We start from the raw sequence: 70,685 nt of genomic DNA, 5'->3' as shown, positions 1-70,685 counted from the left end.
TGCCCAAGTAAAAACTAAATCCACTGCTGTGTCCTCTTGCTTTCCAGCAGCAGCTTCCTCATTGTTCCTTTTCTCCTGGGAAGCGTGGTCAAGGTCTAGAGTAATCTGAGATTTGGTAATAGATAACCTAAGTATGACCACACTGTGTTGTGTGTGTGTGTGTGTGTGCTTTCCAGCTCCTCTGTGCCACAGCAATCTCCTCTCAGACTCATCTGCCTCCGCCTCACTGTCAGCTGTGGGTTCAGTTCCTGAGTCATTCTGTCCTTCTCTGACATTGAACGAGTGCCCACTGCATGTCAGACACCACCTGACGGTCAGCTGGCAAAGTCACTGTAGACTTCCTTTGAGTTACAGGATGAGGGAAGGACATGTTAGACTCAATCCCAAAAGATGCTGTCTATCTTGAGTCACCCATTTTCAAAGGATTAGGATTGCACCTGCTGACCTGAAGCCCAGCACACCCGTGGATAGACAATGCAGAAGGCCCTTTAGATTCTGCTGTGCCCAGGGAAGGGGCACCTGGCAAAAACCAGTTACTGCCCTGCTGCTGACGTGAAGTTTGGGAGCACCAGCCCATGAAGTCTCCCCAACAGAATGGAGCAGCAGCTGGCTTCTCTGCACTTCACCCAGTTAAGACGACTTGTGATGACTCTGTCCCTGCAGGTCAGAAATTGGAGGGCTGTGTATTCTAGACTTGTAATCCCTGGCTGAATGAGAGTGCAAGATAGATTGGCGCTTGGATCCGAATTGCAAGCGCAGCAAAACACGCTGGGTACGAATGAAGGGCATCCTATTCCGTCAGCAGGCTGTCATGGTGAGAACCCTCCCAGCACACAGAGAGATCAAGGTCTTACCCAGCGAAGGGAGGGGACTCTAACAAGGAAAAGAGCTAGCATTTACCCATTGGAAATCAATCATTTTATAAATATTAAACGCCTGCTTATGTAGGATACTTGCTGGGCTACAGGGCTTCCAAGGAAATAGGAGGTGGTCTCTGGCCTCCCAGCATAACAAGGAGGCCGGCTAAGTAGATGCTAACTACACCAGGTAGGAGAGTTTCAAATCAGAAGTGCAGACAAAATGGTTAAGAGCAAATCTAAGTTTTCCTCTAAATCTTGTTTGGTGCACAGGACACTGTTTGGTACACAGGACACTGAGGTAGGGCTTCTTGTTTCATTCTGCAGCTAGACGCTGGCTTCTGAAGGGTGAACTAAGTGGCATTAACTACACGCCTAGCACGTGTACCACAGCAACCCCGCGGTGAAAGGGCTACTTGTCCAATTTTACAGATCAGTAAAGGGGCTCAGAGAGGTCTAGCAATGCACCTGCCGTCACACAGCAGCAATGGCAGAACTAATGCTCACACCCAGCTCTCACTTCAGGACCAGCACGTTCCTTTCCCTAGAACAGAGGCGAGTGTCAGCTGTTTCTCTTTTGGTTTGCTTTTCTTTTTGTTTGATTGAAGTAGAATTGCTAGGATGTTTCTCCTCACCCTCCCCTTTCTGGGAGGGTGGGTACAATGATGTCTTCTGATGTCTTCCTACTGACAAGCACAACCTACTCTAAACTCTCCAGAAGAGTTGCTGCTTTCCTTTCCTGAGTGTACCCTGTGAGTGGGATCCCAGTCTCCCAACTTTCTAAGGCTCCCATGGAAGGAATCTTCACAGAGACTGTCCATTTGAAGAGTCATTCTAACACAGCCCTTTAAAACCACATCCCTTTTCCTTTTTTCTATGGCTGGAAATTTGCCCAGTGAACTGATGTATGAGAAAGTACAATTTTGACCTCAAGCCTTGAACACTTTAGGGTAAAATAAGGAAGTCTGAGGTCTAAATAAAACCCAGGCCTGCTGTTTCCTGAACCAGGGTTTCGACAGACCTGAGGCCTTTCGAGAAAGAGGCTCTGGGGGCCTGTGTACTGTGGGGCACGTCAGGCCTGGGCTTCCTTCTGCAGTGGCGGCCACCCCCACCCCAGCCCTGGACCCACCCCACCCCCCAACTCCCTGTCCACTCGCTGGTGGCTCTTGGACAACAACCATGGGAGAACTAGAATGTTGGAGACACAAACACCCCACCTGTCGACCCCACCTCCCTGTCCTGTCCCCAGGTTAGGAAAGCTAACATCTGGGTATTTTAAGTTCTACCAACTTAATGGTTGATTGAAAGAGTTGGCAGAGTTATTTTCAAACATGAGGAAATGTGTTTAGAAGTGTTAACTGCATTTACCTCTTCCTGTGACATTTCGTAGCACAGACCACCCCACAACTAGAAATGCATTTTAAATTGATCACTGTGTCGATTCTAAGTATATTTTTCGATGTGTTTTCTGAATGCAGAATTGAGAAGGCAGTGCTTCTGTGGGGCTGGTTTCGAGGCCTCAAAAGCCGCCGTGACACAGAGGGTGCTCTGGTCCCTAGAGATAGTGTTACAGGGTACCCCAGTGGGAACTGGGCTGCCTGCCTGTGGGTCCTCATCCATGCTTAAAATCTAGTTGTACTGCAGGCCCACACAAAAAGGTCAATAATGGGTTTATTTACAAAAGGGGAAAGGAAAAGGAACAACCCAGGGAAAGAGAGACACACAAGGTAACTAGAATATCTTACCGGCTCCACTGACTTGGAACTCCGGTAACAAACTAACTGATAGCTCCCAGTCACACAGTGCCTGACATTGCCCGAGCAAGATAGCCATTGGAAAAATGGCTATTTACCCCCCCCCCCCAAAGTCCCAGAATGCCTGCTTAGCTCTGCCCTTGGGTCTTCCCAGTTCTCTCCTTGGTACTGCTGGGAGTTGTAGTTTCCAATCGCTGGAGTGGGGGGTGGAGTCCAGAAAGCTGGAGTAGGGGGTGGAGTCCACAGGACTCTGCAGAGTTCCTTTAGGACATCCTTCCCCTTAACAACAGTGTCATCTGAGCTGCAGGGGTCACCCTAAGACCCACTCTGGATCCCTTGCCAGCACTGGGCGGTACCTCTGGTTTGCATTCTCTGAGCTCCACTGGCCTTGAGAATGTGGTCCAGACCTGGCTGTTGCCCAGCCAGGCGACAGCCCCTCCTTCCTCTCCTTCCCCTCTTCTTCATCAAGCACCTGCTCCATCTCTCTCACCTCCTCTTTCTTCTCCCAGTGAGCCTGCAAGCTTTTCTTACCACTGCTCCTTCGAGTTTCTCTTTCTTTGCCTCCTTAACTCACTCTGAACATCCCTGAATTTGTTACTGTGGCTTATCCTCACTTGTCCTTCTCATTCTCCCCCTTTTCTTGCGCGGTTTCTTCCCTTTTTTTTTTTTTTTTCCTATCTTCCACAGAGTGATGCTTTATGAATCAAGTCTCAAAGTCTCTCTGAAGCATCCTCATTACCAAATTTGGCAGCCATACCCCCATAGATGCTCAAAGGCCTCAACCCCCACCCGGCCTGACCCTTTAACCTCAGCTCCTGCTCCCTCTGGGTTCCAGTGCCAGCCAAGCGAAATGAGAAGGTAAAAGGGCAAGTTTAAGGTCTGGATGTGGCTCCCATAGAACCTTCCAGTGCTTGTTCTTGGCTGCTCTCCGAGTGGAGCTCTTATTTGATGTCGCTGGTGACCTTTTCTCTGAAATGCAAGGGCCCAGCCTTTTCACTAAGAAGAGTCTCGGGAGTGCTTGGTTCACCCTACACACTCATCTGCCAGTGCCAAGACTCCCAGGAGCAGGATTCTGCTGCTTACTGCTTGATCAAGTTCAGGGTCATGCCTTTCCAATATCCAGTTTTGTCTCTTACAAACTACTTCCTCAGTTCCCAAAGTCAAAACGTAAGCCATGGTTTCCTCCCACCTTTTCTGTGCTACTCTTTAATTCCCCTGTGACTGGTGCACAAAGCTGCATTTCCCATTTAAGGGTTTCTTTTGCTTCGTGGCAACCCCACGTCTCCAGGACAGCCCCTGGAAGGAGATGTGGTTATTCACTCTGCTGAGGTGTGGAGAGCAACCTGCGTGCCAGGAAGTGTGCTAGAGAGTCACAGATGACAGCCTCACAGGCCCTCTCTGGAGCTAGTCATGGCAGGCGTGGGAGTAAGCCATGACAATCAGGGCGAAAAGCACACACATGCTGGTCCTTGCACAGCATCCTGGTGGCAGGAGGAGGGAGTCAGTGCCCCACTTGGAGGAGGAGGAGGAGAACAAGACCTGACAGAGCAACTGGCTAGGGCCAATCACATCGCCCCTCTCCCTAAGTTCTTCTTGGTCACTGACCCTGAATACAGTTCCTTGACAAGGTGACAGGGACAGTTGCTATCATCAGGCCTCTGGTCACTAGAGCATTCAATTCAGCACTCAACTGAAAACCCCGTACCTGCTATATAGATAGTATGACTGCAAACCGAGGCTTGAAAGTGACACAGAGAATTCAGAGGGACAATAGACTCTCAAATCTCTCCCAATTAATGAAGCCAATAGCCAAGACATGGAAGACTTCACCAAAAGAAAAGAATTTCAGGGCCCTCCCTGGTGGTGCAACGGGTTAAAGCACAACACAATGAAGCTATCACAGCCACTTCAGCACGAGTTCAATCCCCAGCCAGGGAGGAGACCCACATGGCATGGCAGACCTCTCCTAACCGGCCCGCTGCTCCCCTCAGCAGTGTACTTCAGATGTGCCTGATCTGCTCCCCGCTCTGTCTCTGGTGAATCCTCTCACCCCCACACCTCCGGCCTGTACCCCAGTTCTGTATGCATAAATAAATAAATCTTTTTAAAAAATAAGAAAGAAAGAAAAGAATTTCAGCTGGTTCACAGCAGAAGCAAAGGGTCTATCTTTGAAATCAGAGGGTTCCTGTGTCAGAACCAGCTGGCAGTCCCAGGTACTTCACTGTCCCCCACAGTAAAACCCTTTTGTTGACCAAGCTGCGAAGGCATTGCATCAGCGGGAGAAAACTGTACTTCATTATCGGCAGGGTCAGTCCGGTAGCGAGCTGCCCCTCACAGCAGCCCGAGAGGTGGACCTCACTCTGGGACCGGGTTTGGCAACGTGGCCAGCCGTGGCTCACTGTGCTCATTGGAGCTGTCAGTTTGCTGTGTGCCCGGCTCTGGAATCCAGACGGAGTGATACTCATAAAGAGCCAGTGTGATAAATTGATGGGCATTTCAGAACGATTTAAACCTGTCATTCCTAATTGTGCTTTTTTTCAAAAGTGTCTCTGCAGTGGTGGTAGAAAAATGAGAGCTGGGAGAAAAGCAGTATCTTTAGTAATGCAAGAGGTGTGTGTCCTTCCCCAGTTCCTCGCTCGGTTCACGTTGGAAGCCAGTACGGTGTAAGTCTGAACCCACGCAGGCAGAGGGGGCCAGTGTTTGTCCCCCCTTGGTCTCCAGCTTGAGCCAACGTGCCGCCCATGCCTGACTTCTTACTCGTGTCTCCTCCTTTCCGAAACGACACCAAGTTGGGACCTTTCTATTACAGAAACCCTTGCGCCTTTGTCTGGGCCATTGTAGCTGCGGCGAGCACCTGCAGGCCCTCACGTGTAAATAGGACAGGTCGCCCGATGCCTGAGGAGATGCCCCGAGGATTGGCCGTGTGCTGGCTGAGGGGCAGGGAAGTTGGCTGACAAAGCTGGGTGTCATGTGCACAGGGAGAGGTGTGTGCATGTCGCCTGAATGGGGAGAGGATGGGTATGTGTCATGTGGATGGCACAAGGTTGGTGCGTGTGCAATAACGAGAGCTAAATTGGGTTCCAACGGGTCTGACAGATACTGGAGAAGTGACTAGGAATTGACTGAAAATCCAGGGGTCCAGCACAGGATTTGAAGAGGACCACAGAGGGCAAATAAGATAAATCATCCTGCCTATGTGTGGCAAGCCCAGCCAGGCTAAGCCAAGGACGATGGGGTAGTCTTAGTTACCACTTCCTGGACATTGTCTTATCTCCTGTGGCACTACTGACCCCCCAGAGACTACTGTTTGTTTCTGTCCCCTGAAGCACTTTGTAGGTGGTCAGTACTTAGTCTTTATTGATTGCTTGCTGACTCTGGTTTTGTAACTAGAAAAAAAGAAACAGGCATGAACAGAAAGTTGAGGCAGCTGCTGAGACTGTAGGACTCAGAAACATGTCGCTGGCGTCAGTACAACTTTCTTAGGCTTGGATTTTATTTGTCACATGTATCTGTTAGGATGCATTTCAGCTATAATTAATGGAAACAAAATGGTTTGATACATGCTAAGGATTTTATTGTTTTCATGAACCCAGAACCCAAATGTTAGCCATCCAGTGCTGCCACTCAGGACTTAAGACTCTATAACATCCCGTGCAGCCAGCTCAGAATATGGCCTTTATCTTCGTGCTCACGGATAGCTGCTCTGCTCCAAGCATTGCATCCACACTCCAGATAGGAAGACAAACAAAAGGCTCTTCTGATCTGAATCTGCCTACTCAAGAGCGCCTCCCTCGATGGCTTTCCTTTTCTACTTATATCTCATTGACCAAACTGTGTCACACAGCCAACTGTAGCTGCAAGGGAAGCTGAAAGTAAAGCTTTTGTGTGGACACAGTAATGCTCCAAGCAAATTTGGAGCTCTGTTTAGTAAGTGAGAGAGAATGGATATTGGGCTGGCAGCTGGCAGTGTCTGCCACTCCACTGTGAATTTAAAACGATAATTGCTGCTTTCAAAATATGTATCAGTGAAGCTCTACTGATTGCTGTACACATGTTAATTGATAGGAAATAATATCATCTCAATATTTCAGTTGAATGAACTAAGACAGAGGTTAAAAAGTTAACCAGGGAAGCCAGGGAAGAATCTTGCAGGGAGAATTTTCTAGATGTCTCCCTAGCTGCCTTTTGTGTGTGGGGTGGTCGGGGGGATCAACGGGGTGGGTGTGGAAGAGAGAGACATGAAGGGATGATTCTGGCTCTTTCCATAAAGTCTTCATTTTCAGTTCAGGGCTATAAGCACTGCAGATGGCCAGAGTGTGGGTGTGTACCAGTATCTCCATAGTCTTTTCTTACAGGCAGTAGATCATCTTTTAAATCATTTTTCCCCTTTTTTGCCAGAAATCCTTTCAATTAAGTGGAGGCTTCACTGGAATAGCCATCTCAAGTAGGCTCATCAATTAACTAGAGCTGCATTTATCTAACAGACTGTTGGCCCTTGTAGTTACAGAGCTTTTGCACTGAGAAAGCTCCTGGAGAGGAGATGTCTGTCCCGCAAAGACAGCTCATTCTAAAGGGTGCAGTGCTCTGGACTTGGAGTCTTCTTGATGTCATACAAGATTTAGTTTTTAGTTATTCGGTCAACAAATGCATGTGGAACATCTTCTAAGAGCCCCCATGCAGAGTTATCTGTCGGGGGAGCAGAGATGAGACAGACAGTCATGTGGCAAATAACTGAATGTGTCTGAGTCCACATCCTCTTCTGTGAAATGGGGCTGGTAGGAGCATCTGCCTCATGGGGGTGTTGTATTAAATGAGTCTCCCTCATGGAAGATTTAGCAGCGTGTCTGCACTTAGCAAATACCATGTACTTTTCCATAGGCAGCTATTGGAGGATATGTTCCAGCAAAGTGAGGGAATAATGCAATAAAGAGGAAGATATGGACTCAAGGAAACAAGGAATTGGATTGTTTAGATTAGATGCTTTGCTTACTAAATGCTAGTTGTGATCATTGCTAGTTTAATTAAGGTCACATGACATGCTGAATTGAATTCTACTCTGCTGGGCCCGCCCATTGTACACGCTGATTGTACCTCCTCCTCATAAAATAGAACCTATGTTGTCAAAAGTAACTGTGCCTATTAGGCAAAGTGACACCTGTGGAGTGAACTATCTGCAATAATTGTGAGGGATAGACTAGAGAAAGTGCAGAAAATGGGGATAATGGATTCTGTATACTTAAATCAATTTCCCTATTTATTTCCAACTACTACTGACTTTTTTTTTTCTTTTTGACATGTTTCTCTGTTTGTTTGAGCATACTTATGCCATGTGGCGCATACTTATGTCATGTGGAGTCTGGCAAGTACCGCAGGCTCGGATTGAAAAATGTCAGTTCCCAGCCTGGTCATCACCACCCCAGTCATGATCCCCAGAGGCGACCACTTCTAACTCTTCACTTACTTCCTTCTGCTACTTACCTCCTTCTTTCTAAGTGATATGTCTCATTGTTCCATCATTTTGCTGGAGCAGAGCTCCGCAAGCATCCTACGAGAGAGTACATCTGTTATGAGTTCTTTCCAAAAATAGTATTATTTTATTCTTTAATTTTGCATATAATAGTTCACCTAAAATCTAGGTTAAAAACTATTTCTGCCAAAAATGTGACAGGATTGCCTCATCAGCTCCCAGCTTCTAGCATTGTTAGTGAAAGATCTGTCTCCAAACTTATTGCCAGTTTTTACAGGTAACTTGATGTTTACTCTCAGGAACCTTTGAGGTTTTTCTCTCTTCCCTGATGGCTTGAGATTTCAGAGTCATAGTCTGAGAAGATTATTTCCCACTGATTGTACTGAGCACACAAAGGGCCCTTTAAATCTGAAGACTCGTGTTCTTAGCTTCATCTAATATTGTTTCTCTAAGAAGTTCATCCCTTAATTTTTATCATAATCCCAAAAGGTATATCAAAAAGGAAATATAACCTTTGTAAACTCTATGATTTCTAGTGATTGGATACTAGACTTTCTATACCCATCTTGCTCCTCTCCCCTTCATGGATTCCTTCTCTTTAACTTTTTTTTTAAGATTTATTTATTCATATAGAACTGGGGTACAGGCCAGAGATGCGGAGAGTGAGAGGATTCACCAGAGACAGAGCGGGGAGCAGAACAGGAAGAGCAATGAAGTACACTGCTGAGGGGAGCAGCAGGCGGGTCAGGAGAGGTCTGCCACGCCATGTGATCACCTCCTGGGCAGGCGGGGATCAAACTCATGTCGAAGGGGCTTAAGCTGCTTAGTGCAGTGCTTTAACCCACTGGGCCACCAGGGAGACCCCTCTCTTTAACTTTTTTTTTTTTTTTAAGATTTATTTATTTATTTGTGCATACAGAAATGGGGTACAGGCCAGAGGCTCAGGGGCGGTGAGAGGCTTCACCAGAGACAGAGTGGGGAGCAGAACAGGCAGATCTACGAAGTACACTGCTGAGGGGAGCAGCGGGCGGGTCAGGAGAGGTCTGGCTCGCCATGTGGTCTCCTCCGGGGCAGGCTGCAGGCGGGAATCGAACTCATGCGGAAGTGGCTTCAGATTCTCAGTACTGTGCTTTAACCCGCTGCGCCACCAGGGAGGGCCTCTCTTTAACTTTTTATGAACTTTTGGAGTCAATTCCTCAACATTCTTTTCCAAACTTCTATTGATTATAAAACTCTGCTACCTTATTTTAATTGCCCAGGACAATTCCTGTTCTTCAAGTGTTCTGTTTTATGCCTGTTCTTTGCTTATACTGTTTTATCACACTGTTCTGTGGCTATAGTGTCTTATCTCTTAATGGATTTTAATTATCAACTTGTTTTGGCAAAGTTTGTTATTCTCAGCATTGTCTGCTTCCTGCAGGGTCCTTGTATTTGTTTGCCTCTTCTGATCTCTTCCTTCAGTGGATTCTTTCCTCCAAGATCAGATGGACCTTGATCCTCTGTTTATCTTAAGAGAAGGCAACAAAAACGATATGTACAAGTCCATGGAGGGGCCTCGTGAAGGGAGGACAGGCACTGGCCGGGCTTGAATAACGCCAGTGGTGGGCACCTGCAGTACCGGGGCCAGACACTCCTTTTGGGGGAGAAAAGCAGCAGTTCTTCTTCACACTTAGCCAGTATCTGCTATCTTAGAGCTTCTTTTCAGTTCCGAATGAAGCTTGTTTGTTAAAGTGATATATATATATATTTTTTTTTTAAGATTTATTTATTTATTCATACAGAACTGGGGTACAGGCCAGAGATGCGGAGGGTGAGAGGATTCACCAGGGACAGAGTGGGGATGAAGTACACTGCTGAGGGGAGCAGTGGTGTGGGTCAGGAGAAGTCTGCGCGCCATGTGGTCACCTCCAGGGCAGGCGGGGATCTAACTCATGCGGAAGTGGCTTAAGCTTCTTAATGCAGTGCTTTAACCCGCTACGCCACCAGGGAGGGCCCTAAAATGATATTTTAAAGAGCTTTCACATGTTTGCTTTTTGGTTAGAGTCCCTTAGAAAGCAGATTTTTGAAGAGAGCCATCCCAGTAGTGGGGGTGGGGTGAGAATGTTGGGTCCAGGCCCTGCCTTCCATGCTGCTAGTGACGTGAGCTCTGGCCTCGCGCAGGCTAAACTTTCTTGACTATGAAGCAGTGCTGATGGGAGAGGTGATGTTTCGGTCAGGGAATGTTGTACTTGGAAGTTATCCTCCTGTTTTTGCCTCTCCTGTAATTATATCTTTCCTGTGATTAATTTTTGAAAAGTCTTTCCTTCTGATTATGAAAGAACACAGGTTTTCTCTTTTTTTTAAATGCAAGTACAGAAGAGTTTGTTTTTTTTTTCCTTTGCCCCTGCTGGCTGCAGCTGCTCCCCTACTCTAGCCCCCAGTGCTGGCGGTCCCCTCCAGCTGCAGAGTAGGAGATCCATGGGGAGGCCAAGGAGAGGGTGTCCTCCAGAGAAGCATTCCACAGCTACCTCTGGGGCCAGAGGCGCTGACAATTCACTCCAATCAGAGCTGACAGGGGCAGCTTCTGTCAGCCCTGGGAGATCTGGTGTCATCTGTGATTAATCCTCAAAGCCAAAACCAAGCAAGTTCCTGATTAAACAGTGGCATCCTGAGTGGAGCGATCGGTCATGGGACAGCGGCCTGAGCACCCACCACAGGGACCCCACTTTATGAGAACAGTGGTCAAGTCCCTGACCTTTCCCCCTCCCCACTGTTCCCCCTAAAACCCACAGCTACAGCTGGGCTCCTGGGTTGGCTGCACTGGGCACTATGATGGCCTTGTCAGTCACCGTAAGGAATGCCACCTTGGGGAAATTACAGATCATGTGCCCTGGCATGTCCTGGTCCACACTGGCAGCTGAGGACATAAATCACCGTGAAGGGTATTCTACTGGGCTCGGGAGTGTGGTTGGGTGCTTGTGACCTAGTGAATGAGTAGATGATTAGACTGTCTCCACTCACCAAGTGCTTCTATCAAAGACATCAAGATCTTCATGTTGGCCGGGGGTAGCCCCCAAGGCCAGCATCTGCCCTCTGTCCATTCCCAGAGCTCTCAGGACACACAGCCATCGCCTTCCAGGATGACCACAGCCTTAACCAAAAGCCCTTCTCCTCCAGCAGCTCCTGACCCCATGGGCACCGCATCGCTGCCCCCGGAGACTAGTGTGCCGTGGGATTTGCCACCCTTTTCTTCCAAGGCAGAGCATCGTTTTGCTGCTATAATGTTCTTTCTCCTTCTGACCTTCACCCTTCCACAAAGTCAGGTCCTCTTTCTCTCTACAGACCCCAGCCACTGCTGCTCCAGGTCCAGACAGAGACCTGCTCTGGGAAAGACCAGCCCCAGCCAGGAGGAGTAGAAGGCAGACCCCAGTATCCAGAGCGCAGCGGCGAGCCCTCGGGCACCAGCCACATGCCAGGTACCTCACAAACGGCGCTCCTCTATATCAAGCTGTTCGTAAAATGAGGCTTACCCCAGACTCGGCGGGGGGGGTGTGGCGTGGGGAGGGCAGTGCAGGCAACAGCCTGGAAGGGAGCGGGAGTGTGTGGAGAGTCTGAGCGAAGCCGACAGGGGCATGCCGGGCAGCCGGGCCTTGGGGTTACAGGAGGCGGCCCACCAGGGGTCAGGACAAAGATTTTGAACTTGATCACAACAGCAGCAGAGGCCACGTGATAGATGTTTTGAACGAGTGAAGGAGGGAGGTGGCCAGCAGGCCCTCGAGTTTGTCTGTGGGTGGATGAGCCTGGCTCTTTCGGAAGCTGGGACCTGCTTTGACCACCATCTGTAGGACAACTGATGTGGTCTAGGATGTGAGTCGACCTGGGAGCCACTCAGGGCTGGGCCAGCACTGACGCAGGCGGGCCAAGGGTGCGAGGAGGGAGCTATGTCATGAAAAGGCAGCACCTCCGCGTCTCCGAGGGCTTTCCTGGCACAATGTTTTCAAAGCAAAAGCTCCATTCCTCTGCCCAGCCCTGGACAGCAGCGCAGGGTCTCTCCCGGGCGTGGACCTGCATCAGAATGACTTACAATGCGGTGTTTGAGAAGTGTTTCACACACCCAAAATGGTGTGACACGGTCTTTTTCTTTCAAAGCTTATTACACTCTTCGTAGTTTTTTTTGCCCATGAACTTTTCAGATGTAAACGTAGACATGTGTGCTTTTACGTGTGCATATGTGTGTTTATGACAATAAACACGGCCCACGGCCCTCTCCTGGTGTCACCAACACCTCTTGGGTGTCCCTCCGAGTGCCAGCTGCCGGGCTTCCCTCCTGGGAGGGGACACCCTGGGGACAGTCATCATCCTTTGTCCCCCAGTGTAGTTCTGCTGTGAATCCACACCAGTGTGTTTTTGACACATGCAGACTGCCTCATGTTGCATATACTATCTGCACTTGACTTTTCTGCTCGCCATCACATCCCTGAAGTTGTGTATCTCCTCTCACGTCCCCGGCTGGAGGGCATGCCTTTGTTGAATACACAAATGAACTCTCCTCTCTACTGTGTCAGGACAAGGGTGTGATCTCCAGGTTTTGAATACACGATGCCATTGTTGAACATTCTTGTCCATGGCATATGGGGCATCATCTCCAGGGCTCCTAGGAGGGAAGAATGGGCCGGGTGGCAGCTAGCGGAATCCAATGGAGTGTACCTGCCACTAACACCTGCCTGGAGGCCACTCACTGCCCACTTCGCCTTCGACTGTCAAAGGAACTTAATGGGCCAGGTCGTGGCTACTCGCCACTCAGGTTTTATGGCTAATCTGTCACTCAGCTTCTTGCGTTGACCTCCCCATCTACACAGCAAATAATTTACTGAATGAAACTCCTAAAATCTTGACTCTAAAACTAGTAAAGGCAAGTATGTTCCCACCTGAGTGGGCATGCCGTCCTGGCTGCTGTCAGGGGTGTGTACCTCCCTGAGCCGCAGAGGGTCAGGAGTGTCTGTGAAGCAACTGTTGTCTGTGCAAAGTTTGCTGGGAGGAATGAGGCAGAATCCCCATTTTTAGTTACTTGAATCTGTGGTTGCTCTTAGTAGCAAACTGATATTTTTTTTTAATTCAGGTTTTTTGTACAATGTAGCAAAAGCCCTCTCAAAATAACTCCAATTAATGGGGAGCATTTTGAAGACCTAGAGCAAGGATCAGAGAGCACAGGATGGGCCCTAAAGTTATGTACCCCAAAAGCTGACTCCGGCCACTTCTCACCAGCCTCAGGTGTCCACTGTCCCCCTGCCTGCATCTTCTGGTCCCTCCACCTCCACCTCCATAACCGCCACTCCCTGCATCTCTGCTTTACTGTGGCAACTTAGCCTTCAGGCTGCTCTGCTGGCTGATTCCCCGTAACACATGGAGCCAACCTGCTGTCTCCTGACCCCCTATGAAACCCGGGGGAGGAATTGATGGCTGTAGCCCACCCTGTGGATTGCCCCCCAACCCTTGAGCAGGTCAGCTGGCTATGGCCAGAGGGTTTATTTGGTACAAACAAGACATCAAGGTTGTGCCAAATACTGGTTACGAGGGTATCTCCTGCCCGAGACCTCACTTTCATTTTTGTTAATTTTTTTCCCAACTATGCAGGTACTACTGTGACAAATGCTTGTTATAAATACTAAAATAGTATCGTTTTCAAGTTGTCCTTGATCACTAACCTCTGAACTCAGTCCTCTTTCTAGATATAATTGTAATCAAATGCTTTCAAATCTCTGCCCTTCTGCCTCTCCTATCCACCTTCCCTTCCCCTGCCAGCCTCATGTTTCCCAATGAAATGTTTTTCCTCCAAGATCAGAACAAGACACTAATGTCCACTCTTGCCACTTCTATCTAACATAGTGCTGGAGGTTCTAGCCAGGGCAATTAAACTAGAAAAAGAAATAAAAGACATCCATACTGAAAAGATAGAAGTAAAGCTAGCTGTAATTGTAAATGACATTCTTATATGTAGAAAATCATAAGAAATTCACTAACAAACTGTTAGGATGAATAAATTATTTCAGTAACATTTTGGAATGAAAAATCAATATATAAAAATCAATTGTATATCTATGTGCTAACAATGAACATTCCATAAATGAAATTAAGAAAAAGATTCACATTTACAATGTTACCAAAAAGAATAAAATGTTAGGAATAAATTTAGCAAAAGATGTTTGAGATTTTCACATTAAAAACTATAAAACATTGCAGAAAAAAATTAAAGATTAAATAAATGGAAAGACCCATACACATGGTTTATAACGTTTAATATGTCTTGATACTACCATGCTCCCAATTGTTCTGTATATTCAGTGTATTCACTATCAAAATCTCAGATACTTCTTTTCATGCAGATGTTGACATGTTGATCCTTAATACATATGGCATTTCAAGAAACCCTGAATAGCTGAAACAATCTTCCAGCTATTCAAGCAAAGTTGGAGTACTCAGACCAAAATTTTCTACAAATCTGCAATAATGAAAACAATACAGTGCTGGTATAAGAATGGACAGATGCCTGAATGAAATAGAATTGAGAACCCAGAAATAAGCATTTATTTTATGGCCAACTGATTTTGACAAAGGTGTCAAGAACATTCAATGACGGAGGAATTATCTTTTCAATAAACTGCTGAGACAACTGAATGTTTAAGAACATAGTTGGACCCTTATCTCACATCCACACAAAAAACAACTCAGGATGCATGATAGACCTAAATGTAAGAACTGAAAGTATAAAACTTTTAGAAACAAAATAGAAGTAAATCTAGATAACCTTGAGGTAGGCAATGGTTCTTTAGATACACATCAAAAAGCACAAAAGAAAACACAAATTGGATTAGTAAAATTTGAAATTTTTGTGCTGCAAATAATACCTTTAATGAAGTGAAAAGATAGCCAGCAGAGTGCAATAAAATATTTTTTTTTAAAGATTTATTTATTTGTGCATACAGAATTGGGGTGCAGGCCAGAGGCTCAGAGGCGGTGAGAGGGCTCACCAGAGACAGAGCGGGGAACAGAACAGGCAGATCGACGAAGTACACTGTTGAGGGGAGCATCGGGCGGGTCAGGAGAGGTCTGCCACGCCATGTGGTCTCCTCCGGGGTAGGCGGGAATCGAACTCATGCGGAAGTGGTTTCAGCTTCTTACTGCAGTGCTTTAACCCGCTGCGCCGCCAGGGAGGGCCGCAATAAAATATTTTTAACCCTACCCCTTACCAAGGACTTGTATCCAGAACACATAAAGAATTACTACAAGTCAATAATAAAGACAAACGGCCCAGTGTAAAAATGGTCAAAGGATTTGAAGAGACATTTCTCAGTATACAATAACCAATATGCACATGAAAAGGCATCCAAAATCATTAGTCACTTGGGAAATACCATGGCAAGGTACCACTTCCCCTCTACCCAGCACTCAAGTGACTACTATAAAAACAAATGGACAGTCACAAGTATTGACAAGGACACAGATTCATCAGAATCCTAATATATAGCTGTAATATAAAATAGTGTGACCACTTTAGGAAATTGTCTGGCACTACCTCAAAATGTATAACATGGAGTGTTATGTTAGGGCTCAGCAATTCCACTCCTCTATCTGTCCCAAACAGGTTATCTCCAATTTTACCCACCTCTACATACAGAAAAGTTAACGAACCTTCATAGCATGGTTCATATTAACCTCAAAATGGAAATAGCCCCAATATCCACCACTGGAAGGACAAACACAATTTTTTATACATAACAAGGAAAAAATTATTCACCAATGAAATGAAATGAGGTACTGACATACTACTGTACCATGGATGAACTTGAAGAAATGCTAAGTGAAAGAAACCAGTCACAAAAGACCACATGTTGTATGATTCTATATTTAAGAAATATCCAGAAAAGGCACATCTGTAGAGACAGAAAGCAGATTAGGATTTGCTTACACTGAGGGGCAGGTAATGGAGGGAAATGGGGAGTGACAAATTAAAGCCTATATAGTTTTCTGGGAGACGATGAAAACATGCTCAGATTAATTGTGGTGATAGTTGCACAATTCTGTGATTATACTAAAATCCACTGAATTGTATGCATTTAAAAAGTAAATGATACGGTATATGCATATTTAAAAAGCAAATCCAATCTATATGTATCGACCTAGATAAATTTCAAAAAATTAGAGCATAAAGAGCAAGTTGAAATAGGAGATGAGGGAGCATATAGTATATTTGTGTGAAATTATAAAATAAAAAACGATAGTACATAGTTTTTCAGAAAGACAAATTCTTAGTAAGATATAAAAAGCTGGAGAAAAAAGGATATACAATGACTGCAGAATTTTCCCTCCTATATTTTTTTAAGGTTTATGGCTTATCTGTCCATTGTTTACTATGTAAGCAAATATATATCTATATTCATATACATTAAATAAAAGGAAATGCCATCTATACTTTTTTTTTTAACTTAACAATATATTCTAGAGATCATTCCAAAGGAGTTTACAGAGCTTTTCCAGTGAGGCTCTTTTATTAACCTTGTTGGGATTTATGTCTAAAAGGAGGAGGGCCAGAGATGGATGACTACATGGAGACGCTGAAGGACGAGGAGGATGCCTTGTGGGAAAATGTGGAGTGCAACCGGCACATGCTGAGCCGCTACATCAACCCCGCCAAGCTCACCCCCTACCTGCGCCAGTGTAAGGTCATCGACGAGCAGGATGAAGATGAAGTGCTTAACGCTCCCATGCTGCCCTCCAAGATCAACCGGGCAGGTAACCTTGGGAGTCACTTTGCAGAAAGAGTAGGCTGCTTCTAGTGGCCACTTTAGGACATACGCTCCAGTTAACTGGACCCAAAGGAAGGTTCTCTGAGTCAGAAATTTTTAAACAGGGGTGGGCTCTCCTCTGCTCACTCCTTGGACCCCTTCACATTGTCCATATTTGGAGCTGAGAGGGTCCATGAATTTGGACAGGGCGGATACGACGTCTTTTGTTTTATTAACCTGAACTGAGATTTAACATTGCCTTCAGGTGGATGTAGGTAGGCAACAATTCAGTATAGATTAGTAATACCCATCACTTTGTCAACAGTGAAACTTACAGGTATCTTTAAATCATTATGGCTGCTCCAGAACCCTCAAAGTAGCATCTACAGTCATCTCTCCATTGAAATCACAGTAGCTACTAGACCTGATTTTCAAATGCATGGATAAAGAAGTACATGTATACTGAAGCACAAATTTAATATTTTATAACTTATATTTTGTTATAATTTAGTCCCTTTGTGATCTGATATATTCTCTATGTTTGCAACTATTATCCTGAGAAGGAGTCCATAGGGTTTTCCAGATGGCCTAGGGGGGTCTGTGACACTGTCACATACATGACAAGTAACAAGTACTATTTGTGAAACTTGTTTTGGTTTTGTATGTGTGTGTAAGTATGTAGGCAAACATATATATCTTTTTGAGTATTTGCCTTGGTGTGTGGATATGAGGTCACAACATAAAAATATATTTCCTTTGCGGCTCACAGCTTAAAAGGCTTGAAAATCACCAGCCCACCGTGTGGCTGGTGACAAGAGGCGTCTGTGCTAGGACTGTCCTTCGCACATGTCAGAGATCACTGAGCACAGCGGGTTTTCCTCCTGAGCTCGGACATAACTCTAGACTCCTTCTCGATGCAGTGGTCCCGGCAACATCGCCAAACAAGCTGTAGACACAAGATGAAGCTCATTATTGTGTATATCCTGGGGTAAAGGTAGTGCTTCAGAACAAGGGGGGAAATATCTGAAAACAAAATGCCCAAGGAAGGGCCAAGAAATGGAACCATAAGTAGAACCAGTAGGATAGAAACTGAGAACTGGGGAATGTAGGGTGTAACCAGCACGAGCTGAGAGGTTGCATCAGCCCAGCCAACCACACCCCTGATCACTTTAGATTGACCTTAATCATTTGAGGTTAATAATCTTTCCAGAACAGATAGATAATCCCAAGGGGAACATGGAGCTATGCCTCCTGTTATGACTGTTCCACCCAAATGTGCATCTTCTGGCCTGCAATCCCAGAAAGACATATATTTTCCGTAACTGCGATTGTACCGCCAACCTCCTTCAAACACAGGAGAGCTGATGCCTGTACAGTTAATCTTAGCACCGGTCAGTTGGGAAGCTCTTTGAACCTGTTGATTTCCTGTGGCTGCCATTCTACTTTGCTGGTTCTACCAATTTCTTAGAGAAAGAAAACTAACACCAACGAATCCCTGCTGAGGCCTGGCACTTTGATTTACATTATCTCAACTCCAAGAACCAACTCAGGTGTGACAGGATGCAGTGAGACTGTCTTTGAGGGGTTATTGAAGGATATGAGTACAGGAGAAGACTGAGCATAGACTCACATCCAACCCAGCATGTCTGCTTCTTCTCACTGAGTGGTTGGGGCCCTTTCCTTAGGTCGACTGTTGGACATTCTACACACGAAGGGGCAGAGAGGTTATGTGGTCTTCTTGGAGAGCCTGGAATTTTACTACCCAGAACTGTACAAACTGGTGACAGGGAAGGAACCCACCCGGAGGTTCTCCACCATTGTGGGTGAGTGGCTTTGCCAAAAGAGCATTCAGACTCTGGAGGGGTGCTGTGGGGGTGGGTATGTGGGCATATGTCCAGCAGTGAGACAGCACTAAAGCTGTGAATCTGAACTGAGTGCCCGCTTACTGCCCGATGATGAACGTTAGGTGACAGAGTGGAGAAGTTTGTGAAGATCGCTGTGAGCTCAGGCAGAGCGGCACAGACTCATCCCTGGGGGTCTTGTCCTTGCCTTGCCTTGTCCTCCCCGCTCTTGCCAGTGTCCCATGAGTCAGAGCCCTGGTCATCTTGTCTTAATTTTCCTTTGAAATATTCCTGCCTTTTCTTCATCTCCCCAGTCCAGACCCCTGCAGCTCGTCAACGCCACATCCATTCCTGCTCTGTTCCAGAGTTTTCTCCTCTTGCCCTGGCACCTTCCCCTGCTCTCAGTGGCTTTTCATTGCTTCCATCGGAACCCAAGACCTTAGCGTACCTGTGAAGACCTCGCCTGGCCCAGCCCCTGCCAGCCTCGCCAGCCTCGCCAGCCTCGCCTTTCTGCCTCTCCCGCTCTTTAGGCCCCAACACTTCAGTCTTCCTTCAGTTCCTGAAATGTGCCAGATTCCTCCCTCCTCCCTACAGAGCCTTGGCAGTGTTGCTCCACCTCCCAAGGATGTGTTTTCTGCTTCGTTTTAACATTTCAGCTCAAACCTCTGGGCCTTCTCCAACCGCACCCCTCCCACCCCACCGCTGCCGGACCTGGCCCCCTGCCTGGCCCCTACACTCTCTTATCCCCTCTACCTTCACCCTGTAAAATCCTCTCCACCTACTGTTTTATTCACATGAGATCATTGGCTTTTTTTAATGTCTATCTCCCTTACCAGACCTTAAACTCTGCCAGGGCCAAGGCTATTTTGCTCACCCTGAATCCCCAGTGCCTAACAGGTAGTAAGCGCTCAGTAAAATTTTAGTGAGTGAATGCATGAGTGCACTACTGACACCCCCCTCGTCTGGAGCCCCCTCCACCCCCTGCAGTTACCAGGCCTGACTGGGTGCCCCTCTCCACAGTGGAGGAGGGCCACGAGGGCCTCACTCACTTCCTGATGAACGAGGTCATCAAGCTGCAGCAGCAGATGAAGGCCAAGGACCTGCAGCGGTGCGAGCTGCTGGCCAAGTCCCGACAACTGGAAGATGAAAAGAAGCAGCTGACACTGACCAGGGTGGAGCTGCTGACCTTCCAAGAACGGTACTACAAGATGAAGGAGGAACGGGACAGCTACAATGACGAGCTGGTCAAGGTGAAGGATGATAACTACAATCTGGCCATGCGCTATGCCCAGCTCAGTGAGGAGAAGAACATGGCTGTCATGAGGAGCCGGGACCTACAGCTCGAGGTGAGGGGCTCACCGTTGGGCTACAGCCAGTGGGGGCAGGGGCAAGCCAAGGCCACTAGGGCTCCGATCACCTGCAGGATCAGGCAGATAAATGTATACAAGCCACCGGAGGTTCACCCCCAGAAAATTAGGGGAAATGGGGTGCCCAAGAGGTCTAGATTCCCCACACGTGTGTGCACAGACTCAGTGGGCCATCCCACCGCTGGCTCCAAGTCTACCGCATGTGCGTGCACCCGTGTACACAGGGACCCAGCGGGGCTTCCCTCTGCTCAGGAGCCAGGAGCTACCTAGCGTGGCCATGTGGACAGGCACACGCAGGCCCTGCACCCTGCGAGGGGGGAGGATGAGCACCAAAGAGACAGCACATGAGGTCCTTGAGGCCAGGACGCTGCCCTTCGTAGCCGTGCCCACAGAAGTCAGCGTGGCAAAGAGAGCCAGTCAGTGGGCTCACCAACGAACAACCCACCAGCTGGTGTTCGACATCGTTAACAAGTTTATCTCCAACATGAAGAAAAGGCAGGGAGTTTGCTGAACTATTGTAATCCTTTTATTTATTGAGTGCCACCATGCACCAGGCTGTCTTCCAGAGATACATAACTCACAGCCTAGGCCCTGCCTAGGCTGGTAGTAATAAGTGCTATTAAGGAGGAAAGAATGCGTAAGGAAAGTGAGGGACGCTATTTAAACAGGATAGTCAGGGACGGTCCCTGAGAAGTGGACCCTTGATCAGAGACCTGACAAAAGGAGGAGTCATGCAGGCCTGGGGGAGCACAAGGAGCAGATGGACGGGCCCCAAGTACGAGGCAGGCTTAGTGTTTTGGGAAACAGCAGGAGAGGCAGTGAGTGAGGGCTGGAGTGAAATGAGCCAGTGGCAGGAAAAGAAGGTGGCCAGGATCCAGATCATGGGGACGTGGTAAGAACCTCGGGATTTATTCTAGTTGTGATGGGAAGTCACTAGAGAAACGAGAGCTGGAGAGTGACAGCTGATTTATATCTCAAAGGATAACTCTGGCTTCCGGGTGGAAAACAAACTCTTGGAATATTTATTAAGCACCTGCCATGTACAAGGCACTGTGCTAAGCACTCTGGGGGACACAGGGATAAATAACCTGATTTCTGCTCAGGTCACTTGCTCTTAGTCTAAGCAGCCAGATCGGTAAACAGTTCACTAGTATTTGGGTGGATTGAGTGAGTGGCTTAGTGGACAGCAGAGCATTTCTGTAATGCCACGAGGCTTTTAAATCCTATAGGCCTGAGTTCAAACTGATTGTTGGCTTTGCCTCTTAGTTGGCTCTTGGTCTTGATTTTCTCATAAGTGGTAACAATGAAAATAAGGCCTACACCATAGCATTGCTGAGATACTTCCTCAGAGATCATTGGCCTGGTGGCCATCCCAGGGAGCACCCCACAGGCTAACAGCCCATGGCCACATGCCTGGGAACCAGGGAGCTGAACCCAGCACTGGACATAGGTTGGATTATCCAAGAAAGGGATTTTTTTTTTTTTATTGGCATGACCAAGAGAGGTTTCTGTGCTGTTTTGTCTAGGATTTGAGGGTGTTAATCTGTGGTGCAGAGATTTATTATTTTCTCTCCGAGAATTTTATACTGTATTATGTCTCCCTGGAGATATATCAACAAAAAGAAAATGTGTGTCTGGAACTTGAAAGAGCATCTGGCCAGCCGAGTCCTTGGGTCCTTTCTCATCCCCAGGCTTTTTGCCTCTTTATTCCTCCTTTCAAGACCATTGGGGTGCAGGCCTCTCCCTGTCTCTGCCCCCGACCTGCCAGATCTCCTGAAACCATCCTCCCCACGGGCCTAGAACTGAAAAAGGACACCCACATACTTGGTGCCTCCCTTTCTTGCTGCCCTGGAAAGCCTCCAGTTGGGGGTATTTTACCAAGACCAGCCAGGCTGGGGAAGCAGAGAGGCTTAGCAACAAATCAGATCCCTGACTTCCCGGCCATCTCTTCACTCCCGGCAATAACCACCTGCAGTAACAGGCGGGGTCTCCTGGGGATCCTTGAGTTCTGAGGATGAGTTTGAAGCCCATCATAAGGGGTATGAAATGGATCACCTGCTTCGGGGAAGTAGCGGTTTAGGAACCTTATCCTTGTGCACCCCACAAGTTTCCTAGGGCACATATAGCCTTTAGATTGATCCTCAACTGATGGGTCAGGACCTCGTCATCAACAAGGAAGTGGTGGTTTGTTTAACTGAAGATTTCTTGGAGTCCTTCTCTGTCCCCTACCGGAAGAAGGAGAGAGGGTTATGCTGGAAAGGTAGTGGGCTTGGACGACATTGTATCTTTCTGAGTGTGTCCTGCCAACCTCTCCCTCCCTTCGGCACTGTTGGGGTGTTATAGATTGATCAGCTAAAGCACCGGTTGAATAAGATGGAAGAGGAGTGCAAGCTGGAGAGGAACCAGTCGCTGAAACTGAAGAATGACATCGAGAATCGGCCCAAGAAGGAACAAGTTCTGGAACTGGAGCGGGAGAATGAGATGCTGAAGACCAAAATCCAGGAGCTGCAGTCTATCATACAGGTGAAGGCCTGGGAGATGGCGGGGGAGATGAGGGGTAAGGAGTCAGCCTGATGCCCAGGGCCCCCACTTTCTGACTGTAGGATCATGTCTTAGGGTGCCTTAGTTCCTTTCTGCCCAAAGAGAAGGTGACCACACCACCCACTTCTCAGAGAAAGTCCATGATATGAGCTCATACTTCTGTTCACACGTGGGGAAAATACATTCAGGAAAGTTACTTGCTCTTAAAGATTCCCAGAAACTCAACTTTCAATTCCTTGTGATTTATTAAAACTCTGCAGGCCTCCCCACATTTGTTAACACAGAAGCACCTGTGGGTATGCAGGAGAAAGTTGCTGAGGAAGAACACCCCAAGGTGCATGGGTGGGAAAAGATAAAAGCACCCTCCCCCTCCTCCAGAATTATCCGCTCTCCCAGGACTGGCAGCCGGGTCCTGAGCAGAGGATAAATCCCAGTCTAATCGGAGCAGATGAACTGATATTTCAGGGGAAGCATCTGGAAGGCAGATCGGTCCTCTTTGTTGTCACCAATGAAGTGGTTGGAAGAGCAGCAACTGCTTCTCTCAGTTCCGATAACAGCTAGGGAAGAACAATAGGCACCGGGTGTTCCTGAGCAGAAGTGGGTTTTATGCTTCTTTCCAGGTGATAAAATTCTTAAATAATAAGCTGCTTAAAGACCCCAGGAGACAGTGACTCCTGCCTCTGCCTCTGGCATAAATCAGTCTGCTCTCAGTGTGTGTTGCTAGCTCTTTTGTCCCCAACTTTCAGATCCACCTTGCTCCCTGCCCGGCCCCTTCCCCTGCTCAGTTAAAACTGCCCACCTGCCCCGCAGGCCGGGAAGCGCAGCCTACCTGACTCGGACAAGGCCATCCTGGACATCCTGGAGCATGACCGCAAGGAGGCCCTGGAGGACCGGCAGGAGCTCGTCAATAAGATCTACAACCTGCAGGAGGAGGTCCGCCAGGCGGAGGAGCTACGGGACAAGGTGGGAGCCCCCAGGTGAAGGAGCAGCTCCGCACCAGGGGGCCTGTGGGCTGAGCTACGTTGGTGGGACCCCGGCCCCACACTGTCCTAGGGAGTAGGCCTGACCCCTGGGTGAGTCCGCTCAGTGAGCCAGTGTCAGCACCCCGGCCCCACACTTTACTAGGGAGTAGGTCTGACCCCTGGATGAGCCCGCTAGGCGAGCCAGCACCAGCACCCCGGCCCCACACTTTACTAGGGAGTAGGTTTGACCCCTGGGTGAGTCCGCTCAGTGAGCCAGTGTCAGCACCCCGGCCCCACACTTTACTAGGGAGTAGGTGTGACCCCTGGGTGAGCCCGCTCGGTGAGCCAGTGTCAGCACCCCGGCCCCACACTTTACTAGGGAGTAGGTCTGACCCCTGGGTGAGCCCATTAGGCAAGCCAGCACCAGCACCCCGGCCCCACACTGTCCTCGGGAGTAGGTCTGACCCCTGGGTGAGCCCGCTAGGCGAGCCAGAACCAGCACCCGTGTAGGTATGTATGAACCACTGTGAGTGTCAGCTTAGCGCCGGTCTCCCTCCGGGCTCAAGGCCACAGGAGGACATGTGTGGCACCACACTGCCGCCCCCACCGCACCCACGACACACAGCCATCTCGCAGCAATCTCAGTCCATAAACTGCCCTACTACTGTGAGTCCTTCGAGTCTGCCCCTGAGGGGCACAGGTAATGTAGGGAGGGACAAGCCAGGCCCAGCCAGTCAGCTGTGCCACGCTGGTGGCTTGGCGCATACTGGTTTCTGCCTCCGCTCACAGTACCTGGAGGAGAAGGAGGATCTGGAGCTGAAGTGCTCGACCCTGGGGAAGGACTGTGAGATGTACAAGCACCGCATGAACACGGTCATGCTGCAGCTGGACGAGGTGGAACGCGAGCGGGACCAGGTACGGGCGCCGGGGGCAGCTGACACTGGGGCACCCCCGCACTGCACTGCTGGCCCACGCCCAGGACAGGCAGGTCAGTCAGGACGTTGCTGCCAGAGCCATGTCATTAACTCTGTAGGAACTACTTTCCTATGTCCATTCCAAAGATGAACGCCATCCCAAAAAGAATTTCAGAATTGTGAATTTCAGAATTCACAGGCATCTGAGTGTCACGGGGGCCTGAGCTGAACTCCAGTGGCTCCTACAACACCACGTGGTCTTTAAAGGTCTGCTCTCCAGGGTAAGATGGCCAGTGCAGGCCCTGTCATTCACCAGACGCCTTGCCGCCATGCCTGGAAGCCCCACCTGTAAGTGGGAATAATGATGGCAAGGCCGCCTCACAGGTGCAGGGAGTGGGTTCCCGGAGAGTCTGCACCAGTGCTCTCAGGACAGAGCCTGGCATATCCCAAGGGAAGGTAGTGACACCCCCACCCCCAAGCCCAAAGGCTGGGGAGTGCTGTGGCTGCCACCTGCCTGGCAGCAGGAGACCACACTTGTCCCCGGATGTTGAGGTTTGGCCAGGTGAAGCACCAGAGTCCTCCCTGTCCCCGGCAGGCCTTCCACTCCCGAGACGAAGCGCAGACCCAGTACTCACAGTGCCTCATAGAAAAGGACAAGTACCGTAAGCAGATCCGCGAGCTGGAGGAGAAGAATGATGAGATGCGGATCGAGATGGTGCGGCGGGAAGCCTGCATCGTCAACCTGGAAAGCAAGCTCAGGCGCCTCTCCAGGGACAACGGCAGCCTGGACCAGGTGGGCATGGGCAGCACCCACCCCCCACCCCGCTCCTGCAGCCAGGTGTCTCCCCACCCTGCTGACCGGCTCACTGCTGTGCCTCGTGGCGGGTCTCCAGCCAGAAAGAAGCACACCATTTCTTAGCCCTCCCGGAATAACCCAAGGCCTGCAGCTTTCCGTGCGCCAGTGACATGATGAGTGCAGCCACTCATCTCGAATCTGGAAGATACAGACCAGATGCCTGCCCTGGCTACTTGCCCACGCAGTCCTCCCAAGGGTCACTTCACCAAGTAGCTTCTGCTCCCTTTCACGGCCGGGCACTGGCCTTCCCCAGGCTCCCATAAACCCACACAGTAGTCCCTGGGTTTCAGGTGCCTCTTTCCACCGTCCTCACAGTGCCTAGGAGGAGACACATTCGTGAGCAGGGTGGAGTGCAGCGTGTGTTCAGAAATGAGCGGCTGCCACTGTGCCTTAGAGCAGAGGGCTCCTGTGTTTGCGTGCAGGTCTGAGCACTCTAAGTCCAGGAGCATGACCTCCTGGCCCAGTGTGGTAAACTATAAGAATCAAGGGTGCTGGGGGAGCCCAGAGGAGCCCTGTGTCCCCCGTCGGGTTTCAGGAAAGACTTCCTGCAGGAGCAGTTCCTCTGGCCTTGGACTTCCCCCTGGAATGCGAATGCCGCCCTGACTTCACCTGGCCAAATCTGCCCACTGTCTGGTCCCGGCTAACATATCCCTTACTGGGCTAGGCCTCCACAAGTCCCCCGAATAAAAACCCCATGTGTTACTCTCCCTTCAACAGATTTTACTGATACTACATGAGGACCCCTCAGTTTGTCCAAGGGCCTTAGCGGGGTGTCAGGTACAGGGTAGAACCTCAGGGAGCAGCTGCCAAATACATGAAGGAAAACTGTGATAGCCTCTGACTAGGTGAGGATCCTGATATTCCAGGCTGGGGGGCCAGTGGGTGACCGTTGCATGGTGTGCTTTGGCCAGACTGGAGAGTAGGAGGTAGACACAGCCGGAGACGTGGCCGAAGTGGGTGGCAGGCTGAGTGGGTTTACAGGTTAAGGGCCCATTGTTATTCTGGGATTTCCAAGGATTTTGTTGAGGTCAATAAGAAAAAAAGCTTTGGGCTTGGAGGTAATGTGGCACAAGGGTGTTGTGTGGCTCAAGCACGATCAACAGAAATTACTTAAAGCTCCTGCACCTCCGCTTTAGACAGTATTATATTCAAACAATAGAAAGCAGTTAGGACAGTATCTGGCAGAGCTTTGTCCATGTCCAGTGACTCAGCAATTTTTATCTTATATCTGCAGCTTAGGCACAGGCTGGAAACTGAGGGTGTGATGGTGGTACATCTGCTCTGAAGGCTGAGGCCTGCTAGGAGTAACCCCTTTGCTATTTACCATGGAAGAAGACAAGTGCCTGCGCTGTTCTCAGCAGGAGGGCAGGAGGTGGTGTGGGAGGCTGCAGGAGCAGAGCTGAGCTAGGATATAAGCCTTGGGATCTGGGTGCACACCAGTCGTGAAAGAAAACCAGCCGTCCGGAGTTTCAGGCATGGTGGCTGAGAGGTCGCTAGCACCGTGAGCCGAGCCTTTGGTGACTGGTGGCCTTCCTCATGTCCCGACTTCTCTGTGTCTCCAGAGTCTCCCCAGGAACCTGCCAGTGACCATCATCTCTCAGAATTTCGGGGATGCCAGCCCCAGGACCAATGGTCGGGAAGCTGATGATTCATCCACCTCAGAGGAGTCCCCGGAAGACAACAGATACTTCCCACCCTACCACCCGCCCAAGCGCAGGATGAATCTGAAAGGCATCCAGGTGCTTGCCAAGCCGGGGTGCCATTGTCAGGCCTTAGGGCAGGGGAGGAGATCAGGAGCCCCTTCGTGCAGGTGGGGATGCAGCACTGCCACACGAGGCCCTGGCACATCCTTGACTCATTCCAGCCCTATCGACAGAGAGCCCGCTAGTTCAGGTTGTGTGTGTGTGTGTGTGTGTGTGTGTGTGTTGACCAGTTCTCCCATCTCTTATCAATGCAAGAGATGTGTAAAAGAGAGAGTGAGGTTGAATGAAATAAGCATAATTTCCAAATTCATTTGTGTATTCAACATCCTAAGTCTGGAGCACCTAGCACATGCTTATTAATATTAATTGCTGTGCTAGCACCATTCTGGGAGCTGGAGTTGCAGCAGGAAGCCCATCTGCAGGGCTCAGTAGCCAGTGGAGTCCAGGGCACCCTGCTGACGCTCCATGAGGAGCACGTGAGTGAGCGGAGCCATCTTCAATGAGAAGGGCGCAAGCACCGAGGCCTGACCACCTCCCACCCCTCTGCCCTGCCTGAACGTAGCAGCTGGAAGGCCAGGCAAGCCCCAGGCCCTTGGGAAATCTCTAGCAGCTAGTGATGAGAGTGGCCAGGCAGCTACTTCGTCCTTCCCTGAAACCCCCTGCTTCACATCCCAGGTTGTGCTCAGCCTAGTCACACTCCTCCACACACCTCCTTCCTCTCGGTTCTCGCCTTGCCTGAGCCACACTGCACTGTGTGCCCCAGGGGAGGCTGGTCTGCACGGCCTCGGCCCCAGATGGACAGCCCGTGCCTGCACAAGCCCAGAGACTCCGACTCAGGCTGCCGCGTGACGAGGGGCAGCCTAGGCACACCTCAATTTATTTTTTTCCTTAGCTCCGGTGACATGTGTCTGGGGCCTTGTTTGATTTGTGTCCTCTGTCTTTTTTCCCCTCCTCCCCTCTCTTTCAGCTGCAGAGAGCCAAATCCCCCATCAGCCTGAAGCAAGCATCAGGTTCTCAAGGTTAGTGAGACGCCCAGATCCCTCTCCTGTCTGTCACTCTGACTCTCTGGGTCCATCTGTTTCTCCCGTTGCAGCCATCCATCCTACGAGGTTTACATGGGACAGACCTGGGGGGCGTCATGGCGGTGGGGTGTCCAGATAATAATTAATGTTCATTGTCATGTCCAACTCAGGAGTGTCACCTCTGCTCCTCCCTGTGGATCTGACAGGGACTATTTCAGCTGAACTTTGCTGGAGAGCTGTGCCACCCTCCTCCCACACCTTTGGTCAGGCTGCCTCTAGGCTAGAAGGCTTCCAGTTCACCCAAAAGTCCCTGGCTCCCCAAGACATACTGTCTCCAGAATTGCTGTTATTTGTCCTTGCCTCAACCCTGAGAGTAATAAGGGTTTGCCCACGTGAACCAAGTGCCAATGCCACCAGTGCATGGAAGCACTTGCAGAGCCCAGGCCATGAGTTAAAAAGTGGCTTTGGAAACCCAGGTGAGAGGTCAGAGGAAGGTCACAGAAAGTTCTGCCAAGAAGGGAATGTTTAGACTGGGCTTGGAGAAGGGAGGATTCGGGCCAAGGGTCGTGATCTCCAGAAGAGCACCCCAGGCAGGGCCAGAGCAGAGCCAGGGTCAGGAGCCCGGCACTCTGCCCTTCTTGGGTGACTTCGTCTCTCCAAGGGGATAGGAGTGGGAGAGGGGCTGTCCAGATCTCGTTGTGGGTATTCCTTTAGACTCTGGTAGGCAGAGGAGGGGGACAGAGAAGATGATAAGTGTCACTCCTGACAGGTGTGCCCTCCCAGCTCCCAGTGTCCAGAGAGTGGGGCCCCCTAGCCAAGTCACAGAGACCCATGACATGGCCTGCCCAAAGCCCTGGCCCTGGCTCTGCCAGGGACACGCTGGGGAGCAAGACTAGGTGCTCCCCACCTTTAGGAGAAATTGCAGGCTGTCACCCGGAGAGGACAACCCCCAAGTGCCCACAGCCGCAGGGCCCTCAGATCCCTTCTCCTTCCCCCTGTTCTCTCTCGCCACCCGCCAACACCCCTCTCTGCCGCTCCTGCCGACAGAAAGGGGCCATGAGGAAGAAGGCACGGGCAGCAGCCCCAGCTCCTCCAGATCCCTGCCCATCACCAACTCATTCTCCAAGATGGTAAGTCACAGTTGCCCCCACCACTCCTCCATCCAGCTCAGAACCTGAGCCAGGGCCCCCCACTCTGTCTGCCCAGCACCCCTCTCTCCTGCCTACTTGGGACCTGCGAAGTCTCTCTGTTCAGGAGGTGGCTGCAGCCCAGGTCCTGCTTATGTTTATTTAAAGATGTTTCCACGGCTTCATGATGTATTTACACCTTCTTGCCGCCTCCTTTCCCAATTTAACACTTGGTGGGAGGAAGAGATGGGCCTCCGAGGGGCTGTAGCGAATTGCACAGGCGGCTGAAAATTCTGCTGCAGCGTCTCAGCCCCTGGCATCTCCGGCAGCCTGGGGAGGCCACGGCAGGTGGATGCAGGCTGTGAGCAGCTAAAGTCTCAAAAGCCCCAGAGCAAAAGCTCAACGATCCCTCCCCCAGCCCAGTGTCCCCCACACTTCTGCTTCAGCCCACCTGGGCCACACCTGACAAGAGACCCAACCACCAGATCTCTGCCGCTCCCCCCACCCAGCAGCAGAGGGCCTGGGATTAAAAATTCTAACCCCCGGGGGATGCTCTGGGAAGCTTGTCAGCTCTGCTTCCAAAATCAGGCCCTGGGGGAGGCAGAGATTTGATAATGAATGATTCCTGTCTGAGTGTGGCTCTGGGGGTGTGAATCCAAGGCTCTTACTTAAGGCCTCCTTTTAATGGGTCACCCTCCAGCAGCCATGCTGCTGGGGAAGACATCCTTTGCCATCGCCGCCACCAGGTCTCCAGGACCACATGGCAGCCAGGGGCTCAAGGCCAACACAGGTCTGGGGCCACGGAGCTCAGCTTGGGCTGGGTAAGGGACCGGTTCAGCTCCCGGGCCCCCGCCATTCCTGCCTGCACCCTCCCTGCCCCTCCAGAGGCAGCGAGCAGGTGTTCAAGCAGATGTGCACCAGACTACGGTGCAGCCGCTACGGGCGGAGCACCAGCGTTCTCTGGCCAAGGCCAGCTTGCTGCACCCACACCGCCTGTGTCAGAGGTCTTAAATTTGGCCCCAGAATATATAATGTTTCTGAGCGCGGAGGCACAGGTATGTAGACAGCCAGCACCTGTGACCCATCTGGGTGTGTGTTTGCAGCAGCCACATCGGAGCCGCTCCAGCATTATATCCATCATGGCTGAGCCCCCAGGGAATGACTCCATCGTCAGACGCTACAAGGAAGATGCCCCCCATCGCAGGTGAGGGACAGGTGACAAGCGGGAGGAGGCGACGCCTCTACCACGTGCTTGTGCAGACCTCTGCAACCCTGAAGCAACTGGGATAGGATGGTGGTGCCCATTTCACAGGTGGGCGACTGGGGCTCAGGGCGGGCTATGGCTGCCCCAGGGTCACCCGGTAGGTATCAAATGATGAAAACTGTGATGCTCCCAAATCAGTTTCTTCCATCCCTGGGCACAGGGCTTGGCTTTTTCTGCAAAAGAGAGAGAGGGCCCATGAATGGTCTCCCCAAACCTGCTTTCCCTCCCCACTCCCACCTCTTGGAAATCATCATTGACCCAACAAAGAAAATGCCTGGGCATCTAGATGTTTCCAGTCAGCCAGGTATTTAGCACATCCCTTCAAAGTCAGAGATGATTGCGTGGTTTCCGTGAGGACCCAGAGCGAGGCGCTGGCGGGCTCCACCTCTCTGGCCCTGCAGAGCCTGGTCTGGGCATCTCGTTCACCAACCTGGGGACGTGTCCCAGGCAGCTTTCTCAAACCACGTGTGGCAGCTGCTCCGAGGCGGCATCCCCCTCATTGCTCTGGTGAGAACCACACATGGGCAACTTAGAGCTCTCAGAACACAGTGATGCCGCGCCCCATCCAGTCTTCTGAAGGGGTGCTCAGCTGTGTACTGCCCATTGAACACTTCAGGATCCATCCAAGTAGAAGTGGATATTAACTATCTGTCAAAGAAGAAGAGCGAGTAGGAAGTAGAAGATGGAGCTGTCAGCAACCCTTCCTTAAGCCCCCGCACGTAGCTAATGCATCCTCCCAAGCCTGCCAGGTCACCCCACTCTCCAAGTAGAGGGCCCATCTTCCATTAGCCCCTTGCCCTTGACCCACCTGCTGACTTTCCTGTCAGCACCCCTCCTGCCCAGAAACAAGGTGTTCCAGAAGCTAGAACATTCCAGAAGCTTGCCCTCCCTTGACCACCCGCACACTCATGAGATCTCCCACACACACTTGTGCTCCCTCCGTGCCTCCCTTGTGTCTTGCAGCACAGTTGAAGAAGACAATGAGAGTGGCGGATTCGATGCCTTAGACCTCGATGGTAGGTACCCTGAAGATCTGAGTGGTGTTACAAGTATGGCAGGTGCCTGCCATCCAGCAGGAGCAAGGCCACATCTCACACAACCAGACACCCCACCCCCAGGTGGATGGAGCCTGGCACGCAGTCAGCCCTCAGCAACCATGTGCAGTGGATTTGGAAAGTGCTGCGTGTGTACATGGACGTAAAGTCTCTCCCGAAGCACTCTGAAGAGTGTGTCCTTTGTAGGCAGGAGGGATCATCCAGCTGCTGAGTGGGGAGTCAGGCCTGCGTTTTGAAACAATGGCGCTCATGATCTTAGTCAAGTGCTGTGGAAGTCCTTGCTTGTGTCCCTGATCCAATTTAATCAACTCTCAAAACTCCTTTCAGAAATGCTATTCCTGTTTTCAATTTGCAGATGGAGACCCTGGAGTCTTAGTGAGATTAAGGAACGGTAGTCCGGAGCAGGGACTAGAAGCAGGGACACTCTTAAGAAATTCATGGATTAAGCTGTAAACCAACCTGAACCTCACTCGAGTGCTGGGAATGAGGGGGGAGCCTGGTCGAGGGGGTGGCGATTAAGGTTTTTCTTCATGCCCTGCAATTTGAGGTGTGGTCAGGCCTGCACTAGGGAGCCAGGAATTAGTAGCCAGAGCTGGGATTGTGGAGGAGGATATCCCCTTGGCCCAGAACATGCAGAGAGCCAGAACTGAATGCTCAGCTCCAGAGAGAGAGCATGTGTGGATGCCAGCCACTGCCCCTTGCAGCTCAGAAGCTAGGTTCAGCCCAGCATATGGCAAGATCCCACAAATGCCAGGCCTTATGCTGGTACATAGGACTCAAAGATTCTGTCCCCAGATCCTTGCCTTGGCAGAGACCATGGGTCAGTGGTGAAGACCAGTTGGGATGTGCAGATCTGGGGGGGGGGGGAGCATCTGATGGGGTGAACAGAAGAGGGGACGGAAAGGACTCGGGTTCCTCTTGAAATGTGGCAGTGTCCTCTGGCCCCTACAGAGCCAGCAGCACAGAAACTGATTCAGAATCCCCTGGGTGTGGCTGCCAGCCCCCTGGTTCCAGGGTCCCCCCCACCCAGCCTCCGCCCCTGGCCAGCTCAGACTGCCAGTGGAGAAAATGAAAGATTAGTGACTTTCCTTAATTGGGGACCATCAGAAGCTATCAAGTGTTAAAGAGAGGTTAGCACCTAATAGAGGTTAGGTAATGAGAAGAATTGAAAGAGTTTTGGAAAGAGGAGAGCCGGGAAGAGAATTCTGGGCAGCAGTCCAAAGCATTTTGCAGTGTCGGATAAATTCCCTGTGCAGAACAGCCTTTGTTATCAGCCTGGAGCAGGGTTTGTAGGTCCTGCAGCCCAGCTGCCTGCGCCATGTGGAACGGGCATCTCCCCCAGGGGCTTTGGGGTCCCACCAAGTTGGGGTGAGAGAGAGCATCTGTGTTGTCCACATTCTGCTCTTCCTGCTTGTCCCTGCCCGTTGCAGAGAAGACCATGACCACTAGTGGCCTGGGCTCGAAGGTGGCCCCAGGATGAAAACACAGAGACACAATCCCAAGACAGAACGAGCGACCGCTAATGGAGACCCCTGACCTTAGCCAATTCCCAACACACAGAAAGGGGATTTTTCAGTCCAGGCTGCTGGCCACAGCTGCTCCTAAGAGGAGACCCTTAGGAGCAGGGAAGTGCAGATGCTCCCCGCCCTGGGGGCCTCGGAGATCAGCGACTCTGATGCAGTCACACCGTTTGCTGGCGCTTCTCCAAGCCTTTCTCCCCAAGGGGAGCACTTCTGGGGAGGCAGACAAGGAGGAGCAGGGGTCAGAGGGCTGACCTCCTTCCGTTGGCCACCCAGGACGTCCAGGGCCCTTTCCTTTGCAGATGACAGCCACGAGCGCTACTCCTTTGGACCTCCGTCCATCCACTCTTCCTCCTCCTCCCACCAGTCTGAGGGCCTGGACGCCTATGACCTGGAGCAGGTCAACCTCATGTTTAGGAAGTTCTCTCTAGAAAGGTACCATGGTCGTGTGGGAGGGGAAAGCGGAAGTGAAGGGCAGGGACAGTGTAAAAGCCATTCACCCCTAGAGCCTACAGAGGGGACAGTCCATGACACCCCACAGCCTCTGAAAATCAGAGTCATAGCATCACTTCCCCTGACCCCAAAACAGGTCCAGAAAGGAAAGGGCTTACCTGGGGCCACACAGCATGTGGAAGCAAGGAAGTGGGCCCCCAGGTCCCCTGTGACCCCAAAATCGGTGGGCTGCACCACTGGGGTGGGAGAGAGCAGAGTAACTCACCAAGGAGCAGGTGGGCGGGATTTGAGTGGTCAGGCGGGGGGGCCCCTGGCATCCGGTGACAGCAGGAGGCTCTGCCACCCAGACCCCTTCCCCCTGGCGTGTCCTGGTAGACCTGCCCTGAATGGAGCTGCCTAACCACTGCTTTCTTCCCCAATCCAGACCCTTCCGCCCATCTGTCACGTCCGTGGGGCACGTGCGGGGTCCCGGGCCCTTGGTGCAGCATGTCATACTGAGCGGCGACAGCCTCACCTCCCAGTTCAGCCTTCTGGGAGGCAACGCAAGCGGGAGTTTCATCCACTCGGTCAAGCCGGGCTCGCTGGCCGAGAAGGCCGGCCTCCGGGAGGGCTACCAGCTGCTGCTGGTGAGAGGCTGGGGCTGGGGGAGGCGGCAGCCAGCGTGCCCAAGGCTTTTCCTCTTTCCTCTACATCTGCTGACCCCGTGACCCTACACCTTGCCTCCGGCTAGCAACTCCAGCCAGGAGTCACAAGCTGGACAGTGGCCTGGCCCTCAGCCGCTCGCCAGTCCCACGCTGGCCTCCTCCCCTCCTCCTCGCTGTTTCTAGAGTCTGCAGGCATGGAGCTGCCTAACTCCTTTCTCCCTCTACCCAGACGCTTCCACCCATCTGTCACATCTGCGGGGCGCTGGGGGGCCGTGCAGCTGAGCACAGCTCCAGGTGGCCATGGAGGCAGGCGTGCTCGGTGCAGTGGGAGGCTGTCTGCCCTCTGGGCGCGCCGAGCTGCCGCGGCTGGGGCAGGGACGTTCTTATGCCCTAGTGGAACAGGCTCACCCTGCAGCTCTGCGGCCTGTGGAGTCTGAGAACAATGTGTCTTTGATATCTAGCTAGAAGGCTGCATCAAAGGCGAGAGGCAGAGCGTCCCCTTGGATGCGTGCACGAAAGAGGAGGCCCACTGGACCATCCAGAGGTGCAGCGGCCCCATCACACTGCACTACAAGGTCAATCATGAAGGTGAGACCGCCAGACTCACCAGCCCTTGGCCAAGGCCAGCCGCCAGGGGCAGGGCCCAGGACAGGTCTTCCCCACCTCGCTCCCGTGTTCAGTCCTGGCCCTGTGGGTGGATGTCACATCAGGTATGGGGCAGCAGTAGGGAAAGGCAAGGAAACAAGCCCACTCCCGGGGCTGCCCAGCCACAGCGGACTGCCGTGTCCAGAGGAGGAGGCAGGGCCCCACGCGATGCCCACAGCCCTGCCCAGTCCGCTCACCCTTCTCCCTGCCAGATGGAAGTTTGCTGCTTCTCTCGGGCTTCCAGGCCCCAGCAGCGTGACTGTGGCTCCGGGGTGGCCGCTCTGACACGGTGCCCCCCCAGCCAGATCACAGGCCCTTGCAATGTGGGCTCAGCTTCCACACAGCCAGGCCTCACCCTCCCTGCCTGTCTGCCCCCAGCAAAGGCATCCTTCTGCCTCCCCTTGCTGGGCCAGGACTCCTGGGCAGTGAGCACCGAGCTTGCACTTGCATTTCCTAAAGTCTGAGTTCTCATTCTCACCCCTAGGTTTCTTCCTGCCTGTTCCTCTCCGCAGCTGGATCTTATTTTTAACCACCAGGGCTCATGAATGTTTCAACAGAGCATAAATAGCCACTTTCTCTCTAGTCGCTCCCCACTGCCGCTTGCTCGCCCGCACTCCTTCCGGCGAGCCTGGTCGGTGCAGATGATAAAGATGCTCTGTCCCTAAACACAGGACCCAGCCTCCTGCTCGCGGGCAGGCCCCTCCTCTCATCCAGGCCTGGCTTTTCAGCCCAGCAGAAACCCTTGGGCAGTGCCCTGCCCGCCAGCCAGCAGCACCCAGAACACAGCATGCACATGACCCCCTCTCCCCGCAAGTTGTGGGGCTGCATGCCTGCAGCATGGCACATGATGGGAGCAGGTTCCTCACCCCAGTGCAGTCAGCAGGGCCCTGGCTTCCATGGCAGAGCGTGGAGCAGTCACGGCTGTCTCCCATCAGACACACCAGTGCACAGACCATTGGGGCCCTGGATAGAAAGCAAAGCTGGACGCCAGCCGTTACCCTTCCCGGTAGCCACAGAGGGCCCAGGGGAGAGTACCCAGATGGCGATTACCAGGCATATACCTTCGTGAAAATTTATCAAGCTGAATCCTTAGGAAGGTCTGCTGTTCCTGGATGTGAGCTAGGCATCAATTAAAGGGGGAAAAATTCAAGAACCGTGCAGTGGTGGGAAGATGGAGATGAAAGCAGAGCTCCAAGATTTGTTGCAACTGGGCACAGAATTAGCTCTGAGCTTCTTGGCAGCCAAGACAAAAAGGGGCCCTCATCAATGGCACCGTCCTCATTCACCCGGAGGCCCAAGGTTTCCCCAGCAGGAGTGCTAAGGGGAACACGTCCCAGGGCAGTGGCACCGAGATTTGCCCCAGAGCTGGCTCTGCCAGGGGAGCCTGCCACAGCGGGGCTTCTGCTCCTCCCCACTCCACAGGGTACCAGAAGCTGCTGAAGGACATGGAGGAGGGCCTGATCACCTCGGGGGACTCCTTCTACATCCGGCTCAATCTGAACATCTCCAGCCAGCTGGATGCCTGCTCCATGTCCCTGAAGTGTGACGATGTCGTGCACGTACGAGACACCATGTACCAGGACAGACATGAGTGGCTGTGTGCGCGGGTCGACCCCTTCACAGACCACGACCTGGACATGGGCACCATACCCAGCTACAGCCGGTGAGGCAGGCACTGGAGTGGGCCGAGGGGCCACGGGGGCACCGAGAAAGAGCACCTGTCCTCTCGGAACAGTCAGGTCCCCACTCCCTCCTCTTCCTTGAAGGCTTCCTTGCTCCCAGGAATGTTGCTCTGAAATCCCATTGTTTCACTAAATCCCAGAGGACCCTCTCAGCTAGCTCAAGACAGCTTGGACAATTTTAGGCTCCTTCTCTTTAGCTGATCCTTTTATTCCCAAAAACTCCTCCCCCCCAAATCATTACCATTTATTTAGCAGTAACTGCCAAAGCCAAGCGCGCACCCCCACCCCCCTCCTCTCCGGTAGACATCCAGGCTTCTGGAAAGGTGCCATAGCCAGTGCTGTCAGAGTCCAGCCATGCAAGGGCCAGCAGGCCAATCTGTAGACCAGGAATCAGGCTCAGAGACGTGGGGGACTGCCACAGCATCACCAAATGTCAGCGGCAGAGGAAGACAAGCAGCGTGCCCCGGGGCCCATTGCTCACATGTGTACAGGGTCTCTCCTCCTCCCCCGCACAGGCCTGAGACCCCATCCCTGCATCCCTTCTCCCCTCCCCAGAGCCCAGCAGCTCCTGCTGATCAAGCTGCAGCGCCTGATGCACCGGGGCAGCCGGGAGGAGGCTGACACTGGCCACCACACCCTGCGGCCACTCCGGGTAAGTCACCCAGTGGTCAGCTCCAAAGCACCACTGGGGCCTTTTTCGGAGGGCCACAAGTGGAAACCATTAATCTCATTGGGACGATGGACTGCAGTGGGCTTACTTCCTCAAGAAGGGGTCGCCCCACCCACAGAGGCCCCCTCTGGGCCTTCCCCACCTCTGGCCTCAGCCCTCCCCGCCGATGTCCACATCCCTGGTTCCTGGCTGCCTGGTTGCACTCACGTGTCCTACCATGTCCAGCCTGGTCTGACTGATTGACAAACTGATTTCAGAACACGCTGCAGCCCGAAGAGCCACTTTCCACCAGTGACCCTCGGGTCAGTCCCCGCCTCTCTCGAGCAAGTTTCCTCTTTGGCCAGCTCCTGCAGGTAAAGCTCTCCAGAGAGTCTACTGACTTTTCAATCTCATGTTACGGCAGCTCTGCCCTCTGCCTCCGGAGAAGAGAAGGTTGTGTCAAAATAGCACTGCTTTGTGTTTGTATCCCACTTGCAACTTTTCACAGAGCCTCACATCTCCCATCCCATTTTATCCTCACAATGACAGGTCGGTAGACAGTCTCTGCACCTGTTGGAAGCGAACCCTGCTTTCATAAAAGATGTGAGGAAACTTATGACTAGAAGAACTTAAACTTGCTGTTAAAATATTAATAGAAAAATCAGAAACAGTGTATCAGCAGAGATAAACAAACTTTCCAGATACCCAGGTCAATTTGACCCCTGGGATTGAGCACTAAATTTATCTCTGAGCATCCCAGCAGCCAAGGGAAAAAGGGAAACTCAGTGAAGTCTTTAAATCTTATCTGACCACAGAAACATTTTAGCTATTTGGGACTGGAAAGAATTTTGCTTTGTACTTAATTCTAAAAGGGTATATTTTTTGGCATGAAACATTATACAAGGAACATTAAATAGCACAGTGGGTGATATCTTGAAAAGTGATTTCACATAAATGCAAAAGCATTCTGTGTGGCCATGATCTGTCACCAGTTGACAAAAGGTAAGGAAGTAATACTGGCATGTAGCCCTATGAGCATGTCCCTGTGTGGGTGCTGTGCTGATTAGCCCCCCGCAGAAATAGTTTGGCATTCCACTGCTCTGTCCTGATGTTGGGACTCAGGAAACCCAAGGAAATGTCTCGATGGTATGATAAAGCCCAGAACAGGTAGCAGAATGTCACTTACACAGAGGAAGGGAACACTGGGAAGACTAAGTTACTCCTGAAGGCAGGGTCTTGGGCAGCCAGACATCCCTGTGTGAGAGTCTAACACCTTGAGCATCTGGGCGATGCAGAGGCTGGTTGGCCACAGAGTCAGGCTGAAACCGTGGGTTGTCTTCCCTATGGGAGGAAGGCATGGAGAGACTCAAAGTAGCCTAAGGTATATGGTGGGAACCTGGGTTCTGGGCCCACCACTGGATATCCCTGGCTCATAGAAGGGAGCACGGCGCCCCCAGAAGACACAGAAAAGCCAAGGCAGGGAGTAGGGGGCAGGACTTTGGCAGCTATGCAGCTCAGATCCTAGAGAGTCAGCAGGTGGAATTGCTGAGGGAGAGCTCCTGACCAGCCTCCAGCAGGCCTCACACCCTCTTGGAGAAGAGAGCGTGGTTGGTTGTTTACTTACCTATCTGCTAATGGCATCTCCCAAGCAAGGCCTCACGTGACCTGCTAGTCACCTCCTGTTTTCACGGGGGACATCACTGACCCAGGGCAGGTCCCAGGGGGCTGGGAGAGCTGGGATTGAACACGTCTTCAGCCCGCCCCATCTGGGTCAAGCTAGGAGCCAAGCAGGAGAAGCAGCCCCCTCCACCTGCTCGGTCCTCTAGTTCGTCAGCAGGTCTGAGAACAAGTACAAGCGGATGAACAGCAGCGAGCGTGTCCGCATCGTCTCGGGGAGTCCGCTGGGGAGCCTGGGCCGGTCCTCGATGGATGTCACGAAGCTCCTGACTGAGAAGCAGGAAGACATGGCACTGAGCGCCACCCTCGGGCCTGGGGGCCGCAGAGGTCTGGGGAGTCATGAGGGTTCTGGGGAAGGGAGACTGGGATTTCTGCCCCCTCAAAAGGGAGAGTGCCACCAGGAAAGGCGCCAGGGGGTCTGTCCAGCCTCATCTGGGAGGACCAGACAGCCTGCAGGGGTGGCATCCCTGCCAGGCTTACCCATAACGAACGCTCACGGTAGCCAGTTTGAGCCCAGATGCCTTTGTTAATTGGAGCCGTTTGCTGTGAAATGTTTCCTTATTGATTTCTCTCCCCACTGAGTGCCTCTTGCCATGTATCAAGCAGGCGAGAGGCTTGTCCCCACTCCGTAAGGGGACTAGACACGGCTGCTCACTGTCCTCAGGTGCACCCTTCCCTCGCCCGTCTGCTGTTGTCCAGCTCCTACTGGGCCCCTCCTCCGAGCAGCCCTCCTTGACTATCCTGCTCCAAGCCCCTTTCCTGAGGACTCAGCAGCATCTGAAGTGACCAGTCTGCTTCTTGCCCGTGGCATGTCTGCCTCCCGCCGCCACCACCCTTCCTACCCTGTGAAGCTCCAGGAGGCAGGCTGCCTTGTGCTTTTCTGCCATCACACACCTCCCTGGGCAGGGCTGGCCAGCAGTTACTTTGCAGATGATTCCTCAGCCTTGTGCCACACCCACTGAAAAGTTTTCAAGGCTCTGTGGGGTCAAGGCAGCAGGTGGCTCACAGCCAGCCTTTTCCTGTCCCCTCCCAGAGCTGGACCCTGACAGTGAGCTCGGCAAGAACCTCAGCCTGATCCCCTACAGCCTGGTGCGTTCCTTCTCCTGCCAGCGCCGCCGGCCCGTTCTCTTCACACCTACCATGCTGGCTAAGACGCTGGTCCAGAAGCTGCTCAACTCAGGGGGTGCCATGGAGTTCACCATGTGTAAGCCAGGTGAGTGCCCCACAACTGCTCCAGGGAACCCCCCACAACCCCGCTCTGTGCAGGAAGGAATGGCTGTGCAGCCTCCTGGCCTGCTGTGGACAGCAAGGGAGTTTGCCAATCACATTTCTATCCCCCTCCTCTCGAGGCACAGGGGCCCTCATGAAACGCTCCAGGAGGCAGGGATGACAGGCCTTCCTTTCCCCACTTGCCCTGAGGGTGACCTTGAAGGCCACAGTGTCATCCAGTAGACTCAAGCTGGGACCCACACTCTGGACCGTCACGTGAAGGCAACCCACCCCCATAGCTGGGGGCGAGAGGGGACAGCTGTAATACCAGCCTCTCAGGCAGAGTTCTGGGCCCAGGCCTGGCTGTGCACTAGAATCAGCCTCAGCAGCGTCTGCATTAGTACTCAGTGTCCAAGTCCACCCTGACCAATGGACTGCCCAGCAACCAGAGTAATTTTTCATTGTGGTAAAATAAGCATAAAGGTAATCCTTATCATTAGTCAAGTGTACCCTCCAGCGGCACTAAGTACATTCACATGCAACCATCACCACGTCCGCCTTCAGGACTTTCCCTCTAACGAAAACAGCACCTATTACACATTCGTCTGCCTCCTCCTCAGTCCCTCCCCACCCCGAGTAGCTGCTGTTCTACTTTCTGTGTCTATGAACTTGACCCTGGGAACCATAGTGCGGGCTCCCACAAGCTTGCCCTTTGTGCCTGGCTTCTTCACCTAGTGTGACGGCCTCAAGACTCACCGCATTGAAGCATCTTAATAGCAGAATGTCCTGTTCGTGGCTGAATAGTATTCCGCTGTGTGAGTGGGCCACGTTCGGGGTACCCATGCATCCACTGATGGACATTTTCACTGCTTCCACCTACTGGCGAGGGTGACCAGTGCTGCTGTGAACCTGCCTCCTAAGTTCCTGCTTTCACTTCTTTTGGGTGTGGACTCAGAAGTGGAATTGCTAGGTCATAGGGTTATTCTGCTTGTTGTTGTTTATTTTAAACCGCTACCCCCTTTCCATAGCAGCTACACCATTTCACATTCCTGCCAGAGTACACCAGGGCTTCCCTTTCTCACATCCTCACCAACAGTTTCTTTTCCGTTTGATTTGTCAACAGTAGCCACCGCAAAGGGTGTGAAGGAGAGGTGTCAAGATTTTAAATCTACTTTTTGCAGCACAGTTTAATACAATGACAGGCCCCCAGTGCAGCCCAGCAAGTTTGGGCAAAGCAGACACCCAGCAGCCACTCCACAGCCAGGACACAGAACACTGCATCCCTCCAAGTTTCCCTGTGCCCCTCGCTCCAGCCCCCGGTCCCAGGCATCAGTTGATCTGCTTTCTGTCGCTCAGTTTGCGTTTTCTACAATGTTCTATAAAGGGAATCATGGGGTCTGGCATCTTCTGTATCTGGCTTCACGCATGCTGTTGCTCCTGGTGCTGAGCAGCATGCTGCTAGTTTTCTCGGACCTTCCTGCTGGCTCTTCCGTGGGGCCACGTCTGTGGCCCAGCCGTGATCAGCATTCCCTACCGTCCGGGCCCAGATCAGAACCCCGTAAGCATGAGCCCCTGCTGCTGTTGCTTACCTTTATCAGGGAGCCCTCACACCTGTGATTCCCAGGTGAACAAGTTCTAGCCGCTGCTGAGCTCTCCAGGGACGCCACCTGCACCCCACCATGTCCCATCATCTGTAGCTTAGGCCCCGACAGCCACACCCAGGAGGGCTGCAGCAGGCAGCACAGCTGGCTGGAAGGACCAGTCATGCTCTCTGAGGTCGTCTTCAGTTCAGCCCTGTCCTGCCCCTCCCCGTCTGCTGTATCCTTTGGGGCAAGTAAGCCTCTGTGTCTCTTCACTTGCAAAGCCGGATAATGGCAGCTGCTTCCACAAAGGCCAGGGCTCATGGATGGACAAAGGCTGCCCAGGGAGGGGAAGCAGGGGGACCCCACACCTCCCTGAGCACCCACCTCCTTTCTTGGCATGACCGTCCCAATCCTCCCAAGTCCAGCTGTGGGACACAGAAACCTTTGGAGCTTGTGCACATCTATGGCCTTCTACCAACTGACCCCTGGGAAGCAACAAACCCCTAGGGAGGCTCCAGGAGAAGGGCCTCACCGCTGCCTGGGTGCCGAGACTTTCAGCTAGTCCGGCTGGGTGATGAAAAGCCTGCTTTGGGGATCCCCCTTGCCACCTGAATTGACATGCCCATTCCCCCTGGGTGCACTCACAGCTGGGTGGCCTGCAGCCTTCCTCCTGCCCCCCAGAACACCAGGGCTGCTCCCCTGCTAGCTTTCCTCAGACCCCTCCCAACCCCCTGCCTCATGTGCTCTCTGAACCTGAGCCCTGCTCCTCCAAGCCAGCCTGGACCTGCCTAGGTAATTCCACTCATGGATTTACTCTGTCTTCCTCTTTCGTGGGGAATCTGGGACCCAGAGAGGGTCAAGACTTGTTGAGGATCACCCGGCCAGCAAATGGGGCCTCTCCTACACACCTCCTCCTCCAGGTAGCCTACCTGCTTCCCTCCCTCCGCACACTTTGTCAGTAGGTCATCACTGAACCTCCCACATTGTTCTACAGTTATCTGGTTCCACATTCTTCTGCCAGCTAGGTCATAGTTTTTCAAGTACAACATACATGTTTTTATCATATTTTTTATTTCTAATGCCTGATCCTTAGTAGGTTTCTGAGAACTGTCAAATTAAGTCAGTGGCTGGGAGGATGGATCATGGCTAGATGGATGGGCGGCTGGGCAGGTGGGTGGGTGGAGGATGGATGGGAGGGTGGTGGATAGCTGGATGGAGGGAGGATGGATGGATCAATCGATCAGTGGACGCTGGGCTGTGGATGAGTGGAGCGGGAGGGAGAGTCCACACCGTGGGTGATGACGATCAGTATGGCACCACAGTGCCTGAGATACTTTGTCCAAGCAAATGACTTCCTGAAAGCCAAACCACAAGTAATTACTTGCCAGCTACTCTTGAGCTGCCATGGGAGGTATGAAAAAGTGTGACGTGGATCCTGACCTTTGGGAGACTCTCAGTCTAGCAGCGGAGACAAGATTCATTTGCACGTGGCAGAACGACACCAGGCATTGCTTTCTTCCTGGCCAGAGAGGGCAGGCAGGGCTTGGCGAGACGAGCCACCCGAGACCACTCTGTGCCACCCTCACAGCCTGCCCCCCTCTCGGCAGATGTTGTCACGAGAGACGAGTTCCTCAGAAAGCAGAAGATGGAGGTCATCATCTACTCCCGAGAGAAGAACCCCAATACCTTTGAATGCATCGTTCCCGCCAACATCGAAGCTGTGGCGGCCAAGGTGAGAAGACCCACCAGGAGCCTGGACAGGCCGTGACGCCCTCCCCACTATCTTTGGGAGGCCACCTCAGCCGTGGACAGTGAAGGGTCTCCCTTCCCGCTGGCCAAACCTTTCCCTTCTTCTGTGCTTCTCCGCCATGTAGCCTCCCCCTCCACGCCCTCGTGCTCTCGCTGTGACGTGCGTTTATGTGAGACCGCCTTCTATTTCTGATGGCTTCCCGGCGCTGGTGTCCTAGTTCGCATTGTTTATGGATATGCATGTGTCTAGCTGCGATAACAAGGGCCAGAGATAGAGAGCAAATGTGTCAGACAGAGAGACAAGGGGTGACAGGTACCGTGTCGGCCAAGTGAAGGAAATGGGGCAGCATCAGAGGGCTGGGCTGTGGGCAGCAATGCAAGGAAGGTGTCTGCATGCACTCTGGAGTCTTCTGGAGCCAGGGGGTGGGCGCCCTATCTTCCCTCAGTACAGAATTCTTCTCATTCTAGGACTTCATGAAAGCAAAGCTCTCAGCCGGTAGCAGATGGGTGCTGCCCCAGAGGCTAGGGCCAGCTCACAGGGGAAGTGTCCTTGGGGATGGCAGGAGCAGGTGCCAGCCGGAACACCTGCTGATGGTCACCCCGCCCCTCCCCACCTTGTCACTTTGCAGATGAAGCATGGGCAGAGCTATCAGTCTTGAACAGGGTGCTTGTTTTCAAAGCCTGAGACATAGCAGTTTAGAGAATCCTGACAGCTGGAGTGGATAGAAAATGAGTAGGCAGGGTGGGAGCTGAGATACTTTAGCTGAAAAGATGCCATCCACGAACCTGTGCTGTTAGAAGCCTGGGTCATGCCTTACTCGGCAGGGACAGGTGCAGTGACCAGAAGGCTCTGGAGCTGGTTATTTCTACCTCTGAACCTGGGTGCTAGCTCTGAACCCAGTAGGCTGGGTTTGTGAAAATCCGCTGAGCTGTGTGCTCAGAGACTCATGCACCTCTGTATTCTGTGTGTTCTGCTTCAGCGCAAAGGTGGCGTCGCAGCAGTAAACAGGCTCAGCACTGACACATGGGTTCATTGCGGGTTCGGGCAAATGGATAAAGGAAACTCAGAGCCCTTAGTAGATTGGACAGGCCTGAAGCAGGGACAAGGTACAGGCGGCCAGTGAGCAGGAAGGCGTGAGGGCGGCTGGGGCCTGGAGCCCGAGGTCTCTGAGCTGGCTTGCTCTCTCTCTCTCTCTCCTCTCTCTCTCCTCTCTCTCTCTCTGCGTCCCACCTCCCCCATAACCATCTTTGTGAAGACCTCTGCTCCGGGCAGCCACACCTACACGCACCTCCAATGTCTCGTGCCCAACGCTCCCGCTCCCAAGCACTGTTTGCATTAACACGATATCACGTGCGGGTGACGCCACCTGGGAGGGGAGCAAGGCCACAGGTGGTGGCCACGAGGCTGGTGGCGAGAAGGCCCACAGAGCCCAGCCCCTCCATCTCCCCTACGGTGCTGAGCTTTCCGCGTGTTTATTTTTAAAAAGCAGGACCGGAATTGCTCTCCAGAAGCGCAGAGCTCACGGAGCAGGGACTCGTGCTTAGGACACGTGCAGGGCTCGCGGCCCCTCGCCGCCCCTTACCAGGAAGCCTCCATAGGCCAAACAGGGGAGCAGGTGTTGTTGACTCCCACTATGATTTTTACTAAAGCTCATTTGCGCCACCTGCCTCACCTCCGGCTGGGTCCCTGGGCTCTGCCAGCACTCACCTCCGTGCCGGCAGAGTGGAGCGAAGCGTCCTAGGGCCAGGCGGGGCCCAGCTGTCCCTCGGGTCCAGGGTCCCCTTGGGCCATTCATACTACGGAATGAATCTGTGCTGTTAGACGCCTGGGCCGTGCCTGCGCAGGCAGGGAGGGGGTGCAGGGACTGGAAGGCTCTGGACAGGCTGTTTCTACTTCTGGCTAATTTCACCAGTAGGTTCAGTTTGTGAACTGGTTCCACAAGAGACTCTTGCCCTCGTCTCTGTGCCAAGGAGACTGACCCTGAATCTTGAGCTGCCCCAGGCCCCACATGGGCTGGAGGAGGCCTGCTGCTGACCGCTGGCCCCTGTGCTTACAGAACAAGCACTGTCTGCTGGAGGCGGGGATCAGCTGCACGAGAGACTTGATCAAGTCCAGGATATACCCCATTGTGCTCTTCATCCGGGTATCAGAGAAGAACATCAAGAGGTTCAGGTAGGGTTCCCAGATCCGTCCTCTCCCTCCTGCCCTGACAGCCTCTGGGTTCTGGCCAAGGAAGGCCTTGGCTGGTCCTCCCCACCCCCCATCTACACGGTGACTCTTTCTTGCATGGTGAGGACAAGTGCTGAGAGGGACAGTGGGTGCTGACGGATGCAAGCTGTGAAGGGAACTGAAAGTGGAGCATAGGGGTGAGGTGGCAGGTGCTAGGGGAGAGGTGTTCTGGGTAGAGGGGCAGTTGCCAGACCCCGAGGGGAGACAGGCTGTGGGAAGGGCAGAGCCATGACAGTTGACCTTGCAGCTCAGGGGAGACCAGGTCATGCTGGGCCTTGTGGGCCACAGGAAGGGTGGGGTGGTTTATTCTGAGATGGGAGCCACTGGAGCTTTTGAGTGAAGAAGTGACCTAATCTAACTTGGGGGTAAATGACTCCCTCGCGCTGCTGTGGTGAGACAGGAGCTCTGATACCCTGGCGAGAGGTGGTGATTCTGGGACCTGGTCCTGTCTGGAGGGCAATGAAAAGAGATTCAATTCAGGTCCATGTCCAAGGTTGAGTCTGTGTGATTTGTCGAATGGTTGGCTATGGAGTTTGATAAGAGAGGAAACCACGTGACACTGAGTATGGCTCTGACGTACGTGGCATGACCTCTGACCCCTGCCTTCCTTGCACGAGACAGCATCTGGGACTAGAATTTGTGCCCCTCCATTATTTCACAAAATATTTACTGAGTATCTAATGCCAGCCCCGAGGAACCCATGAATGAGCAAGTGAGGCAAAAACACCTACCTCGCACCACATTTATTCTGACAGTTGCATCTCAAAAAACAGAAAAGAAGAAATGCTGGTGAGGATAGGGAGAAATGACTCCTGACCCACTGTGGTGTGAATATAAAATAGTGCAGGTGCTATGAAGATGGTATGGTGTTTCCCCCCCAAATATTAAACAGATCAAATGATGAAGTACCCCTCTTCTGGGTATATGCCCCAAATGATTAAGGGATACTTGCACAGTTTTGTTTTTAGTGCACTATTCTGAGCAGTCAAAAGGAAAAAGCAGCCCAAGGATCCACAGGTAGATGACCAGATAAATTAAATGTGATCTATACATCCAGTGGAATATTATTCACCCTCTAAAAAAGAAGAAAATTCTGTCACATGCTATAGCATAGATAAACCTGGAAGACATCCTGCTAATTGAACAAAGTCAGTCAGAGAGAGACAAGTATGTGTTCTTGTGTGAGCTTCCTAGAGGAGTCAGATTCATCAAGACAGAAAAAAGGGAGCTGGGTGCCAGGGTCTGGGCAAGGAATAGGGAATTCTTGTGCATGGGCATAGAATTTTCAGTTTCACAAGAAGAAAAAGTCTTGGAGATTGACTGTGTGGTGATGTGATATTCAGTATTACTGAATGGTACATTTAAAACTGGTGAAGATGATAACTTTTATTTTATATGTACTTTACCATATCTAAAAGTTTTAAGACATTTTTTAAAATCTACACTTCCTGGGAATTCCATAGTGAGCAGAATTAAAAAGGACAATGTATTTAATGTGCTAAAAAACAAGAGATGCTATGGAGAAGCAAAGCAGTTGGTGGTCCAAGGAGAATGGGGGTGGCCCCTCTGTAGGGTGCCCAAGGCTCTCTCAGGGGGCGGGCAGACCAGCCTTTGTCCTGCACCATGGGGTCTAGCCCAGCCCCTCGCTCCTGCCTGCAGGAAGATGCTGCCTCGGCCTGAGACAGAGGAGGAATTCCTGCGGCTGTGTCGGCTAAAGGAGAAGGAGCTGGAGGCCCTGCCATGCCTGTACGCCACGGTGGAGGCCGACATGTGGAGCAGCGTGGAAGAGCTGCTCCGAGTCATCAAGGACAAGATCGCAGAGGAGCAGCGCAAGACCGTCTGGGTGGATGAGGACCAGCTGTGAGGCAGGGCACCCCTGAGTCCAAGTGCGACTCGGGACGGATGTCAGGGCCCCACTGGGTGATGCCATGGGGAGGAGGAGGCATCCTGCTGCTCCCAGAGCTGCCCCAGCCTGGGGGGATTCATCCTACCCAGTTGTGGAGCCGCTCCAAGGAGCGCCCGGGAGCAGATGCAGCTGTGGGGGTGCTCAGATGGAGCAGGGAGCAGTTTGTTCCACCCAGGGCTGCCCCGGGATTAGCCGGGAGGTAGAGCTAAGGACACAAAGCCAGGCCAGGGCCAGCCGGCCCCTCAACGCCAGAACAGCAGTTGGATGTAACTCATGGAATAGGGGTACTATCTATCGGATGGGAACCCTGAGAGCCAGGGCAGCCGCCAGCCCAAAGACACGTGATAGGCACATTCCCAGGCAGGACAGATCGGGAAGGAAGGAGAAGTGTGTCCTGCTACTATTTTTCTTGCATTAAAACCTCCCCATTTCCTTGTTTTCAATCTTTTTGTAAAACTGTAATCATTTGCAGGTTTTCAGCTCTTGCCACCTTCCTAACCTGCAGAGCACTCCCAGAAAGCCTCGTTCAGGCCCTGGATCATCTGTAAGGGGAGGGAGGGTGACATACATCACAACTTCCCAGGACAGGCCTGATACACCTGGCTTTGAGGCATAATTACTATGACACCCTATGACTACGATGCCTCTTGGTTTGGATAGTTGCCTAGCAGCCCTGGAAAGCACCTGTCCTTCCTCAGGCAGCCTGGGAGGCCTTGCTGTTTATGCACCTGCATCTCCCAACCCAGCCCTAGGCCAGGCCCCATAGCTCTCCTTCCCCTTGTCTTTCAGTATGTAGAGTTCTGCACGCAGACTCGCTTCATTCTGGCTCAGGAGGGACCTCGTGGTAGGGCCCTCTGCTGGGCTTGCTCCCACTGCCCGCTAGCTGGGGACTGCAAACAACTACACTTCTCACACAGCGGACAGCAAAGGCCAAGGGTCCTGGCACCATTCTTCTCCTTGACTTCCTTGATGCGTGCTTTCCAGGTCTGCACCCAATAGGACATAGCTTAATCCAGGCCCAGCCCAGCCCAGCCTGACACCATGCTGACTATCCAGCAGGATGTGGGCAGCAGGCAGGGCCCAGTCTTAGTTCTCTGTGTCCATGGGAACAGTTGCTAGTTGACAATCCAATATCCACTTTCCTCTCTACTACTGGAATCCAGATTCTACTACCAGAATCCAGTTTCCCAGCTTCTGCGAAACTGCACAACTACTTTCCCAGGCTCCTTTGCAGCTAGAGTAGTCAAAGAAATGTAAGGAAAAGGTTGGGGCAAGAGACAAAGCAGAAGACCATCCCTCCTCCTGTTTTGCACCTGGAATGCAATGTGATAGCTGGAGCTCCAGCAGTCATAACGGATCTTGAGGTGGCCTTGAGGATGGAAACCCTCTGCAGAGGATGGTGGAGGATCAAGAGAGAAGCAACCAGCCACTGATGACACTTTGGAGACCGTGACTGCTGCTGGTTTCTTGCACATGAGACCAAAATAAATTTTTATCATGTTAAGTGACACATTTCAGTTCTCAGTTCTTAGCAGCCTAGAACAATTCCTTGCAGACATAGGAACAACTCTTTCCATTATAATTTTAGAACCAGGATAGGAGTTGGTTGTGTGGAAGGTATTTGCCACTTACTCAAGAGATGAGTTATTAATAAAAGATCTCAATAAATTAAAAAAAAAAAAAAAACAAGAGTAATATACACCTATTGTATTTTCTAGCATTTCAACCCCCTTGGAGCTCAAATTAACACCACAAAGCCCCAGAAGTTGCTAGGGGGAACCTGAGACCCTTGGAGGGGCCTGGTCCTGCCCTCCCTCTGTGACTGCCCATCTCTACAGGCTCAAGATCTGAATTTTCCAGGAAGGACAAGGCCTTTAAAATGAAGCAGCCCTTCCAAAGGCCACTTAGCAAAGCCTCCTGCTCCAAAACAGCCCCGAGAAACAAGTTGGGTGCACTGGGTCTAAAAAGCCCGTGAGTCAGAGGTTCAGCAATGCTTATTAAGGCCCAGCGAAGCCACCACGGGAGATGTGGAGTCGAAAGGTCTTCTGCTTCCCTCTTGTTCGAGTTTTAAGTTAAACAGTAAATTTTCCTCAAGCAAGGCAACTGTGCTCCGCTCAGAAACGCTGCTTCCTTGTAAAGTACTTAGAGCCAAGGGGACAGACGTGACTGGAAGAGAGGCCCAAGTACAGGGCCTGCTGGGTTATTTATATTTATTTAACTTAAGAATTCTCAGGTTGACGGGCAGAACAACCAAACTCATGACTTGCATATAATTATGGGGAGCAAAGGAGAAATGGGCACAAGGTGAGGAAAGCATCTGAACAGAACTTGTGAGGGAGGTGGGCAGCTGGTGGGCACTTTACCCAGGCTGCGAACTCAGGCAGTGGGAAGTGCATAGGCTGGTAAGATGGGATGGGAAGGAGAGAGGTCAGGAATGAAGGCTGTGGGCCCTTGCTCCCTGGATGAAACGGGCAAGTCGGCAGGAGGCTCGGGCTTGGCACAGGGGAACCCATCCACAGCAGCCTTTCAGAAGAGACCCCTGACACCGTCTGCTCTAGCTCAGGGCTCCTGCTTGTCAGCCACCCGCACTGGGACCCCTGTGGCGGCCTAGGAAGGAAGGTGGCTCTGAGCAGCTGGGCAGTGTTAGGAGGACTTTACTGAGCTCTCTGCAAAGCCCAGCTGTGGCTCGAGTGAGCACACCAGGGTCTACAGACTGAATTGTTCCCTTGGAGCCAGACCAGGGCTCAGGCAGCCTGCTCCAAGACGCACACTGGGATGGATGCCTGCACCACAAGCCCGGGCCCCAGGCTTTCGGGGGCAGCCTGTGCCAAGCTGATAACACCAGTGACGTAGGCCTGGTCTACCTCCAAGGACACCAGCCATGCCACTCAGAACCCTGGAGATCATGTTGTACGTGTAGCCCTACACTTTACTGAGGAGAAAATCCTGACTTCCTTAGACGCGCTAGGGGTTCTGTAATCCCCAGAAGATTAAATACTGTTGCTCTTGGTCTAGGCAAATATGAATTTTTTTTTTTTTAGCTCCTATTCTGTGCCAAGCACTTTGTAAATGTATTTTATTTCCTGTCCCCCAAACGCTTCTCTGTCTTACAGAGGAGCAGATAGAGGGTCAGAGAGGCCAAGTAATTTCACCAAGGTCACACGGGAGGTAAGCTGGACCTCTGCCCAGGTCTGGCTGATTTGCCACCTAAGGTCTGAGTTGGATCTTCAGTCAGAGGGTGCTACCTAGGGTCTCGGCGACAACAGTCTGGCCTCAGCTCTGCTCCTCCAGTGGCGTCTGGGTTGGTGATTGGCTTAGGACCAGAAAACAGGATGATGGTGGAGAGGATGTGAATGTCCTCTCCAGCATAGCCTGAGCAGACCTTGACCTACTAAATCAGGTCATGATTCTGGGAAATGCTACCTCATCCAATCCAGAAAAGGGGCTACTTTTCTGGAATGGGAATCAAAACTAAGGGGGGAAACATCTTTGAACCTTGGCACCATGCCATCATACCACCCTCAAAACCCACCACATCTGCTGGCCTCATTCTCCTGTGTGTCTATAGGGTGGGTGTTCATCTTCCAGCCTGCCTTGCTCACTCCCTAGAGTTGTCTTTGGTACTCATGCCAAGATTCACCAGGGTGCTATGATGCTTGATGTGAGGCTGGTCCCCAGGACCTGCTCCCAGGCCTTTTGGCCCCCAGGATGTCCTACAGAGATTCTGTCTATGTTGCAACAACAGCAGCTCCAGCACTGGCCTCAAAATCCCCGCCCTTTCAATTCCTGAGGGCTTCAGAGGAAAGCCAGACTGAGCCCCAAGAGAAATGCTATGTACCTTGGCCCCCACTTGCATCCCCATTTCTTGGGCATCTGCCTGTGATGTGCCACAGTAGACAAGACACAATGGCCCATGTGTGCTCTGTCCCAAACAGAAGACTCACCTCCTGCCCCTACCACTGAGAAAGACCTCATGAGGTTGCAACAGATAAAGGAGGCCACAAAGTCTTTGACCCCACCTTCCATAGAGACTTGGGATTATTTCCCTTCCCCTCAATTCTTGGATGACTTTGAGAAGGCTGGCAGCTCCCGCATCATCAGTGTCTCTGAAAGCCCTACGCTGGCCTGTTAGCAGCAGGAGAAACCACGTGGGGAGGCCCCACACCAGCAAAGAGAGGGGAGGGGTCTGCTGGGCCAGACCCCCGAAGTTCCCTCAGGCATCCAGCAGGTGGTAGGGACCAGCTCCATGCCCAAGGCCCACCCAGTCACCAGCAGGGTGACCCCAAATGATATCAAGTAGAGCAGAAGGTAAATCCTGCCCACAGATCTGAGATGCAATAACGCTCAAGACTTGTCTTAAGCCACTAAGTTTTAGGATCATTTATTACCTATCAGTAGCCCCCTGGAGTAGGGACATAGTGATTAAAGCACCAAACTCCCAGCCACCAAAGCTGGGTCTTCACCCTGGACAAGCCACGGGCCTGCCGTGTGAGCCAGGCAAGTAGCTTGACCTCTCGGAGACTGTGTTGCCCCCTCTGTTGGTAGAGGTGGCTGGCTGACATCCAGGATAGGGTGTCTCCAGTCTGAGTGGCATCTTCAGTGTCCCTGACCGCTTGAGAAAATGCTGCCGATCTGAGACCTGCAGTGTGACAGAGCAGGGGAAGGGGGCAGCTCTTCCGGCTCGGAGTCTAATAATTCCTTTCCCATCTCTGCTGGAAACCTAGGGTCGCTACTCTCCATGCCCCTGCCCCACTTTCTCTAATTTTGCCAAGTTGGGGTGCATCTGAGGGTTCTTCCCAGGGTACATTCTAACCATTTCCGGTGAGCTTTGTTTCTATCTGACAGCCTAGGGCCACAGAAATCTCCAGAAACGATGGGGGCTGCTCCAACTGAGGTTGAACCCTCCCTTTTAGTTTCAGTTTCAAATTCCAGCACCCTAAACTGAAAGCAACAGGAAGTGACTCCCACCTCTAGCTGTCCTGGCTCCCACCCCCACAGACCCACCCAGCCAGCTTGCTGTCCACAAGCCCAGATGTTCCCTGGGGGAGTCACGGACTGTGGGTCACTGGAGACAAAGGCGAAGAGAGGCCCTGAGAACAGGTCCAGCCTCAGAGGCTGTCACCAGTTGGAGGAGGCTGCAAGCCCAGAACACCTGTCACCCAGACCATCCAGTGACTGTGCAACCTGGAGGCCCCCACCTCAGGCCAGCCGCATGGAACTGGGAGCCATGGACAAGAAGTTCTCAGAAGCTGGGGAGGCTCACACAGGCTTTTGTTCCATTTTTAATGGTGAAAACATTCAGAGTTCAAAAGTCACATGTTCTAAAAGGCCATCCACTTAAAGCCCTCTCCTCTGCCCGGCCCAACCGCACCTGCCCCCTGCACACTGAAAGCACTTCCCGCTCCTCCCATGCCAGGGAGCCCCTGCCTGATGTTCTCTCTCCCCTCCCTGGCCGAGCTCGAGAGCCTCTGTTTACACCTTTCTGTCCAAGTCTGTTTCCCGGGCGTGTCAGGGCTCTGTCCTGATCTGTGTGCAGTTGCATCCTTCCCAGGCCCCTGGTGTGGCTGTCCAAGCACCATCCTCTCAGCCAGCCCAGGGGGAGGAAGCCGGGGTGATGTGCAGGGAAGAGTGCACCTCCACATCATCCGACCCAGCCTCTGGGGGACTCGCTTCCAGAGGGCTATAATGTGTCGGCCCCGCCCCCGCCCGCAGGGTCCGCCCAGGGCAGCCTCCTTTCATGGGGCCTGGGTGTCGGTGACTCATGGCCAGAGCAGCCTGGCAGTCTGGTCTGGGACTTCTCTGATCTGTCTGACCTGTGAGGCTGCTGGCACACATCTGCGAGTAGCTGATGCAGTCTCAGCTGTCCTGGCAGTTCTAAGCCCCTGACCTTGGGGTTGCAGACTGGTGTGCACGGTTAGGGCTGTGGTTGCACCCGGGGAGTGGGGAGGGGACTTGCTCTGGGACCCCACTCCACCTCCAAGACATTACAGACTGACCCCTCTCGCATCCGAGGTCACTGGGGTCCTCAGTGACCTCCTCTTCCCACCTCTCCCTGGCTGTCACTTGGCCACAACCCTGATGACATGGTTCTCTCTGTCCCACTGTGTGTGTCTGTCTGTCCCTCGCTCACTGTCCCGCTCTCTACCTCTCCCCCAATCTCTGTCTGTCTCTGACTCTCTTTTCTGTCCCCCCCCACACACACACACATCCCCAGGGCCCCAGTTACCTCACCCTGTTCTGACTCCCTCTGAATCCATTCACTTCTCCCTCCACTCACAGCCTCCACCCTGGCCACTGACCTTTGCCCTTCCTGGGTCACTGAGATGCCCCCACACTGCACATAGCGCAACCTGCCACACCAGCCCTCTTGCTTTTCCTCTGATTTCTGGGGCTCTGCACACTCTTCCTTTTCTCTGAAATGCTCTTCTCTTCACTCTGCCTGATAAACTGCTCATCCATCAGCTGTCATCTGGAACGTCACCTCTGGGGGAAGGAGCCCTCTCTGACCTGGTGTGAGCCACACCCCTAGTCACAACCCTCATCAGCCTGAGTTAGACTGACCCTTTTCCTCTGGATCTTGAGCTACACTGGGGTGGGGAACATTCACCCCTCACCTCCAGTGCCTGGTACATAGCTGACACTCAGTCCTCCTTATTAAATACTCCTGCCTCTGCTAACCACTTGTGACGCCACTCAGTCATTAGAAAATGAACCCAGGGCCCTCTCTGGTGGTGCAGCGGGTTAAAGCGCAGCACTGCAAACTAGCTGCAGCCGCTTCAGAGCGAGTTCGATCCCCAGCCCCAAAGGTGATCCATATGGTGCAGCAGACCTCTCCTGACCTGCCTGCAGTGTACTTTGTCAGACTGCCTGTTCTGCTCCCCACTCTGTCTCTGGTGATTCCTCTCACTGCCCCTGCACCCCCAACCTGCTCCCCAGCCCTATATGCATAAGTAGATGTTTTTTAAAATCTAAAAAGAAAAGAAAATGAATCCAATACTTGTGAACTCCCCCACCAGCCTATGGCAATGATAAAAGTCAAGAAACTTGGAAGACTACTGGAAGGATCCAAGCATGAACAACCAAGAGGTAGGTCAATCTCCCACTGCACCATGAAAGCCAGGAACCAAGAAGAGTCTCTCTCTGACTCCCACGCCCAGGCATGCAGACTGAGCTCTGTGTAATGATGGTGTCTGTGAATTGTGCCCTTGAGAATTGGGAAGTGCACAGTCTGAGCAGCTGTTGTGAAACCCTGCTAGCTGAGCGCTGCCCTAGAGCAGTGTTCTGTGGGTCTGAAAGATTCACACGATGGAACTTTTTCAATAGCTGGTATCCTGAAGTATAAGTGACAACAGTTCCCCACGTGCAGGCCACTGGCAGGGTGTATACATATTCCATTCTGTAGTCCTCTTGACCACCATGCAACATTAGCACCCCACCATCCACATGAAGACCCAAGAGAGGGAGGAGTGAGCGACTCTCCAGGAGACCCACAGCTCAGTATCGACAGGGCCTGTGTTCACACTCACAGCTCCTGCTTCCATCCACTATACTCCTACTCGAGTACAGCCAAGAGTGGATGGCCACTTCTATAAAGTTAAGAAAAATATAAGCCTGTAAAATACTGAGCCGCAATCCAGCAATTATACAGACTGGAAAGAATTGAAACAGGTGTTTAAATGACAACTTAAACATGTATCATCATAGCAGCACTGTTCCTAACAGCCAGAATCAGGAAGTAACCCAACTGTCTAACAGTGGATGACGGAAAGGTGGTCTGTCCAAATAGTGGAACATGTTTCAGCCATATAAGGGAAGGAAGCACCGATATCTACTACAATATGGATGAGCGTTGGAAACATGATGAAAGAAGCCAGACACAAACAGCCGCCTGCTGTAAGATCCCATTTCTACAAAATGTCTAGTGCAAGCAAATCCATAGAGACAAGAAGTAGATTTGTGGGTGTCAAGAACTAGGGCTGAGGTGAAGAAGAAGGACTGAATATTATATAAGGTGTCTCCTTTTGGGGCGATGATGTTGCAGTGTTTTGGAACATTGAGAATATGTTAAATGCCTTTGGGATGTATGCGTTCTTCTCACCACAGGTGAGTTGTGCTCCAAGGGAGGGGTATCTGATGACAGTGTGGGGGGAAAGAGCACAGGGCTAGACCCCAGTCCCAGTTCACAGGTGCGGTCAGCCTGCTGGGATGAACATATAACATAGAAAATCATGGCATTGCCATTGGAGTAGACAGGGACCAGCAAGTGTGAAAATGAGTGAAGTGGGCCAGCGTAGGCTGATAGGACAGGTAGAAACACTGCAAGCACATACTCCATCAAAGAAGGGTAGCTGGGTGCCATGTAGGAAGTAAGCCTTGTCTTGAAAGGGCCTCTGACTTTAAGAAAACTCTTTCCTCTTTAGACTGTTGACCTCATCATTATAAGATGGCTGCCACAGCTCCAGGCATCACATCTTCACATGCTGGTACCTTTCCCTGCAGCCCCCAGTATGCCTTTCCTATGTCTAACTAGCTACTACTGAGCCCCTGGCCCATCAAAGACTATACACATTAACACTCAAACACAAAATCAGGACTGGTGGCTTTGGTGACAAGCAACAGCATTACCACAGAGGAGTTTGTTCAGGTAGTTGACTTCCTTGACAAGGTGACATTTGAGCAGAAGTTCAAGGGAATGGCAACAAGCTGTTGAAAAATGCGGGGCCAGAGCCCTCTAGCAGTGGAAACAGCAAGTGAAAAGTTTCTGAGGCCTCAGACATAGAAACTTGTCCAAGCAAATCCAAGAGAGATGGAGAATGAGCTGGTTGTGTAAAGGGACACATTTTCCTCCACCACCCAAGCCCCAGGACTGCCGCCCCCTCCGTGACCCTTCCTTGGCTCACACCTAACTTTTCTTTTGATCTAATAATTGTTTATGTGTTGTTGTTTTTTTTAATTTGTATAGCGAAGACAGAGGGCACTTTAGTGGGGTCTCTGGGGAGCTGGGCTCAGATGTGTGCTGAGGACTCCGAGTCCTCCCTCCTGCAGGCCTGGCAACGATGGGTCTTGGTCTGCCTAGGCAGCTGTTGCCCCCCACCAGGGTACTCCCCGCCCTGGCAGTACCTGGCCTCGTTGTCAGGTTGCTGTTGACTAATCAAAGCAGGGACTGACGGCTGCTGAAGCCCTGCCAGGCAGCCTTCCTGCCTCACATCGATTCTCCATCTCATTCCATTAGCAACTCTCTGTGCCTCTAAGCGCAGCTTCAGGTGAGCGGGGCAAGAATGGAGCTTCCTTTGCTTCAGGGCTCTGGGCTTCTGACTTCAAAGGCCCTCCATAGTCCACTCAAGAGTGGACAAGCGCTGTGCGCTGAGACTGTCATTTGTGTCATTTCCAAACCATGCTCGCGTCTGCCAGTAGCAAGATCACCCCCATCGACTGCACTCTGCGGCTCGGAGGGGCTGGCTGCTGGGAAGGAGCAGAGCTGAGATGCGAAGGGGACTGCTTCTCGCAGCTGCCTGGAGCTTCCCTGGCACAGGCCTGCCTGGGGCACACGTCAACCTCTAGCAGGGGTCAAGGTCAGATAGTATCAGCAAGACTGGAGTAGCCAGGTCTCCAGGAAGGTGCTGAAGGAGAGGGCATGGAGAGAGGGCCCCCATGTTCAAGGAGGCTGTGGAGAGTCCACAGCTCCCCAGAGACAGTGGGTCTTGGCTCCATCCCTCCCTGTCCCCTGCCCCCTCACCCCAACGCCTCCATGCAAACCAGCTCTGAGACAGCCCAGCACCCCACTCCCTACACTGCCAGCGAAGCCACCAAATCCACTGGCCGGGAACACCTGGGCCTGGGTCCCTGTGTCCCTGGGCCTTGTCCCCACCTCCCCCCACAGGGCCAGGCCAGCAGCAGGAAGTGTGGGGGTCGTGGGCTTGAGCAGAGCTCAGCCACCTGGGAAGACGGTGGTGGGTGACGGTAGATGATGAGGGGGCGTGGAGGAGAAAGAGCTTTCAGACTTTGGGCGTTCTGGTTTGTTTGGGTACTAAAATTAGCCAGTTGTAAATGAGGGGGCTGAGGGCTCGCACCCTTCTCTCTGTACTGGCTGCTTCGAAACCCCAGGTGCTTGTCTAAAAACTGTATTGAAAGTTTCCAAGCTGGCTGCGGTGACTGGAAACAAATCTCTAGTACAGGAATTTCTCTTTCCTATCACATGTCATGTTCTGTTCTGATCTTGTTTTGATTAAGTCTGTGTGTCCCCCAACTGGTGTGCCTGATGTGAACGTGAGTCTGAGGCTGTGGAATTACATTGACGTGTGTGTGTGTGTGTGTGTGTGTGTGTATACTGGGAGGTAGGGAGAGAAGAGGAAGAAAGAAGCAGCCAAGAGAGGGAGGAGGAGAGAGGCAGAGAGGGGTGACACAGAGACAGGCACAGAGAGGTAAGACCAAGACTGAGGACCACAGCTCCCCTCCTGCCTCCAGGTCCCCCGCAGGGCTGGGCACAGCACAGACAGCAGGCGCCTGGGGATAGCTGTTGCTCAGTGCTGCATGGAACGGTCTTCGGTGTCTGTAGGCGAGGAGAGGCTGGATCCCAGGTCCAGCGCTGGGAACAGCTGTTTCCAGATGACTTCCTGTAGTTCCCAGGTCTCTGCTTCCTTGTGGCCTAGGGAAGAGGATGGCATTTCCACCTCAGCTGTTGTTAAACTGCCGGTCTCATGAGGCAGCGTCCCTTGGCTTCTCCAGTTGGATTGGCCCAAATTAAATTTTCAAAATCAAACAAGCACACCATTTCCCCCTGAAACCTGCTCTTCTTCCCCTCTAGTCATTCAAGCTGGAAGCCTAACAGTCAACCTCAATTCCCAGTTTCACCCAACGTGCAAAAAAAAACAAAATGTTTAATGCATGAAGAACCCAGATTGCAACAGAAACCATACAGTTACCAAAGTCTTTAAAAGGCAAGTTTATAATGTGGTCATTTATGTACATTATACTACATCAAGTAACAAGATTCAACAGCAAGATTGATTGAGTGATGGGCCGACCCCTGCCATTATCTCAAGGTCAGGATGAGTGTGAAGGGCATTTCAAGCCACCTGCGGCAACCGCACATACCAGACTCAGCATCTCGGTTGGTAAGCGGGTCCCAGGGACGGTGCACTCACCTTGTGGTCCCCAGTTATCATAATGAGAAGATAGACTGTCAGTTAGGTGGTAGGAAAAATGAAGATGTCATTTTTTCCAATCAAAATTCACTGACCTCCCCCAGCCCTGAATTTTGTTCATAGACCCACATCAAGAAGCGCAGACAGAGGGAGACTTGTGGGGCATTAATTGGATCTTAGGCCTTCTCTACTCTAGTTATTCCTGCTAGAAGTTGCTGGGATGGAATAAGAGTGGCTTGCCCTGGCTTCATAGCCAAACACCATCTAACCTTTCCAGTACCTCCCAGAGCCTTCCAGAGCCTTCCAGAGCCTGCCTTCCTCCTGCTCTCTACATCTGGCCACACTGGCATGGCCCCACTGGGCCTCCAAACTATTTTCCTCTGAGGTCTTCCCAGTTGGTCTCCCTCTGCCAGGGATGTTTGTGCCTCTCTCAACCTTCTGTGTCTCCTTTGCCCCCCCAAAAGGTTTGCGGACCTCCTAAGCACCAGTAACAGTGAAGATGGTCTTATATGGAAATAGGATCTTTGCAGAGGTCAGCAATTTAAGATGAAATGCAAAGTTTCAGTTATGCAAGATGCTGGAGACCTAGGAAATAATATATAACACGGTGACAGCAGTGAAAGGTTCTGTATTATATGCTTGAAATTTGCTAAGCGCATAGCGCTGAGATTAAATGTTCTCACCACACATAATAGTAACAACTTGAGGTGATAAGTAAGTTAATTAACTTGATAGTGGTGATCTTTTCACAACTTATACATAATCATGGCATCAAGTTGTACAGCTCAAATATATACAATTTTAATGCGTCAAAGAATTTTTCTGAACATTAAAAAAAAATGAAGATGTTAAACTGGATTCCGGTGACGGTGACCCAGTGACTGGTGTCCTTACAAAAGAAAGGAGGGGAGACCTGGTTATAGGGACACAGTGGGAAGCCGGCCATGGGCAGCCCAGGCAGGTGATGGGGCTGTGTGGCCTTGAGAGCTGCCTTGAGCCACCTGGAGCGGGGAGAGGCAGGACAGGTCCTCCCTGGGCCCTCCTGAGAGAGTGTGGCTTTTTGGACACCTTGACAGAAGGCTTCTGGCCCCCAGAGTGCATTTATGTTGTTCTAAGCCAGTGGCTTTTGGTCATTTATTAGGACAGCCCAGGACACTCACCCACACAATCTAAGCCCCAGCCGAGTGGGGACTCTGCTTTCTTAGTCACAGGCCTGGCACACAGAGGTGTGGCCTGTGGCCTCTAAGAGGCTGTGGAAAGAATAAATTGTTCTCAAAAAGGTCAGCCTGTGTCTCAGGGAAGTGCTGTCACTGCCCCCTGCAGTGTGGCCCCCCTGGGACTCAGTGCTGACTGCCCAGTGCCCAGCCCACATCATCACTTGCTTTGCAAGTGATGCTTGGCTGCTCCTCGAGCCTTTGGGAGCCCATCTTATTCATCCTTCTAACCCCAAGCCTAGTGAAGCCTGAAGTCTGCAGGACATATTACGGAGACAGAGCCAGCCCTGCCTTCCAGCCAGGAAGGAGAGAGGAAGCCGGGAGCAGTGGGTTGGGAGTGGAACCGACAGTCACCCTCTAGGCTGAGGGACCTGAGGCAGAGGCCCCTCCAGACTCCTACCCACAGACGCTGAAGGTGTGTCTGACCCTGAGCATTGCTGGGGGATGCTGCTAGGCCCCGTTGTGATAAGGGAACTGCTTCTGTAGAGCAAAAAACCTTCAAACAACACTTGCGCCTGGCCTATTCCAGAACTCACCTTGAAAAAGCCCATCTCTCCCTGTCCTTGGAAGCCCTGTCAGCTTAAAATAAGCTCCTACACCACATTCACTGCCACCTCAGCACCAGGTGAGAGCAAGGAGTTAGCAGCTGAAAAGAGCTCACACCAGTGCTGACTGGAGCAGAGCGAGAGTGGAGGGGAGGGGCCAGTGCTCCAGTGCTATCACCCACTGCAGTGCCCCGGGGGGGGGGGGGGGCGGGAGTGGGCCTGTCCTGAGGCTGGAATCCCAACAGGACTCCTGCCCAGCTGGCCAGTGACTTTGGCAGGACCAATTTCCTGCTGCATTTCAGGTAGCACAGGGGGACCCAGGGATGTTGCCATCATGACAATTCTTATGACCCCTCAAGCCCCTGTGCACAGCTCTTAATGGACCAGAGAAGTTAGCAGGGACCATGGAGAGGGATGGGTACACAAAGTTGGAGAAGGGGCCAACTTGGCGGGGTGCGTATGTCACCAGAAGCTCAGAGTGGCCTATTGATACAGCAGGGAAAGCATTAAATATCTCTGTTAATCTGGCACATGCTGTTCACACTTCATTATTGTTATCAGCCCCCAGGATTTATAGTCCTGTCCACCGGAATTATCAACTACTCTATCTTCTGAAGGATTTTCTTTCTTCTTCCTTTGGTTGTGTGTGTACAGGCACATCAGTTTCAGCAAGTGAATCTCTAGACTGAGGCGGACTTCTAGTGCCCTCTAGTGGTGGGGAGCGCTTCGCAGTGCTGTGCACTCATGTGCTTGGTATGTGCTTGTGTATAGTAAGAGTCTTAATGTGTGTGCCCGTTTGCATATGTATGTGTGTGCTTAGGGGCCCTGTTCGAGTGTTTGTTTGCATGCACATGTTTGGAGTGCACAGTTGTGTTGGTGTGTGTGTCTTTGTGTATTTGAGCTACGATGCAAATGTGTATGCATTTACATGCAAACATGTTTTGCGTGATGTGCACATGCGTGCACTTGGTGGGCGGGTGTGGACCTGTGCACACATGCTTGAGGTGGTGTGTTGGGTATGTGCTTGCATACATCTGCTTGTGCTGCACTATGGGCATCAGGCACATGGACACACACACGCAGATGCTCGGCCCTCTGTCAGTCACACACACGCAGAGAACCCACCCCTCGCTTTTTCTCCGTCACCTCAGCCCCATCGCCACCTTGTTCCCTCTGGGCCCTAACTGCCATCTTCCCCTCAGTGCACCCATTCTCCAAATTCCCCAGACAGGCCTCTTCCAGCCTTAACTAACCCCTCCACCCCTCCCCCCCCCCCCCCCCCCTCCCCCACCCAGCCACAGACTCACTGCTCAGGCCCAATGACCCGCATTTCGGTCCTAGCAATGGGAGAGTGTCTGGGACTCCGCCCCCTGACCTACAATCCCCGGAGACATAAGCCTCCCCGGATCAAGCTTTCCAGGCTCTAGAAGTATGGCCTTACTTGTTACCCCCAGGACCACAGACTTCCTGCACCAGCCTGCTGGAGCAAGAGCTGTAGGTTACCTTTCTGTGAAATAGCACAGACCTGTAAAGGCAGGTCTTCCTGGTGCCTTCTGTCCCCCGGATGACCTAGGCCCTCTGAGACCTGGCACCTCCCGAAACTCCCCAGACTTGAAAGTCAGCCATCCAGATAAATCCAACATCCTTCACCCCTGCTCCAGGGTGTCTTGTGTGGAGGAAAAACTTCTCTTCAGGTCAAAGCTTTCTTTTATAATCAGTGGTCACCAGGGACAGGGGTGGAGCCTGGCTGTGCCTCTCGTGTCTGTAAACTTGAACAGCGTCTCGACATTTCTAACTGTGATATGGCTGGATATGTATAAAGTGGAAAACTACCACGTGTATCATGCAGCCACATATGTGCACAATCATGTCTAAGTTAGTGCATGGAGGGATGACTAATCTCGTGATAGCATGGCTCTAGGGAGGAAGAGGTGTGGAGAGGGGTGGGGTGGGTACAGGGGGAGAGGCCTTCAATAACATCTGTCATGGGCTATTTTTTTCATAAAATTCAGGGAACGCAATGCATAGGAAAGAGAATTCAATGGAGCCGGAAGGCAGGTTCATTTAGTTCTCTTTCCCTTCCAAAGCTTCTGAAATCCTGAATTATTTCATGAGACGAAAGTTAATGAAGTGAGGATATTAAAACCCCTCTGAGGGCTGCACTGGGGAGGGGGATTCAAAGAGTCTAGTCCAGAGCCAGGCACTCATGCAGTTCCCATTCTGCCGTCTCTGCCATCTGCTGCCCAGTACCCACAACCCTGGCCTATACCAGCCTGTCTCCATCAAAACTCAGTGGCCCTTTGCCCCCCACCCCAGGAGAGCCACCCTGATCAGCTCTTCTCTGCAAGTGCCCACCATTGTGAGCAGGTTTGCTTAGCTTAAACCTATACCGTTGAGTGGCCACCTGCTCTGTCCATCTCTAGAGACCTGCACCCAGGACAATTAGTCACAGGCTCAGGTTAAGGAATATTTCCCAATACACAGCATGCAAGTGATTTTAGGGAGGGGAACAAGCTTTTTAAATGATCTTATGTAATATATAACTACTATCTAACACAAATGTGTAATAGACACTATAACGAGAGCCTGAGATGTACTGGACATGCTTGTTTCTGTGTCATCGCCTACCATTGACAGACAATGCTGGGTTCTTGTAAGTCATGACAAGGCCAAATTTCCTTTTAGAATCAGTTTATGTTGAGGAACAGGTGACTTGAAAAATAGAAAGATGAAGTTGGGGTTAGATGCTAATCAAGGCCCTTTGTGCCTGTGGGTGTCTTGAGTGGGACTGATGTCCTGCCGGTGCCTGGGACGCTGTGCTGTCCGGAGGATGGGCATCTTGTTTACACACAAAGGAGCCATCTGTGCACCTGCCATTGTGACAATGGAATTTGCAGTTTGGCAGGTAAAGAGAGGGCAAGACACCTGACCTCCTTTCTAGCTGGTGGCACAAAAAACAATCTGTTTTTCCATCCTCGTCATTCCACAGGGCCCACAGGCCCAACTCTTGTCACCCAGGTCCAAGTCCAGTGACCCAGTTTGGTCCCAGCTCTTCTGTTTGCTTGCTGTATGACCTCAGGCAAATGCCTGCCTTGCCCCTCTCTGGGCCCCCTTTTTCATTTGAAAGTGGGAGCTGGTTTCTAATGGTTTCTCCTTTTTTTCCAATTATTTTTTAAAGACTTATTTATGCACACAAGAGCCAGGGTACAGGCCAGAGGTGGGGGGCAGTGGGGAGGGGTGAGAGGATTCACCAGAGACAGAGTGGGGAGCAGAACAGGCAAACTGATGAGATACATTGCTGAGGGGAGCAGCAGGAGGGTCAGGAGAGGTCTGTGGGTCACTTCCCTGGCCAGGGATCAAACTCGCTCTGCAGTGGCTGTGATAGCTTCATCATGCTGTGCTGTAATCCAGTGCACCACCAGAGAGTGCCCTCTAATGGTTTCTTGAGGTGCCACAGCACCGACAGACTGGGGTTCCCTCTCCTGCCCACCCTTTCTTTCATGCACATGTCCTGCATCTAAGCTGACGGCTTTAGTTCACAGATCCAGGCAGCCGGAAATGGTTTCTCCCTGAAGTGGATGAGTTTATGCCTCAAGTATCAGCCGCAGCCTAATCAACCCATCCTAACCTACTGAGGCGCACTCACTGGACTCTGGGGTCTCAGGCTATTCTGGGAGCTGGACTAGCCCTGCTGCCCCAAGGGTGCCCTGCTGGGCCATGGGAGAGCTGGGGGGGAGGGGTCCACAGATCCTCAGGAGCCAGGCCACCACCCCCACTCCACTAACAGGGACCTGTACCCTGCAGTGTGGCAACCTGTCATGGTAAACAGGAAACCGCTGGAATGCCCAGGTGAACGTCCAGATGCTGTGCTGGGGGCCACAGGGTAGGGGAGACAAAGAAAAGTCTTGGTTTTGTTGCTGGTCTCCAGGCAGGCCAGGGCCAGGGCCCCATCTCTCCCTACCCCTCCAGCAACCTTGGGGAGCGCACTGGTCCTTCAAGCCCTGCTCCCCCAGCCCTCTGCTCCCAGGGTGCCCGTGGCCCCTGACCCTGTGGAAGACATGAGCCATGAGCAGCATCTGGGAAGTTTCGAGAACCACAGGCCCTGAAGACTTGGCTTCTACTTGGGCCATCGAGTGAGTCCTCGGGACAGCCTGGATACAGGCGCTCTCGTCATCCCCAACGCAGGAAGGGAAACTGAGTCTCGGAGAGGGACGTGTCCTTGGGATGCCTTGCCCCGTGGCATCCACCCTGTTGCAGCCACGCAGAACCCACATGTGCTGTGGACTCCCGGCTGGGAGGAAACGACACACCAATGCCCACAGAAGCATGGCCCCTGCTCAGCGGCCCTGGGACTGCCGTATCTATGTGGAGCTAAGCAGCAGCAGAGAGAGGGAAGCTGGGACTCCCAAAGAGCCCCAAGAGTCATAACCCTCCCCTCCCTCAACATCTCTAGCACACCTGGTCCCAGCACCTGGTGGGGCTTCCCGTTCTGACGAAGGTGGGGGCTGGGAGTGAGGATCCTGCTTCATGGACTCCACTAGAGGACTACACCGAGCCAGGTAGGTATGCCTGGACAGGGACAAGGCTCAGAAAGGTTGCTCAATTTGCCCAAAGTCCCAGGGTGGCAGGACCTTGAAACTTTAGGGAGCAGATGCCGCCCGTCATTCCCTCCTATAAGACTTGGTCACAGCTCCCAGTCCCCACCAAAACAGTCCCAACCCTAGGGCTGGGCCCACCTCTGACCAGGCATAGTCCCACCCCACCCCCGACTGTGGACTGGGATATAAATTAAAATTCAATTTCATTAAGCCAGTGAGCAATCAATCCCTGGCTCCAGCTAACAAAGCCGGGCAGGGGGCCTCTGCTTCCTCCCAGCTGTAATTCACTCGGCCTCCCCCGCTCTTGTTCGCAAACTGCTAGAGCTGCACTTTCCGCCCAAATTTATGGTGCTGGCAGCGTCTGGGGCCTGAGTTACAGCTGCAGGTTTGATGGGGGACTGCATTATTCTGCATCTAATCCTCACGCCCTGACAGCCAGGGAAGGGCCTGTTGTTCTCCAGAGCTGGGAATTGTTCTCCGACCATCCAGGCTCTCTGATGGAGGCCCAGGATCTTGGGTGCAGGCCGGAAGCAACCCCCCCCCCCGCCAGGCAGAGTCGACCCCCAGAGTGTTCAGCCACACTGGAGCTAATAGCCTCCTGAACACCTACCATCTGCTCTGTGAAGGAGGGACAGCTGGAATCCCATTCCACAGATGGGCAAACCGAGGGCACACACGACCTGCCCAGGTGATGTCGGCCTCAACACCGTGCTGGCTAGCAGCAGGGCTCCTGTCTAGCCATGACCCAGAAGCCAACTGTAACCCTCCATCGGTACCATCAAAATCCTTGCCACGTTGCACACTGCAGCGCTGTTCTCCTAGCCCAAAATTGAAGCAAAAGAACAAACTTAATAGGCCACAGAGCAGATAAATAATGGGACCCACAGAATTCCTGGCTAAGGACAAACGGTGCAAAGCATGGGACAGCTCCGTGTATCCTGTCCTGCAAAGAGCCTGTGACTTACTGACACACGGAAGCAAAAGAAAACAATGTAGAGACACACATGCGAGGCACATAGGTAACTCTGCAGGCATTGGGGTGCACAGGAAATCTGGCGTGTGTGAGCACATCAACAGGACTTTGCTCTGGACTGTGGAATTGGGGGAAGGAAGGGGGTGTTCAATTCCCACCTTGCATGGATCCAGATGTTGCAATGAGCACAAAATTCTTCTATAATGACAAAAAACCATAAAGATTTTCTCAACACCGGAATTCCCACACACAGAGCATCTGGCTGCATCTGGAAATTTCCACACCCCATCTGGGCATATAATGTTCATGCTGCTTTGTGGGAGGTGGGCTCAGCAGTCAATGCTCCCCAAGCCCACCCTGCTGGGACCCTGGGTACTACCCACAGGACTGGGGCAGGTAGGTAGTTTCCCTGGCCTCTGACCTTCTTCACTGGCCTAGGGGAACAGAACACTGACTTGGGCCCGCAGAACTGTGGGTCTCGGGACTGGCCAGAGCTGGAAGCACAAGTGAAGCTGGGACTTGTCCAAGGGGCAGCCTTGGGCACCTTCTCCCACCTCTCTTCCCAAGCCAGCATTTCACTCCAGCTCAGCCTTACGAGTTTCTGGCTTAGACTGTCTAGAGGGAGGGGGTACTGACATGTGACAGGCTGTGTTAATTACACTGCGGTGACCTGGAGGAAGTTCAGGGGCTCGGGGCTAAGCTAGCCCCAGCTAGCCTTACTTCGTGTGTGTGTGTGTATGTGGCGGGGAAGGGGGGTGATCAGGAAACTTCTAGGTGAAAAGCATCAGGATTTATGTATGTGAGTCAGCTTAGGCTCCCATTATGCTGTGTAACAAACATACTGGATGCTTGCATGTAGAATAACCAGGCTTCATCTCATGGTTACACATGGTTGCCTGTGGGTCCACATGTCTCTCTGCCAGTGGCCCTTTGGGCAGAGACCAGGCAGCTTCGACTGTTGGTGCCCCCACCCCCCACCCCCCAGCACATGCTGGTGCTATGAAGGAGCTGGGAGCGGGAGGTCTCGCTCATCAGCACAGTGGTCCTTCCGGTAATGGCCTCAGTCCCCCAGCTGCTGGCACAGCCCAAGCTCAGAAATCGGAAGTGTTAGCAGCGACGGGTGAAAAGGAAAGGGGGCCCGGCTGGAGCATGAGCAGCCTCCCCCCAGTGAGCCTTAAGGAGTGGCCGACAGTGCCTCAGAGAACAGCAGCCCCGGCAAAGGAAGGGAAGGGGCCGGCAAAGTGCTCGTGTGGTGACGTGTGAGTGTGCACCTGTGCGCACAGGTGTAACTGAAGGTGTGCAGTGTGTGCACAGGTGCACCTGTGAGCGTGTATTGTGAGTGTGCCTACATCGGTGCCCTGTGTGTGCAAGAGTCTTCGCCCATGTGCAGATGTGACCGAGCACCGCACGTATCGGTTGCTGTGTATCCATGCGTGCAGCTGTGTGCACGTGCGTGTGTGTGTCTTGTATGTGTGTTACACACGCTCCAGTGTGCATGTGTGTAGGAGGTGTGGCGATAAAGTTAGTGCAGGATGCAGAGACCAGGCTGTGGGAAACCAGACTGAAGGTGGTTCTGTCCACAGGACAGGGGGAGCCCCATAGAACAGGGCAGAGATAGGGATAGAGCGAGAAGGCCCTTGGGGGTCATGTGGGAGGGCATGGCGACCTGGACTCCGCCCCAGCCTGCAGGGCCCTCCCCTCAGCACCCCCTGGCCGCAGCTCTGCAGCAGGACCTCTACCCAGACTGGCAGGAATTCCCCCTGGATCCTGGCTGACTCCCATGCATCTTCTGTTTCTCTTCTGAGTTCCTGGAGGACAGAGACTAAGCCTGGCCATCGTAGACCTCGGGAATGCAAGGGGCTCTCATGAACACTGGTTCTCAAAAAAGCAAACCAAGTGGAAGCCTTTTTTTTTTTTTTTTTTTGATGCCAGGCCCTTCTCCCACCCCGCCCCACTGCAGAGGGGCTTTTGAGTGTCGCTCCTGTTGGGCCCAGCTCAGAATAGGGGTTCAGTAAATGATTGCTAAACTTAAAGGGCATGTGGGATATAAGCTAGGCTTTGAGAGGTGGGCAGACACCAGGTAGGAGAAAGCGAGGAAGGTCCAGAGGCTGAAACAGCCTGGAGCAGTTGCTACAGGAGGCGGGGATGGCCCAGACCCGCAGGGGGACAGTTAACAAGAGCCATGTGGCAGATTCAGGGGCTCCCCTCCACGAGCACCACTCGGCCTGGTGGAGCGTGACCCACAGTGCCCACCCCTTCGCCAAACAGGCCTGCAGACTCTGAGCACGGAGCCCACTAGCCACGCTGGCAGGGCAGGCCCAGCTCATGGAAGTTCCCCCTGGGCCCAGCGCCCTGGCACGTCCCAGGTGCCAGGTGACATCCTCCAGGTCCTGCGGGGAGGAGTGGACGGCTGCCTCTCCCCAAGAGCTGCAACCCGGGCAGCCGAGATACTTTTGCTTCATCACTTGGCTTCTTTGTGAGTTGAAATGTATTTTTTTTCCCATTCCTAATTAACTCCCTGCCACCCCGCTTGCAGTAAAGCCTGATTTATCTCTGCCTTTCTGCATTCAGGCGATGGGCTATTTAATCTTAGCCAGCGTGGACTCCCGCACACCGTCTCAATGAAATGGGGATCCCTCATCCTGTTAGCATCCTGCCAGCTCTCTTCCATCTTCCTGCTGTCCACAAGCCGCCCAGCCAGGCCGCTGCTGCTGCTGTAAATCACAGTCTCTCTTTTATAATAACACCCTTTGCCCTTTGGCCACACCTGTCAGCACGACTTAGACTCGCCAAGTGACAGTCGTGCTCACTCCCCTGGGCGAGCCAGGTCTCAGGGAAGGCCAGGCCAGCCAAGCCCCTGGAAAGCCAGCTGTCTCTGGCCTGGTCCCCTGTGGTTCTTCATGGGTAGCCCAGCCCAGGGTCACCTGGAGGCATACCCACTCTGCCTTGGGAGCGGCCTGGGCCTGGGAGCACCTGAGCTGACTGGCAGGGCAGGCCAGAGGGCCAGGACTGACCCCCAACCAATGAGCAGAGGGACAGGTTCATTCTCTGGTGGATGGAGAGGGAAAAGGAAGAAGCCCCTGTTGGTAACACCCATTTTCTGGTGTAAACCCTCCCCCATGGCTGAGTCAAGCCAGTGGGGTGCTGCCGCTGGAGCCCAGCAGGAGCCGTGGGGCCTCCCACTGGCCCAAGAAGCCCCCTGCGCCCTCATGGGAAGGGGCATCCATCCCCCAGCCTCTTGCCTTCTGGCTCAGGGGACACTTCTGAGGTTTGCTCCCCATGATCCCCTAGCAAGTCTCCAGTAAGACTGAACCTCGACTGCTGACAGCTAGCATCTCTTTGGTCCTGACCGCATCACGTTCTCCCTGAAAGAGCTGCTGATGTCCTAAGCCCCAGACAGGCCTGTGGATGTGAGCTTATTTGGAAATAGGGTCATCGCAGATATAGTTAGTTAAGATGAGGTCACATGGGCCTGGGGGTGGTTGGGAGCTTAGCCAGTGATTGACATCTTCATAAGAAGAGGGATATGGACACAGAGATCCAGAGGCGAGCATCGTGCAGAGCCGTGAGGCACACTCATGTGCCCTCCCTCAGGAAGGAGGCCACATGGGGGTGTTGGCAGGCCTGGAAACGTGGGGCCTGAGCTGGGGCTCGCCAGGAGCTGGCGGGTCCACCCCTAGTGCCTCGGAGGAGTGTGGCCCTGCCAAAGCCTCGGGCTCGGCTTCTAGCCTCCAGGACTGTGAAGTAGGCCTTCTGTTAACTTACGTGGCTTGTGGTTATTTGTGGGCAGCAGCAAAAGAAAGAGCTTCCTCCCCAACATTGCCTCTCTGGGCTTTCTCCCACCCCCATCTCAGTTCCCAGGTGCTCCCGGGCTTACCCCCCAAATCAGCTACAGTCATGGGTCAGTGAAGGACGAGGAGGTGCTCTAAGAAATGCACCGCGAGGTGATTTCACAAGAGTCACAGAGTGTGATCTGGCAAACAGGTGGTACAGCCAGCCACAGGCCGAGGCTCCCGCAAGACCATCGTGACATCAGTGTGTCGTTGACCCAAAGTTAAACCGTGCATGATTGCAGAGGTTTAAACCCAAGGTTTTCCTCAGGGTCAACTCTGGGTGGAAGCCAAAGATTGCTCTTCCAGGGTGTTCCTCAAGGGGCACGCTGGACTCAGACCTGATGAGGACCCACGCCCTGCTCGTCACGCGCACGGTGGCGCCAGTCGCCCGCCGCCTCACCTGTCCTCCCTCTTCTGTACGTGGGGCGGCAGGGGACTTGCTCGTGACAACAGGAATGTGGGAACAGCTCCAGGCTGTGCCCTGAGAGACTGGACAACCCGCTTGAGACCTGCTTCAGAAGCCCTCAGAGCCAAAGATAAGACTCAACAGCCCCTTTTTTTTTTCTCTCTCTCTTTTTTTTGAATTTTATAATAGTTTATTTTTACATCATTTTGTGCATTTTTCCATCTCAGTGGCAATCCCCTTGGGCTTCCCATCACCAAATCACCCGTGTGCCATCACCACAGTCCAGTGCATTTCCCTCCTCCTACTGGTTTTGATCCCATTCCCCACTCCACCCCCCCCCAAATGTCTCTGGTATGTAGCTGTTCATCATTATCATTATTTTCTTGCCTGCTCCATTATATTCCTGCTATGAGAGAAACCATCCGGTATTTTTCCTTTTCTTTCTGGCTTATCTCACTAAGCATGATCCCTTCCAGCTCCATCCATGTTGCTGCAAAAGACATGTGTTTCTTTTTTGATCACTGAGTAATATT

The 70,685-nt window shown here is 52.4% G+C and overlaps 1 protein-coding gene across 1 annotated transcript; it reads left to right on the top strand.

Annotated features, from left to right (window-relative positions):
* Positions 1 to 11,456: 11,456 nt before the first annotated feature.
* On the top strand, positions 11,457 to 47,397 carry CARD11 (caspase recruitment domain family, member 11). The gene is made up of 24 exons (XM_004691916.2): positions 11,457 to 11,533; positions 16,635 to 16,847; positions 18,526 to 18,663; positions 19,702 to 20,027; positions 22,392 to 22,571; positions 23,400 to 23,552; positions 24,341 to 24,466; positions 25,061 to 25,258; positions 26,884 to 27,060; positions 27,992 to 28,043; positions 29,094 to 29,176; positions 30,277 to 30,377; positions 31,401 to 31,453; positions 33,315 to 33,447; positions 33,890 to 34,091; positions 34,571 to 34,697; positions 36,177 to 36,417; positions 36,992 to 37,088; positions 37,364 to 37,459; positions 38,912 to 39,052; positions 39,798 to 39,975; positions 43,162 to 43,286; positions 45,361 to 45,476; positions 47,193 to 47,397. The coding sequence occupies exons 1-24, from the start codon at positions 11,527 to 11,529 to the stop codon at positions 47,395 to 47,397; spliced, it is 3,468 nt and encodes a 1,155-aa protein (XP_004691973.2). The 5' UTR covers positions 11,457 to 11,526.
* Positions 47,398 to 70,685: the final 23,288 nt, after the last annotated feature.

Source organism: Condylura cristata, unplaced genomic scaffold (assembly GCF_000260355.1).
Source record: "Condylura cristata isolate star-nosed mole 26May11 unplaced genomic scaffold, ConCri1.0 scaffold00032, whole genome shotgun sequence".
In the NCBI taxonomy this organism is placed as follows: Eukaryota; Metazoa; Chordata; class Mammalia; order Eulipotyphla; family Talpidae; genus Condylura; species Condylura cristata.
This window is presented reverse-complemented; position numbering and strand designations above follow the sequence as displayed.

Excerpts from the sequence above, each read along its gene's own strand:
- CARD11 (XM_004691916.2), top strand. Across the intron at positions 29,177-30,276 it reads CCAACTCATTCTCCAAGATG|CAGCCACATCGGAGCCGCTC; the intron begins GTAAGTCACAGT and ends GTGTGTTTGCAG. Across the intron at positions 43,287-45,360 it reads TCGAAGCTGTGGCGGCCAAG|AACAAGCACTGTCTGCTGGA; the intron begins GTGAGAAGACCC and ends CTGTGCTTACAG.